General features: G+C 39.8%; 4 non-coding genes across 4 annotated transcripts; all 4 read left to right on the plus strand.

The window, feature by feature from the left end:
- Positions 1 to 6,122: 6,122 nt before the first annotated feature.
- Positions 6,123 to 6,230, plus strand: LOC112739099 (small nucleolar RNA R71). Its single transcript, XR_003170039.1, has one exon. It is a non-coding gene; the product is annotated as a small nucleolar RNA R71 (small nucleolar RNA).
- A 7,919-nt stretch (positions 6,231 to 14,149) lies between these two features.
- Positions 14,150 to 14,257, plus strand: LOC112739539 (small nucleolar RNA R71). The gene has a single exon (XR_003170473.1). It is a non-coding gene; the product is annotated as a small nucleolar RNA R71 (small nucleolar RNA).
- Positions 14,258 to 35,533: 21,276 nt separating this feature from the next.
- LOC112738581 (small nucleolar RNA R71) lies at positions 35,534 to 35,641 on the plus strand. Its single transcript, XR_003169535.1, has one exon. It is a non-coding gene; the product is annotated as a small nucleolar RNA R71 (small nucleolar RNA).
- Positions 35,642 to 66,257: 30,616 nt separating this feature from the next.
- Positions 66,258 to 66,361, plus strand: LOC112738727 (small nucleolar RNA R71). The gene has a single exon (XR_003169670.1). It is a non-coding gene; the product is annotated as a small nucleolar RNA R71 (small nucleolar RNA).
- The last annotated feature ends 5,728 nt before the right edge of the window (positions 66,362 to 72,089 follow it).

A 72,089-nucleotide genomic window follows, 5' to 3' on the forward strand; every position in this document is an offset into this window, starting at 1 on the left:
AGGAAGGGGAGAAGCAACGTTGGTGGCCAAAGTTGGCTCACCAACGTTGCCTATAACATCGCCCACTAATGTTTTCAAAGTTAACAAGCAACATTGGTGGCCCCAAAAGTTAGCCTACCAACGTTGCTACAAGTGAAAAAGGGTGAACCAACGTTAGTGGCAACGTTGGTGAACCAACGTTGCCTACCAACGCTGCCAAGGATGAGAAGCAACGTTGGTGGCCTAAAAGTTAGCCTACCAACATTGCTACAAGAGAAAAATGGTGAACAAACGTTGGTGGGAACATTGGTGAACCAACGTTGACACCAACGTCTTCGACAAATTCAAGAAAAATGCATTGGAAAAATTGGCTGCGATGCGCACGCGTGGGCGACGCGTACGCGTGAGCGTGAAAATTGACACTCCACGCGTACCCATAGACGACGCGCATACATGAGAGGAAATAAAATAAAAAGAAAATTACCTAATCTGAGCAACAAGATGAACCGTCAGTTGTCCAAACTCAAACAATCCCCGGCAACGGCGCCAAAAACTTGGTGTACGAAATTGTGTTCCATGTTCTTTGTACTTGTGTGAGAGTAACAATATATAATTATATTGAATCCTCATTGTGGCTCTATGTGTGGACACAACTCCGTTCAACTAACCAGCAAGTGCACTGGGTCGTCCAAGTAATACCTTACGTGAGTAAGGGTCGAATCCCACGGAGATTGTTGGTATGAAGCAAGCTATGGTCACCTTGTAAATCTCAGTCAGGCGGATATAAAATAATTATGGAGTTTTCGAATAATAAATAAAAGAATAGGGATAAAGGTACTTATGTAAATCATTGGTAGGAATTTCAGATAAGCGAATGGAGATGCTTTTCGTTCCTCTGAACCTCTGCTTTTCTGCTATCTTCATCCAATCAGTCTTACTCCTTTCCATGGCTGGCTTTATGTGATACATCACCACTGTCAATGGCTACTTTCGGTCATCTCACGGGAAAATGATCCAATGCCCTGTCACGGCACGGCTAATCGTCTGGAGGCATCACCCTTGTCAATGGCTTCATCTTATCCTCTCAGTGAATAATATGCTCACGCACCCTGTCACGGCACGGCTATTCATCTGTCGGTTCTCGATCATGCCGGAATAGGATTTACTATCCTTTTGCGTCTGTCACTAACGCCCTGCAATCGCGAGTTAGGAGCTCGTCACAGTCATTCAATCATTGAATCCTACTCGGAATACCACAAACAAGGTTTAGACTTTCCGGATTCTCTTGAATGCCGCCATCATTCTAGCTTATGCCACGAAGATTCTGGTTAGGAGATCTAAGAGATACTCATTCTAGCTTAATTCATGTAGAACAGAAGTGTTTGTCAGGCACGCGTTCATAAGGGGGAAGGATGATGAGCGTCACACATAATCATCACCTTCATCACGTTCTTGGGTGCGAATGGATATCTTAGAAGCGAAATAAGAAGAATTGAATAGAAAACAGTAGTACTTTGCATTAATCTTTGAGGAACAGCAGAGCTCCACACCTTAATCTATGGAGTGTAGAAACTCTACCGTTGAAAATACATAAGTGAAAGGTCCAGGCATGGCCGAGATGGCCAGCCCCCTAAACGAGATCACAGGATCAAAATACAATCCAAGATGGTCAAAAAGACTAGTAAGAGGTCCTATTTATAATAAACTAGCTACTAGGATTTACATGAGTAAGTAATTGATGCATAATTCCACTTCCGGGGCCCACTTGGTGTGTGTTTGGGCTGAGCCTGAGTGTTGCACGTGCAGAGGCCATTTGTGGAGTTGAACGCCAGTTTCTGTGCCAGTTTGGGCGTTCAACTCTGGTTTTGGATCCTTTTCTGGCGCTAGACGCCAGATTTGGGCAGAAGGCTGGCGTTGAACGCCAGTTTACGTCGTCAATTCTTGGCCAAAGTATGAACTATTATATATTGCTGGAAAGCCCTGGATGTCTACTTTCCAACGCAATTGGAAGCGCGCCATTTCGAGTTCTGTAGCTCCAGAAAATCCACTTTGAGTGCAGGGAGGTCAGAATCCAACAGCATCAGCAGTCCTTTTTCAACCTCTGAATCTGATTTCTGCTCAAGTCCCTCACTTTCAGCCAGAAAATACCTGAAATCACAGAAAAACACACAAACTCATAGTAAAGTCCAGAAATGTGAATTTAACATAAAAACTAATGAAAACATCCCTAAAAGTAACTAGATCCTACTAAAAACATACTAAAAACAATGCCAAAAAGCGTATAAATTATCCGCTCATCACAACACCAAACTTAAATTGTTGCTTGTCCCCAAGCAACTGAAAATCAAATAGGATAAAAAGAAGAGAATATACTATAAATTCCAAACTATCAATGAAACAGAGCTTCAATCATATGAGCGGGACTTATAGCTTTTTGCCTCTTGAATAGTTTTGGCATCTCACTTTATCCATTGAAGTTTAGAATGATTGGCATCTATAGGAACTTCAGATTTCGAATAGTGTTATTGACTCTCCTAGTTCAGTATGATGATTCTTGAACACAGCTTCTTTATGAGTCTTGGCCGTGGCCCTAAGCACTTTGTTTTCCAGTATTACCACCGGATACATAAATGCCACAGACACATAATTGGGTGAACCTTTTCAGATTGTGACTCAGCTTTGCTAGAGTCCCCAATTAGAGGTGTTCAGGGTTCTTAAGCACACTCTTTGTTTTTGCTTTGGACCTTGACTTTAACCGCTCAGTCTCAAGTTTTCACTTGACACCTACACGCCACAAGCACATGGTTAGGGACAGCTTGGTTTAGCCGCTTAGACCAGGATTTTATTCCTTTAGGCCCTCCTATCCACTGATGCTCAAAGCCTTGGGATCCTTTTTATTTGCCCTTGCCTTTTGGTGTTAAGGGTTATTGGCTTTTTCTGCTTGCTTTTTCTTTTTCTTTCTATTTATTTTTTTTTCGCCCTTTTTTTTTTTTCTGCAAGCTTTGTTCTTTGCTGCTTTTTCTTGCTTCAAGAATCATTTTTATGATTTTTCAGATTATCGAATAACATGTCTCCTAGTCATCATTCTTTCAAGAGCCAACATATTTAACATTCTTAAACAACAACTTCAAAAGGCATATGCACTGTTCAAGCATACATTCAGAAAACAAGAAGCATTGTCACCACATCAATATAATTAAGCTAAGTTCAAGGATGAATTCAAAACTCATGTACTTCTTGTTCTTTTGAATTAAAACAGTTTTTATTTTAAGAGAGGTGATGGATTCATAGGACATTCATAACTTTAGGACAAAGTCACTACTACTAATGATCATGTAATGAAGACACAAACATAGATAAGCACATAATATAGAAAACGAAAAACAGAGAAAGTAAGAACAAGGAATGAATCCACCTTAGTGATGTCCTTGAGCTCTTCTATGTCTCTTCCTTGTCTTTGCTGCTCCTCCTTCATTGCTTTTAGATCTTCTCTGATTTCATGAAGGATGATGGAGTGCTCTTGATGTTCCACCCTTAGTTGCTTCCAATAATTGTGTGGAAGAAAATGTATCCCTTGAGGTATCTCAGGGATCTCTTGATTTGCAGTCAAATGTTCTACCACTGAGCTATAGACCCTTGATGGAAGCTTTTGTCTTCCCTTTCCTCTTTCTAGAGGTTTCTCTGGCCTTAGGTGCCATCAATGGTTATGAAAAAAAAACAAAAAAGCTATGCTTTTACCACACCAAACTTAGAATGTTGCTCGCCCTCGAGCAAAAGAAGAAAGAATAGAAGAATAAGAAGAAGATATGGAGGAGATGGATGGGAGTGTGTATTCGGCCATATGGGTGGGATTGGGTGGGAGAGAGATGTTGAATTTTGAAGGTAGTGGGTGTATGGATGTGAGTGGTAAATGGAAAGTAGAAGGGATGATCATGAATGGAAAGAGAGATGATGAGGTAGGTGGGGATCCTGTGGGGTCCACAGATCCTGAGATGATCCTGTGGGGTCCACAGATCCTGAGGTGTCAAGGCATTTACATCCCTGCACCAATTTAGGCATGTAAAATGCCGTTGCACACAACTCTGGGCGTTCAGCGCCAGGTTGGTGCCCATTTTGGGCGTTCAATGCCCCTTTGCTGCCATTTCTGGCGTTGAACGCCAGAACCATGCTTGTTCTGGGCGTTCAGCGCCAGGATGCTCCCATTCTGGGCGTTCAGCGCCAAAACTATGCTCTGTTCTGGCGTTTGAACGCCAGACAGATGCTCCTCCAGGGTGTGATTTTTCTTCTGCTGTTTTTGATTCCGTTTTCAATTTTTATATTTATTTTGTGACTCCTCATGATCATGAACCTAAGAAAACATGAAAAACAATGAAAATAAAAGTTAGATAAACATTGGGTTGCCTCCCAACAAGCGCTTCTTTAATGTCAATAGCTTGACAGTGGGCTCTCATGGGGCCTCACAGATGTGCAGAGCTTTGTTGAAACTCTCCAACACCAAACTTAGAGTTTGGATATGGGAGTTCAATACCAAACTTAGAGTTTGGTTGTGGCCTCCCAACACCAAACTTAGAGTTTGACTGTGGGGGCTCTGGTTGACTCTGCTTTGAGAGAAGCTTTTCAAGCTTCCTCTCCATGGTTGCAGAGGGAGAACCTTGAGTTTTGAATACAAGGGAGTTCTCATTCCATTGAAGGATTATTTCACCTCTGTCAACATCAATCACAGCTCTTGCTGTGGCTAGGAAAGGTCTTCCTAGGATGATGGATTCATCCTCTTCCTTTCCAGTATCCAGGATTATGAAATCAGTAGGTATGTAAAGGCCCTCAACCTTTACTAATACATCTTCTACTTGTCCATAAGCCTGTCTTCTTGAGCTGTCTGCCATCTCTAGTGAGATTTTAGCAGCTTGCACCCCATAGATTCCCAATTTCTCTATTACAGAGAGGGGCATGAGGTTTATCCCTGAACCAAGGTCACACAGAGCCTTAAAGATCATGGTGCCTATGGTGTAGGGTATTATGAACTTTCCAGGATCCTGTCTCTTCTGAGGCAATGTCAGTTGATCCAGATCACTTAGTTCATTGATGAACAAGGGAGGTTCAACTTCCCAAGTATTAATGCCAAATAATTTGGCATTCAGCTTCATGATTGCACCAAGAAACTTGGCAGTTTGCTCTTCAGTAACATCCTCATTCTCTTCAGAAGAGGAATACTCATCAGAGCTCATGAAGGGCATAAGGAGGTTCAATGGAATCTCTATGGTCTCTAGATGAGTCTCAGATTCCTTTGGTTCCTCAGAGGGAAGCTCCTTATTGATCACTGGACGTCCCAGGAGGTCTTCCTCCTTGGGATTCACGTCCTCTCCTTTCCTCACAGGTTCGGCCATGGCGCTTATGTCAATGGCCTTGCACTCTCCTTTTGGGTTCTCTTCTGTATTGCTTTGGAGAGTACTAGGAGGGATTTCAGTGATCCTTTTACTCAGCTGGCCCACTTGTGCTTCCAGATTTCTAATGGAAGACCTTGTTTCATTCATGAAACTTACAGTGGCCTTAGATAGATCAGAGACTAGATTTGCTAAATTAGAAGCATTTTGTTCAGAGTTCTCTGTCTGTAGCTGAGTTGATGGTGGAAAAGGTTTGCTATTTCTAAACCTGTTTCTTCCACCATTATTAAAGCCTTGTTGAGGCTTTTGATCCTTCCATGAGAAATTTGGATGATTTCTCCATGTTGAGTTATAGGTGTTTCCATAAGGTTCACCTAAGTAATTTACCTCTGCTATTGCAAGGTTCTCAGGATCATAGGCTTCTTCTTCAGAAGATGCCTCTTGAGTACTGTTGGATGCAGCTTGCATTCCATGCAGACTCTGAGAGATCATATTGACTTGCTGAGTCAATATTTTATTCTGAGCCAATATGGCATTCAGAGTATCAACCTCAAGAACTCCCTTCTTCATAGGCGTCCCATTACTCACAGGATTCCTTTCAGAAGTGTACATGAACTGGTTATTAGCAACCATGTCAATGAGTTCTTGAGATTCTGCAGGCGTTTTCTTTAGGTGAATGGATCCACCTGCAGAGGTGTCCAGTGACATCTTTGATAGCTCAGATAAACCATCATAGAATATATCCAGGATGGTCCATTCTGAAAGCATGTCAGAAGGACACTTTTTGGTCAACTGTTTGTATCTTTCCCAAGCTTCATAGAGAGATTCACCTTCTTTCTGTCTGAAGGTTTGAACATCAGTTCTAAGCTTGCTCAGCTTTTGAGGAGGAAAGTACTTGGCTAAGAAAGCCGTGACCAGCTTATCCCAAGAGTTCAGGCTGTCTTTGGGTTGAGAATCCAACCATAATCTAGCTCTGTCTCTTACAGCAAAAGGGAAAAGCATGAGCCTGTAGACTTCAGGATTTACTCCATTAGTCTTAACAGTATCACATATCTGCAAGAATTCAGTTAAGAACTGTAAAGGATCTTCAGATGGAAGTCCATGAAACTTGCAGTTCTGCTGCATCAGAGAAACTAATTGAGGTTTCAGCTCAAAGTTGTTTGCTCCAATGGCAGGAATGGAGATGCTTCTTCCATGTAAATTGGAATTAGGTGCAGTAAAGTCACCAAGCATCTTCCTTGCATTATTATTATTTTCGGCTGCCATCTCCTCTGCCTGTTCGAAAATTTCTAAAAGGCTATCTCTGGATTGTTGTATTTTAGCTTCTCTTAATTTTCTCTTCAGAGTTCTTTCAGGTTTTGGATCTGCTTCCACAAGAATGTTCTTATCCTTGCTCCTGCTCATATGACAAAGAAGAAGGCACAGAAAAATAATAATAATAATGGAGATCCTTTATACCACAGTATAGGGATTCCTGTGTGAGTGGAAGAAGATGGGGAGACAAAGAATGTAATATAATGGAAGAAACATATCTGTGAGGATGGAAGAGAGGTGAGATGAGATGTTAGGATATGAATGAATAAATAGAATAAGATGAGAGAGAAGGAGGGAATTTTCGAAAATTAATTTTGAAAAGGAGTTAGTGATTTTTGAAAATAGTTTTTGAAAATTGTTAGTATTTATATTTTTTTTTCGAAAAATTTTTTTGAAGTTAAAAATAAAAATTAAAAATAATTAGTTAATTAATAAGAAATTTTTGAAAAAGAGGGAAGATATTTTCGAAAATTAGAGAGAGAGAGTTAGTTAGGTGGTTTTGAAAAAGTTAAGAAACAAACAAAAAGTTAGTTAGTTGGTTGAAACAAATTTTGAAAAGATAAGAAGTTAGGAAGTTAGAAAAGATATTTTGAAAAGATATTTTTGAAAAAGATAAGATAAGAAGATATTTTTGAAAAGATATGATAGGAATTAGTTTTTGAAAAAGATTTAATTTTTAAAATCACAATTAATGACTTGATTCATAAGAAATCACAAGATATGATTCTAGAACTCAAAGTTTGAATCTTTCTTAACAAGCAAGTAACAAACTTCAAATTTTTGAACCAAAACATTAATTGTTTAAGTTATTTTCGAAAATTATGATTTAAAATGAGAAAAAGATTTTTGAAAAATATTTTTGGAATTTTCGAAAATAACTAAGAATTTTGAAAAAGATTTGATTTTTGAAAAAGATTTTGAAAAAGATAAGATTTTCAAATTGAAAATTTGATTTGACTCATGAGAAACAATTTGATTTTAAAAATTTTTGAAAAAGTCAACTCAAATTTTCGAATTTGATAAGAGAAAAAGGGAAAGATATTTTTTTTGATTTTTTGAAATTTTTATGAAAAACATGAAAATTATGCAATGCATGAAATTTTTAGATCAAAACAATGAATGCATGCAAGAATGCTATGAATGTCAAGATGAACACCAAGAACACTTTGAATGTTATGATGAACATCAAGAACATATTTTTGAAAAATTTTTTTATGCAAAGAAAACATGCAAGACACCAAACTTAGAATTCTTTAATGCTTAGGCACTAAGAATTCAAGAATGCATATGATAAACATGAAAAAACACAAAACAAAAAATCATCAAGATCAAACAAGAAGACTTACCCAGAACAACTTGAAGATCATGAAGAACACTATGAATGCATGATATTTTCGAAAATTACAAGATGCACATGCAATTGACACCAAACTTATAGTGTGACTCAAGACTCAAACAAGAAACAGAAAATATTTTTGATTTTTATGATTTTCTAATTTTTTTTGGATTTTTATTTTATATTTTTCGAAAATTAAAAGGAAAAATAAGGATTCCAAAATTTTTAATATGAATTCTAGGAATCTTGCCATGTTAGTCTAAAGCTTCAGTCCAGGAATTAGACATGGCTCACTAGCCAGCCAAGCTTTCAATGAAAGCTCCAGTCCAAAACACTAGACATGGCCTATGGCCAGCCAAGCTTCAGCAGGTGATCGTGGATCAACAGCGGGTAGATCAGGAACAGTAGCAGGTGGATTAGCTCCAACTAGCTTGCTCTTGATAACCAATTGCAAGCCTCAGTCCAACGAATTTAGACATGGCTTTACAGCCAGCCAGGATGCAACATATAATTACATGGGCTGGAGTGATTAGTTGAATACCAATCCCAAAGTAGTTTGGGTATGGCTTTACAGCCAGATATGATTCAACATATTTCATGAAACACTAGAATTCATTCTTAAAAATTTTGAAGCCATAGAATAATTTATTTTTGAAAACAATTTTTTTATTTTTTTCGAAAACATATGAGAGATTTTTGAAAATATTTTTGAAAGATTTTTGAAAATAAAATAAAAAAAAATTATCTAATCTGAGCAACAAGATGTACCGTCAGTTGTCCAAACTCAAACAATCCCCGGCAACGGCGCCAAAAACTTGGTGCACGAAATTGTGATGTCCAGGCTCAAACAATCCCCGGCAACGTGAGCAACTTGGTGCTCTGATCTCAATACATAATTGTCACAACTTCGATACAACTAACCAGCAAGTGCACTGGGTCGTCCAAGTAATACCTTACGTGAGTAAGGGTCGAATCCCACGGAGATTGTTGGTATGAAGCAAGCTATGGTCACCTTGTAAATCTCAGTCAGGCAGATATAAAGTGATAATGGTGTTTTCGAATTTAATATAATAACATAGGGATAGAAATACTTATGTAATTCATTGGTAGGAATTTCAGATAAGCGAATGGAGATACTTTCGTTCCTCTGAACCTTTGCTTTCCTGCTATCTTCATCCAATCAGTCTTACTCCTTTCCATGGCTGGCTTTATGCAAGGGCATCACCGTTGTCAGTGGCTACATCCCCTCCTCTCAGTGAATAATATGCTCACGCACCCTGTCACGGCACGGCTATTCATCTGTCGGTTCCCGATCATGCTGGAATAGGATTCACCCTCCTTTTGCGTCTGTCACTAACGCCCAACAATCGCGAGTTTGAAGCTCGTCACAGTCATTCAATCATTGAATCCTACTCGGAATACCACAGACAAGGTTTAGACTTTCCGGATTCTCTTGAATGCCGCCATCATTCTAGCTTACGCCACGAAGATTCCTGTTAGGAGATCTAAGAGATATTCATTCTAGCTTATTTCATGTAGAACGGAAGTGTTTGTCAGGCACGCGTTCATAGGGGAGAAGGATGATGAGCGTCACACATAATCATCACCTTCATCACGTTCTTGGGTGCGAATGGATATCTTAGAAGAGAAATAAGAAGAATTGAATAGAAAACAGTAGTACTTGCATTAATCTTTGAGGAACAGCAGAGCTCCACACCTTAATCTATGGAGTGTAGAAACTCTACCGTTAAAAATACATAAGTGAAGGTCCAGGCATGGCCGTGTGGCCAGCCCCTATGGTCTAAGAACAATGCATTCAAAGATGAACAATGGAATAAAACTGAGACCAAAGATGTCAAATACAATAGTAAAAGGTCCTATTTATAATAAACTAGCTACTAGGGTTTACATGAGTAAGTATTTGATGTATAAATCCACTTCCGGGGCCCACTTGGTGTGTGTTTGGGCTGAGCTTAAGTGTTGCACGTGCAGAGGCCATTTGTGGAGTTGAACGCCAGTTTTTGTGCCAGTTTGGGCGTTCAACTCTGGTTTTGGATCCTTTTCTGGCGCTGGACGCCAGATTTGGGCAGAAGGCTGGCGTTGAACGCCAGTTTACGTCATCAATTCTTGGCCAAAGTATGGACTATTATATATTTTTGGAAATCCCTGGATGTCCACTTTCCAACGCAATTGGAAGCGCGCCATTTCAAGTTATGTGGCTCCAGAAAATCCACTTTGAGTGCAGGGAGGTCAGAATCCAACAGCATCAGCAGTCCTTCTTCAACCTCTGAATCAGATTTTTGCTCAAGTCCCTCAATTTCAGCCAGAAAATACCTGAAATCACAGAAAAACACACAAACTCATAGTAAAGTCCAAAAATGTGAATTTAACATAAAAACTAATGAAAACATCCCTAAAAGTAACTAGATCCTACTAAAAACACACTAAAAACAATGCCAAAAAGCGTATAAATTATCCGCTCATCACAACACCAAACTTAAATTGTTGCTTGTCCCCAAGCAACTGAAAATCAAATAGGATAAAAAGAAGAGAATATACTATAAATTCCAAACTATCAATGAAACATAGCTCCAATCATATGAGCGGGACTTATAGCTTTTTGCCTCTTGAATAGTTTTGGCATCTCACTTTATCCATTGAGGTTCAGAATGATTGGCATCTATAGGAACTTCAGATTTCGAATAGTGTTATTGACTCTCCTAGTCCAGTATGATGATTCTTGAACACAGCTTCTTTATGAGTCTTGGCCGTGGCCCTAAGCACTTTGTTTTCCAGTATTACCACCGGATACATAAATGCCACAGACACATAATTGGGTGAACCTTTTCAGATTGTGACTCAGCTTTGCTAAAGTCCCCAATTAGAGGTGTCCAGGGTTCTTAAGCACACTCTTTTTTTGCTTTGGACCTTGACTTTAACCGCTCAGTCTCAAGTGTTCACCTGACACCTACACGCCACAAGCACATGGTTAGGGACAGCTTGGTTTAGCCGCTTAGACCAGGATTTTATTCCTTTAGGCCCTCCTATCCACTGATGCTCAAAGCCTTGGGATCCTTTTTATTTGCCCTTGCCTTTTGGTTTTAAGGGTTATTGGCTTTTTCTGCTTGCTTTTTCTTTTTCTTTCTATTTTTTTTTCTATTCTTTTTTTTTTTTCGCCCCCCTTTTTTTTTTCTGCAAGCTTTGTTTTTTTTTGCTGCTTTTTCTTGCTTCAAGAATCATTTTTATGATTTTTCAGATTATCAAATAACATGTCTCCTAGTCATCATTCTTTCAAGAGCCAACATATTTAACATTCTTAAATAACAACTTCAAAAGACATATGCACTGTTCAAGCATACATTCAGAAAACAAGAAGCATTGTCACCACATCAATATAATTAAACTAAGTTCAAGGATAAATTCGAAACTCATGTACTTCTTGTTCTTTTGAATTAAAACATTTTTCATTTAAGAGAGGTGATGGATTCATAGGACATTTATAACTTTAAGACAAAGTTACCAACTACTAATGATCATGTAATGAAGACACAAACATAGATAAGCACATAACATAGAAAATGAAAAACAGAGAAAGTAAGAACAAGGAATGAGTCCACCTTAGTGATGTCCTTGAGCTCTTCTATGTTTCTTCCTTGCCTTTGTTGCTCCTCCTTCATTGCTTTTTAGATCTTCTCTGATTTCATGAAGGATGATGGAGTGCTCTTGATGTTCCACCCTTAGTTGCTCCCAATAATTGTGTGGAAGAAAATGTATCCCCTGAGGTATCTCAGGGATCTCTTGATTTGCAGTCAAATGTTCTACCACTGAGCTATAGATCCTTTACATAATTGTTTTACCACACCAAACTTAGAATGTTGCTCGCCCTCGAGCAAAAGAAGAAGGAATAGATGAAGAAGAAGATGTGGAAATAAAAACTAGGATTATGAGGAGGTAAAGTGGGGATCCTGTGGGGTCCACAGATCCTGAGATGATCCTGTGGTGTCCACAGATCCTGAGGTGTCAAGGCATTTACATCCCTGCACCAATTTAGGCATGCAAAATGCCCTTGCACACAACTCTGGGCGTTCAGCGCCAGGTTGGTGCCCTTTTTGGGCGTTCAATGCCCCTTTGCTGCCATTTCTGGCGTTGAACGCCAGAACCATGCTTGTTCTGGGCGTTCAGGGCCAGGATGCTCCCATTCTGGGCGTTCAGCACCAGAACTATGCTCTGTTCTGGCGTTTGAACGCCAGACAGATGCTCCTCCAGGGTGTGATTTTTCTTCTGCTGTTTTTGATTCCGTTTTCAATTTTTATATTTATTTTGTGACTCCACATGATCATGAACCTAAGAAAACATGAAAAACAATAAAAATAAGAATTAGATAACCATTGGGTTGCCTCCCAACAAGCGCTTCTTTAATGTCAATAGCTTGACAGTGGGCTCTCATGGAGCCTCACAGATGTGCAGAGCTTTGTTGGGACTCTCCAACACCAAACTTAGAGTTTGGATATGGGAGTTCAACACCAAACTTAGAGTTTGGTTGTGGCCTCCCAACACCAAACTTAGAGTTTGACTGTGGGGGCTTTGGTTGACTCTGCTTGGAGAGAAGCTTTTCCTGCTTCCTCTCCATGGTTGCAGAGGGAGATCCTTGAGTTTTGAATACAAGGGAGTTCTCATTCCATTGAAGGACTATTTCACCTCTGTCAACATCAATCACAGCTCTTGCTGTGGCCAGGAAAGGTCTTCCTAGGATGATGGATTCATCCTCTTCCTTTCCAGTGTCCAGGACTATGAAATCAGTAAGTATGTAAAGGCCCTCAACCTTTACTAATACATCTTCTACTTGTCCATAAGCCTGTCTTCTTGAGCTGTCTGCCATCTCTAGTGAGATTTTAGCAGCTTGCACCCCATAGATTCCCAGTTTCTCTATTACAGAGAGGGGCATGAGGTTTATTCCTGAACCAAGGTCACACAGAGCCTTAAAGATCATGGTGCCTATGGTACAGGGTATTATGAACTTTCCAGGATCCTGTCTCTTCTGAGGCAATGTCAGTTGATCCAGATCACTTAGTTCATTGATGAACAAGGAAGGTTCAACTTCCCAAGCATCAATGCCAAATAATTTGGCATTCAGCTTCATGATTGCACCAAGAAACTTGGTAGTTTGCTCTTCAGTGACATCCTCATTCTCTTCAAAAGAGGAATACTCATCAGAGCTCATGAAGGGCATAAGGAGGTTCAATGGAATCTTTATGGTCTCTAGATGAGCCTCAGAGTCCTTTGGTTCCTCAGAGGGAAGCTCCTTATTGATCACTGGACGTCCCAGGAGGTCTTCCTCTTTGGGATTCACGTCCTCTCCTCTCCTCAGAGGTTCGGCCATGGCGCTTATGTCAATGGCCTTGCACTCTCCTTTTGGGTTCTCTTCTGTATTGCTTGGGAGAGTACTAGGAGGGATTTCAGTGATCCTTTTACTCAGCTGGCCCACTTGTGCTTCCAGATTTCTAATGGAAGACCTTGTTTCATTCATGAAACTTACAGTGGCCTTAGATAGATCAGAGACTAGATTTGCTAAATTAGAAGCATTTTGTTCAGAGTTCTCTGTCTGTTGCTGAGTTGATGATGGAAAAGGCTTGCTATTGCTAAACCTGTTTCTTCCACCATTATTAAAGCCTTGTTGGGGCTTTTGATCCTTCCATGAGAAATTTGGATGATTTCTCCATGTTGAGTTATAGGTGTTTCCATAAGGTTCACCTAAGTAATTTACCTCTGCTATTGCAGGGTTCTCAGGATCATAAGCTTCTTCTTCAGAAGATGCTTCTTGAGTACTGTTGGATGCAGCTTGCATTCCATGCAGACTCTGAGAAATCATATTGACTTGCTGAGTCAATATTTTATTCTGAGCCAATATGGCATTCAGAGTATCAACCTCAAGAACTCCCTTCTTCATAGGCGTCCCATTATTCACAGGATTCCTTTCAGAAGTGTACATGAACTGGTTATTAGCAACCATGTCAATCAGTTCTTGAGCTTCTGCAGGCGTTTTCTTTAGGTGAATGGATCCACCTGCAGAAGTGTCCAGTAACATCTTTGATAGCTCAGATAAACCATCATAGAATATATCCAGGATGGTCCATTCTGAAAGCATGTCAGAAGGACACTTTTTGGTCAACTGTTTGTATCTTTCCCAAGCTTCATAGAGAGATTCACCTTCTTTCTGTCTGAAGGTTTGAACATCAGCTCTAAGCTTGCTCAGCTTTTGAGGAGGAAAGTACTTGGCTAAGAAAGCCGTGACCAGCTTATCCCAAGAGTTCAGGCTGTCTTTAGGTTGAGAATCCAACCATAATCTAGCTCTGTCTCTTACAGCAAAAGGGAAAAGCATGAGCCTGTAGACTTCAGGATCTACTCCATTAGTCTTAACAGTATCACATATCTGCAAGAATTCAGTTAAGAACTGAAAAGGATCTTCAGATGGAAGTCCATGAAACTTGCAGTTCTGCTGCATCAGAGAAACTAATTGAGGTTTCAGCTCAAAGTTGTTTGCTCCAATGGCAGGAATGGAGATGCTTCTTCCATGTAAATTGGAATTAGGTGCAGTAAAGTCACCAAGCATCCTCCTTGCATTATTATTATTTTTGGCTGCCATCTCCTCTGCCTGTTCGAAAATTTCTGAAAGGTTATCTCTGGATTGTTGTATTTTAGCTTCTCTTAATTTTCTCTTCAGAGTCCTTTCAGGTTCTGGATCTGCTTCCACAAGAATGTTCTTATCCTTGATCCTGCTCATAATACAAGGAAGAATGGCCAGAAAAATGATAATAATAATAGAGATCCTCTATACCACAGTATAGGGATCCCTTTGTGAGTGGAAGAGAAGGGGGAGACAAAGAATGTGATGTAAAGGAAGAAATGCAACTGTACGAATGGAAGAGATGTGAGATGAGATGTTAGGATATGAATGAATAAATAGAATGAGATGGGAGAGAAGGAGGGAATTTTCGAAATTTATTTTTGAAAAGGAGTTAGTGATTTTTGAAAATAGTTTTTGAAAAAGTTTAGTATTTTTTCGAAATTTTTTTTGAATTCAAAAATAAAAAATAAAAATAATTAGTTAATTAAAAAGAAATTTTTGAAAAAGAGGGAAGATATTTTCGAAAATTGAGAGAGAGAGAGTTAGTTAGGTGGTTTTGAAAAAGTTAAGGAACAAACAAAAAGTTAGTTAGTTAGTTGAAACAGATTTTGAAAAGATAAGAAGTTAGGAGGTTAGAGAAGATATTTTGAAAAGATATTTTTGAAAAAGATAAGATAAGAAGATATTTTTGAAAAGATATGATAGAAATTAGTTTTTGAAAAAGATTTGATTTTTAAAATCACAGTTAATGACTTGATTCATAAGAAATCACAAGATATGATTCTAGAACTTAAAGTTTGAAACTTTCTTAACAAGCAAGTAACAAACTTCAAATTTTTGAATCAAAACATTAATTGTTATTGTTATTTTCGAAAATATGGTATAAAAATAAGAAAAAGATTTTTGAAAAATATTTTTGGAATTTTCGAAAATAACTAAGAATTTTGAAAAAGATTTGATTTTTGAAAAAGGTTTTGAAAAAGATAAGATTTTCAAATTGAAAATTTGATTTGACTCATGAGAAACAATTTGATTTTTAAAATTTTTGAAAAAGTCAATCCAAATTTTCGAATTTGATGAGAGAAAAAGGGAAAGATATTTTTTTTTTATTTTTGAAATTTTTATGATGCAAGAGAAAAACACTTAAAAGATGCAATGCATGAAATTTTTAGATCAAAACATGTGATGCATGCAAGAATGCTATGAATGTCAAGATGAACACCAAGAACACTTTGAATGTCATGATGAACATCAAGAACATATTTTTGAAAAATTTTTAATGCAAAGAAAACATGCAAGACACCAAACTTAGAATTCTTTAATGCTTAGACACTAAGAATTCAAGAATGTATATGAAAAACATGAAAAGACACAAAACAAAAAATCATCAAGATCAAACAAGAATACTTACCAAGAACAACTTGAAGATCATGAAGAACACTATGAATGCATGATATTTTCGAAAAAATGCAAGATGCATATGCAAGTGACACCAAACTTATAATGTGACTCAAGACTCAAACAAGAAACAGAAAATATTCTTGATTTTTATGATTTTCTAATTTTTTTTTGGATTTTTATTTATATTTTTCGAAAATTTAAAAGGAAAAATAAGGATTCCAAAATTTTTAATATGAATTCCAGGAATCTTGCCATGTTAGTCTAAAGCTTCAGTCCAGGAATTAGACATGGCTCACTAGCCAGCCAAGCTTTCAATGAAAGCTCCAGTCCAAAACACTAGACATGGCCAATGGCCAGCCAAGCTTCAGCAGGTAGATCAGGAACAGTAGCAGGTGGATTAGCTCCAACTAGCTTGCTCTTGATAACAAATTGCAAGCCTCAGTCCAAAAGAATTTAGACATGGCTTTACAGCCAGCCAGGCTGCAACATATAATTACATGGGCTGGAGTGATTAGTTGAATACCAATCCCAAAGTAGTTTGGGTATGGCTTTACAGCCAGATATGATTCAACATATTCCATGAAACACTAGAATTCATTCTTAAAAATTTTGAAGCCATAGAATAATTTATTTTTGAAAATATATATTTTTTTTTAGTAAAATTTTTTTTTTCGAAAACAAGTGAGGAATTTTTGAAAGGTTTTTGAAAAATTTTTTTGAAAAGAAAACAAAAAGAAAATTACCTAATTTGAGCAACAAGATGAACCGTTAGTTGTCCAAACTCAAACAATCCCCGGCAACGGCGCCAAAAACTTGGTGCACGAAATTGTGATGTCCAGGCTCAAACAATCCCCGGCAACGTGAGCAACTTGGTGCTCTGATCTCAATACATAATTGTCACAACTTCGATACAACTAACCAGCAAGTGCACTGGGTCGTCCAAGTAATACCTTACGTGAGTAAGGGTCGAATCCCACGGAGATTGTTGGTATGAAGCAAGCTATGGTCACCTTGTAAATCTCAGTCAGGCAGATATAAAGTGATAATGGTGTTTTTGAATTTAATATAATAACATAGGGATAGAAATACTTATGTAATTCATTGGTAGGAATTTCAGATAAGCGAATGGAGATGCTTTTCGTTCCTCTGAACCTCTGCTTTCCTGCTATCTTCATCAATCAGTCTTACTCCTTTCCATGGCTGGATGTATGCAAGGGCATCACCGTTGTCAGTGGCTACATCCCCTCCTCTCAGTGAAAGATATGCTCACATGCTCTGTCACAGCACGGCCATTCATCTGTCGGTTCTCGATCATGCTGGAATAGGATTCACCCTCCTTTTGCGTCTGTCACTAACGCCCAGCACTCGCGAGTTTGAAGCTCGTCACAGTCATTCAATCATTGAATCCTACTCAGAATACCACAGACAAGGTTTAGACCTTCCGGATTCTCTTGAATGCCGCCATCATTCTAGCTTACGCCACGAAGATTCTGGTTAGGAGATCTAAGAGATATTCACTCTAGCTTAATTCATGTAGAACAGAAGTGTTTGTCAGGCACGCGTTCATAAGTGGGAAGGATGATGAGCGTCACACATAATCATCACCTTCATCACGTTCTTGGGTGCGAATGGATATCTTAGAAGCGAAATAAGAAGAATTGAATAGAAAACAGTAGTACTTTGCATTAATCTTTGAGGAACAGCAGAGCTCCACACCTTAATCTATGGAGTGTAGAAACTCTACCGTTGAAAATACATAAGTGAAGGTCCAGGCATGGCCGAGATGGCCAGCCCCTATGGTCTAAGAACAATGCGTTCAAAGATGAACAATGGAATAAAACTGAGACCAAAGATGTCAAATACAATAGTAAAAGGTCCTATTTATAATAAACTAGCTACTAGGGTTTACATGAGTAAGTATTTGATGTATAAATCCACTTCCGGGGCCCACTTGGTGTGTGTTTGGGCTGAGCTTAAGTGTTGCACGTGCAGAGGCCATTTGAGGAGTTGAACGCCAGTTTTTGTGCCAGTTTGGGCGTTCAACTCTGGTTTTGGATCCTTTTCTGGCGCTGGACGCCAGATTTGGGCAGAAGGCTGGCGTTGAACGCCAGTTTACGTCGTCAATTCTTGGCCAAAGGATAGACTATTATATATTGCTGGAAAGCCCTGGATGTCTACTTTCCAAAGCAATTGGAAGCGCGCCATTTCGAGTTCTGTGGCTCCAGAAAATCCACTTTGAGTGCAGGGAGGTCAGAATCCAACAGCATCAGCAGTCCTTCTTCAACCTCTGAATCAGATTTTTGCTCAAGTCCCTCAATTTCAGCCAGAAAATACCTGAAATCACAGAAAAACACACAAACTCATAGTAAAGTCCAGAAATGTGAATTTAACATAAAAACTAATGAAAACATCCCTAAAAGTAACTAGATCCTACTAAAAACAATGCCAAAAAGCGTATAAATTATCCGCTCATCACATGCCAATGTTGCATCACTAACGAAAGCGTTGGCACACAAACGCTGGGTCACACGTATGCGTCGGCGATGCGTACACGTGACATGAAGAACGTTGGTGACCAACGCCAGTGGCAACGCCCAAAATGGCTTATGCATGCAACGTTTGTGTCACCGTTAGTGCAAACCAACGCCAGTACCAATTTTTATTCCAAATGGCACCCATGCAAGTAATAAACGTTAGCGAGCTAACGTCCTTGTCAACGTCACAAAGAGTCACTCCTAACTGCTTCAATCAAGGCCAAAAACCCACATCCAAGTACTTGAAGACCCATTTTTGAAGATGAGAAGAAGAGTATAAATAGAAGAGCCTCGGAGTTTGAAAAGTAGGCTGGAGGATTAGAGACTCCAGAGCTCTCTTGTATCCTGGGGGATTAAAAACCCCAGAGAGCGTAGCATAGTTTAGATATACTTTTCTTTTATTCAATTTTTATATTTCAGCTTGTTTTCAGTTTAATTCCTTTTATGCAATTTCAATATCATACACTTCTTCTTCTTTGCAGTTTTACTTTCTAGCTTGTATTCAATTTGATTTACTTTTATGCAATTTAAATTTCTTGCACTTAATCTTAGAGCGATGATTAGCTAAACCCCAATCATTAGGGGGAGGAGCTCTATTGTAATTCACATGATTGAATGAAATTCTTCTTCTTCTCAATCCGCTTATTGTAGCTGAAGGATATCTTCTATATTGATTGTGATTCACTCACTCTGGAAGGGGATTTGAATCTATTGAATGCCTATGTGAGCCTCGGAAGGGGAATCATAGGCATTAGAATTGAAGCTCTATGCTTCATAATTCTCTTGACCAACACCATTCGGGAGGAATTGAGGTCTTGAGGATTAGTGTGGCTTATGGATGAGAGACATGCACTTAACCTCTTCTCATGACAATTAGATCAAGGAATTGGCAATATTGATTGTGATTAGAAAAATTGGGTTGCCAAGGAATCGGGACTCAATTAATTCCAATCCGCCATAGATCTACTTCATATGATTGAGAATGGTGTTGAAACCCATTGATTCATGATGGATTATGATATCTCCAATCCCTAATGAATCTTTCTCTTTGTTGTTCTTCACTTTAGTTGCCCTTGAGTTCACTTTAATTGCTTTGATTTACTACATCCTTTAATACCCAGCACCCAAAGCCCTTTACATTTCACGCAATCTACTTTCCATTGCTATTTACATTTGTGCCTTTAGTTTCTTGCCATTTAAGCTTCCGTTCTTTAGTTTCTTGCCATTTACGTTTTCGCAATTTACATTTTGCAGATTTACTTTCCGCACTTCAATTCTCATGCAATTTACATTCTTCTAGTTCAAATTCACCAAACTTCTTTCAATATTCACTTGACTAAACATATCACCTTACTAAAGTTGCTTGATCCATCAATCTCTGTGGGATCGACCTCACTCTCGTGAGTTTTAATACTTGATGCAACTCGGTATACTTGCCGGTAGTTTGTGCGGATACGTTTTCCATCTCATCAAGTTTTTAGCGCCGTTGTCAGTGATTGATTAAGATTGATGATGATTAAGTAGGTGATAAGTCTCGATTAAGCATTTTTTCTTTTGTTTTCTTTTAAGCATATTAACTGTTTGACACATTGTGTCACCTAACTCTCTAACCACATTCTAGCACTAGAATGTCCATTTTTCATTTGGTTTGTTTGTGATTGTGAAAGTCATGGAGGATGAGGTGCAAGAGGAAGGAGTGGCTAACAACAATGCCCAACCTACTAGGAGGGTGTTGACCTCTTACACCATCCCTAATCCTAGACACTATGGAAGCAACATCCTCACCCCAAATGTTCATGCAAACGACTTCGAGTTGAAGCCTTAACTCATCACTTTGGTGTAGAACAATTGCTCTTATGGAGGAGGCCCCCTTGAAGATCCCAATCAACATATGTCTGTTTTCTTGAGGATTTGTAAAACTGTCAAGACAAATATGGTGCATCCTGACATCTACAAGTTACTTCTATTTCTATTCTCCTTGAGGGGCAATGCTTCCCAATGGCTGGAAAGCTTTCCCAAGGAGAGCATTAACAATTGGGATGACTTGGTGAGCAAATTCTTAGCCAATTTTTACCCATCTCAGGGGATCATTAAGCTGAAAACAGAGGTGCAAACCTTCACACAAATGGAGGCAGAGTCACTCTATGAGGCATGGGAGAGATACAAGGCCTTGATAAGGAGATGTCCACCAGAGATGTTCAGTGAATGGGTGAAACTTCAAAACTTCTATGAAGGTCTTTCTCTAAAGGCAAGAAAAGCATTAGACTACTCCACGAAAGGTTCACTCCAGAAGATGAAAACTACTCAAGAAGCACAAGACCTCATTGATATGGTAGCCAACAATCAATATTTCTACTCTTCTGAGAGGCACCACAACAGAACTCCAAAGAAGGGAGTGACGGAACTTGAAGGAGTAAATGCAATCCTAGCCCAGAACAAACAGATGCACCAACAAATTAAGCAACAAATGGAGATTATGGCCAAGCGAATTGATGGACTGCAACTTGCTGCAGTGAGCACACAAGGCCAATCTTAAGTCTTACATGGATGGGATCAATCTAAAGAAGGTTTTGAGGCACTCAACTATGAGCAACAAGGCCCTGACCAGGTGCAATATGTGAACAACACCTCAAGTTTGTTCCAACATGACTTTCCATGGTGATGCATACGATCCACCTTGGAGGAATCAGTCCAACTTGAGGTGGGGTGACAACTAGAATCAAGGACAGAGGAACTTTAATTCCAACAGCTTTGGTAACACAAACAATCACAACCACCACCATACTAACAACAACCAATACACAAAATCACAAAACACATACCTCCAACCCCATAACACTTCACAATTTCCCTAAAACAACTTCTCCACACCATAATTTAACTCACAAAACACCTCCCCCAATGTCTCAAATAACTTCCATCAGCAACCATCACATCCCATGCAACCACAGCCACATTAAAACTCTCAAAGGATCTCTAACTTAGAGATGATGATGGAGAAACTCATAAAAGCTCAAGAGATGGCCAGACAAGATAAAGAAACTGCAAGAAAAGATCAAGCCCTCACAGGCAAAAATCAAGAGGCATCAATCCAAAATCTTGAAAGGCACATGGGACAAATGGCTAAACAAATTGAAGAGATGGGTGAGAAGTGAGCAAATGCATTCCTTAGTGCCACTGAAGACAACCCAAGGGAAAAAGGAAAAGCTACAAAATGGGAGGAATGCAAAGCAATGACATTGAGAAGTGGGAAGACTATGGGAAAAGAAGCCATCATTTATGAAGAGCACAACAGATAAGTTTCAAAAGATGAGATAGAGGAGAGAAGTGAAGAGGATCAGAAAACCAAAGATTCACAAGTCTCAAAGGGAGACAAGAACATCCTTGAACCACAGCCACAAGAGAAGAAGGAAGATGTGAAGCCATATGTCCCCAAACTTCCATATCTTCAAAGGTTCAAGGAAGATAACAAGGAGAAGCAGTACTCCAAATTTTAGGAGATATTCAAGACACTCCACATCAATATTCCTTTCATAGAAGCACTTGAACAAATGCCACTATATACCAAGTTTATGAAGGAAGTGTTGAAAAAGAAAAGGCCCTTGAAAGAAGGACAAATTGTTGAGATGACAATGGAGTGTAGTGCTATGTTCCAAAGAGGTCTACCAGTGAAGAAAGATGATCCTGGGAGCTTTCATATCCCTTGCACCATAGGGAATATAACAATCGAGAAATCATTCTGTGATCTTGGTGCAAGCATAAACTTGATTCCTCTATCTCTCATGAGAAAACTCCAAATTCTTGAACTGAAATCCACTCGGATAGCTCTCCAAATGGCTGACAAATCCATTAAGCAAGCACTTGGAGTTGTGGAGAATGTGCTGGTAAAAGTGGAAAAATTTTTTTTCCTGCTGACTTTGTCATCTTAGACATGGAGAAGGACTCTGACAATCCCATCATTCTGGGGAGGCCCTTCTTAGCTACGGGCAGAGTATTAATAGATGTCGAAACAAGGGAATTATTGTTAAGAGTGCATGATGAACACCTAGTGTTTCATATCTTCAAGACCCTGCATGAGCCCACTCAAGAAGAGGAATGCATGAAGGTTAATGCCAGAAATCCAAACTTGAAGGAAGCACCCAATGAGCTAAAGCTTCTAAACCCATGCTTGAAAGGCGGAGAAGAGGTAGAAATGGTGTAACAAGTCAAAGAAGTCAAGAAGGAATTACAACCAAAGCCTCCATATGAGACCCCCAGCAAGAAGCCTCCAGACATTGAGACCCTAAAGCATAAATCATCCCCTAAAAAAGAGAAGAAGAAGATGCCAAGAGGGTGGAGAAACAAAAAGATCCCCACTGAAGGCTTCTTACCAGGGGACAAAGTGATGTTAAACTACCAACCAATGAAGGTGTCTCCACACTTGTCTGAATACTATACTGTGAACCAGATCCTTTCACTTGAATACCAAGAGATCATCAAAGAGGATACCGAAAGGAAGTTCACAGTAAGAGGGAAAAAGTTGAGGCACTATGATTTCCAGCCTCTATAATCAAGGGACAAGATGTCAAGCTAGTGATGTTAAAGAAGCGCTTATTGGGAGGCAACCCAACCAGAGGCAACTCTCTCTCTTTTTCTAGTTGTTTCAATAAAAGAGTTAAGTAGACTTCTCTGTATTGCGAGGAGCTATGTTTGGTGTTGCACACCAAAGTAAATCAAGGGTGAATGTGTAATTCTAAGTTTGGTGTTCCACTACATATTTTATTAAGAACACATTGCAACCCTCAGCATGACTAGTCACTAACTCCGAATAATCAGAGAAACTACTTAACATCTATTTAATTTCTAGTCATAATTTGTTTTCTTAATAAAAGCACTTGATGTTTCCTGCATGAATTTAGTCTGTTGCATATAGAAGTAGGCAAGGAACTAAGTTTGGTGTTCACACACCAACTTAAGTTCAGAGAATCACAAGTATACATGCATGCTAACCATTTCTCAAGTGCTTGGGAACAAGCAACTTCTAATATCTTTGTAGGAAGTCAATCAATATCTTGGAAGGACCATGCACTATCATCCAAGGAGACAAAGAAGAATGCAAAAGTTGTGGATGATGATGACAAGGAGGAAGTAAGAAGACACCAAGAGGTTGTATTGTTACTTAACTATTTTTAGTTTGAAATGCTTTAATTGGATGTATGATTGTACCCTGTTTCCATGATCATTTGCATCCTGTTTTTCTTTCTTTCATGTCATTTTAGCTTGCTAGTCTAAGTGCTTATTCCATGCCATCTTGCTTTAATTGTATGTTTTGTTCCCTTTGCTTTAATAAAAGAAAATGTTGAGAAACATATAAGTAAAAGGATCATTTTGATAGAAGATAGAATAAGGTTATGTAGTGGTATGTGCTTGTTCATTAGTTGATTCATGAACAAGGCTAGAGGTTAGCATGACTTTGAGATATAAACTTGAGTTACATTCTATGAGACTTGACAAATGAAAGAGGTCCATAATAAAAGAAAGAAAATGCAATAGAAAGAAACAAAAAGAAATAAACAAGGCTGGGTACCAATGGCTTGAGATTTTGGATATATGCCTGTGATGCTCTTGTACAAAGATAAGCTTGGACAACTAGGTTCTAAGAGGTGCTTCATGACCTCGAAACTTGGGTTAATTAATCCGGGATTGCCAACTGAAAGTCCACCATCAAGAGCTACTTTGAGACAAAGCATTTAGTAACCCAAAGAGGTGCTGAGCACCAATGTCCAAAGAATAAAACAAGCTAAATGCCTATGATGTGTATGTGCTAAGGAGAAGCTTGAGCAAGTAAGTCCTTAGGGGTGTCTCAACACCAAGCATCTTGAACCAACTGGGGCGGGAATGCTGGCTCAAAGCTTACTATAAAAAACTGCCTTAACACATAGCATTTAGCCTCAGTGGTGCACGAAATTGTGATCTCAGGCAACAGCGCTAGAAACTCTGTACGTACGTCTTAATAAATCGTTTTTCATTCACAACTTCGATATAACTAACCAGCAAGTGCACTGGGTCGTCCAAGTAATAAACCTTACGTGAGTAAGGGTCGATCCCACGGAGATTGTTGGTATGAAGCAAGCTATGGTCACCTTGTAAATCTCAGTCAGGCGGATAATAATTGATTATGGAGTTTTCGAAAATAATACTTATTAAACAGAAAATAAAGATAGAAATAATTATGTATATCACTGGTGAGAATTTCAGATAAAGGTATAGAGATGCTTTCGTCCCTCTAAACTTCTGCTTTCCTGCTGTCTTCATCCAATCAATCCTACTCCTTTCTATGGCTGGCTTTATGTAAGGACATCACCATTGTCAATGGCTACTTTTGATCTTCTCTGGAAAATTGTCCGATGCGCTGTCACTGCATGGCTAATCGTCTGGAGGCATCACCGTTGTCAATGGCTGCATCCCATCCTCTTGTGAAAATGGTCCAAATGCTCTGTCAAAGCACGGCTAATCATCTGAGGTTCTCGATCATATTGGAATCGGATTCACCTTCCTTTTGCGTCTGTCACTACGCCTAGCACTCGCGAGTTTGAAGTTCGTCACAGTCATTCAATCCCAGAGTCCTACTCGGAATACCACAGACAAGGTTTAGACTTTCCCGACTCTCATGAATGCCGCCATCAATCTAGCTTATACCACGAAGATTCTGATTAAGAGATCCAAGAGATACTCATTCAATCTAAGGTAGAACGGAAGTGGTTGTCAGGCACGTGTTCATAGGGAATGATGATGATTGTCACGTTCATCACATTCAGGTTGAAGTGCGAATGAATATCTTAGAAGTGGAATAAGTTGAATTGAATAGAAAAACAGTAGTACTTTGCATTAATCTTTGAGGAACAACAGAGCTCCACACTTTAATCTATGGAGTGTAGAAACTCTACCGTTCAAAATACATAAGTGAAAGGTTCAGGTATGGCCGAATGGCCAGCCCCCAAAACCTGATCAATAGATCAAAAATATAATCCAAAGACGATCCGAAGATGTCTAATACAATAGTAAAAAGTCCTATTTATAATAAACTAGCTACTAGGGTTTACAGAAGTAAGTAATTGATGCATAAATCCACTTCCAGGGCCCACTTGGTGTGTGCTTGGGCTGAGCTTGAATGTTACACGTGCAGAGGCTCTTTCTGGAGTTGAACGCCAGGTTGTAACGTGTTTCTGGTGTTCAACTCTGGTTTGTGACTTGTTTCTGGCGTTTAACTCCAGATAGCAGCGTAGAACTGGCGTTCAACGCCCTTTTACGTCATCTAAACTCAGCTAAAGTATGGACTATTATATATTGCTGGAAAGCCCTGGATGTCTACTTTCCAACGCAATTGGAAGCGCACCCTTTTGAGTTCGGTAGCTCCAGAAATTCTACTTTGGGTGCAGGGAGGTCAGAATCCAACAGCATCAGTAGTCCTTCTTCAACCTCTGAATCTGATTTTTGCTCAAGTCCCTCAATTTTAGCCAGAAAATACCTGAAATCACAGAAAAACACACAAACTCATAGTAAAGTCGAGAAATGTGAATTTAACATAAAAACTAATGAAAACATCCCTAAAAGTAACTAGATTCTACTAAAAACATACTAAAAATAATGCCAAAAAGCGTATAAATTATCCGCTCATTACTCAGCTAAACAATAAGTCTCAATCAAAAGAAAGAGAGCAAGAAAAGCTCAAACTAAGGACCAAATCATAACAAGTCTCATTTTTTCGTGTAATCAAAGTAAGTATCCAAAGGAGTGTCACTACCTTAGTGATAAACCCCAATTTTGTGGTTTATCTTGTGCTTATTTCGGGGGATTTTATCACCTTTTTCCACATTTATTCAATGAAATAGCATGGTTTTATAATTCTCCCATAATTTGTGCTTAAGTATAAAAACATGCTTTTTAGGCCCTAAATTGGTCATTTTAATTCACTTTAATTCCATTCGATGCCTTGATGTGTTTGTTGAGTGATTTCAGGTTCATAAGGCAAGTATTGGATAGAAGAAGTGAGAGAAAAGCATGCAAAGTGGAGAATGCATGAGGAAACAAGGATTGGGAGTACATCAATGGACGCGCACGCACCACAGACGCACGCGCATGGAAGTGATGTTGCATGGCGACGCGTACGCGTACATGTCGCGTACGTGTGGATAGGAAATTGCCAAGTGACGCGTACGCGTCAAGCACGCGTGCGCGTCGATGTTCGCACGTGACTCACATAAAGTAAAATTGCTGGGGGTGATTTCTGAGCTGTCCAGGCCCAAATCCAACTCGTTTCTGAGGGTATTTGTTGCAGAATTGAAGATTGAGCAAGGGGGTGATGTGTCGGAATGTCGTGATGGTATAGAATTTTCTCAAATGAATGAATTCTCGTTGTTAGTATAGTTCTACACCAACAAACAATCCTCCCAATCAAAAATTGAGTTGTCACAAGTACAAACCCCAATAAGAATTAACCGAAGTATTTAGACTCCGGGTCATCTCACAAGGGATTGCAATGAAGTGTCAATTATTGGCTATGAAGGGGCAAAGGGGTTTGGTTGATAAAAGGGCAATAATATAAATGACAAGAAGAGTAAAGAGAGCAATAAAAGAAGCAATTAATAAAGAAAGATATTCATGGCAAGGTGTGAGATCATAGGCCTTCTATCCTAGTCATGAATCATAACAATACTTAACAAGAATTTATCTTATTTCGTCATCCCCAATGTTGGAAGAAGATGTAAGTTATATTCCATTAGAGAAAGTCAAACAAGACTAGTTAATCTCAAGTCAAAAATCCTAATCAACTCACTAATTGGATTAGCAAGAGATTAGAGTCATTGAGAATGATATTAGCTAACAACTCTAGATCGCCAATCTAAATTGGGTACTAATGACTCAAGATTGCCCAATTACTCTTTCCAAGCTAAGAATGCTCAAAATCTACTCTAAAGCCCAACCAAGCATTTTGTCAAACACTTGGAAGGCATCAAAGGAAAGCATAGTAAAAATGCAAGAATAATAAATCTACCAATTACCAATTGCAAGGAAAGTAAATCAACAACTCAAATCATCAATGAAAAGAACATCAAACATTAGATTTCATTCAATGTAAACAAATTCCAACATGAGCATTCATAAACATAAAAGAGACATAAAAGTAAAATTGGCAAGAGAACTAAGAAGAATAGAGTAGTAGAAACAAGAAATTATGAAGGAACCAAGATAAAATTGAGTAATTAATTCAAGATTCAAGAGAAATTATCCTAAACCTAACCTAATTCTAGAGAGAAGAGGGAGCTTCTCTCTCTAGAAAACTAACTAAAGGCTCATGTTGACTAACTAATTGCTCCCCCTTGCTTGGACTTTAATTCTGCATGAAATACACTCAGAAACAAGCTGGACTTGGGCCTGGGCAGCTCAGAAATCACCCCCAGCGTTTTGCCTTTAAGTGGGTCACGTGTGAGTATCGGCGCATACGCTCCATGTGCGCGTGCGCGTCGATTGGCTGTTTCTTCATCCGCGCGTACGCGTCATGTACGCGTGCGTGTCTCTATGCGAAAACACTTCTGCACGCGCGTGCCTAGTACGCGTGCGCGTCTCTATGCGAAGCCATTTCTGCGCACGCGCGCCTAGTACGCGTGCGGGCCCATCGATGCATTTCCAATTCTTGTTTCCTCATGCATTCTCCACTTTGTATGCTTTTCTCCTCATTTCTTCTATCCAATACTTGCCTCATGAACCTGATATCACTCAACAAACACATCAAGACTTCGAATGGAATTAAATTGAGTTAAAATCACCAATTTAAGGCCTAAAAAGCATGTTTTTTACAACTAAGCACAATTCAAGGGAGAATTGCAAAACCATGCTATTTCATTGAATAAATGTGGGAAAAAGTGATAAAATCCCCTAAAATAAGCACAAGATAAACCACAAAATCGGGGTTTATCAAATCTCCCCACACTTAAACTAAGCATGTCCTCATGCTAAAATGAAGAAAGAAGCAAAGGGGTATTGATGGGGGCGGAAATTGGCGAGTTAAGAATGATTATAAAATATGCGTTGCAAGTATAGTTCTCAACCAACCAGAAATCCGCTTATCAATTTAGAAGGGTGTCACAGAAATTAAAATTAAAATACTGGGAGTATGAATCCCAGGTCGCCTCCCAACGAGTTGCAGAAAAGTGTGTTATTTTATTAATCAGATGTTTTCAAAAAGGTCTGAGTTGAATGGGAGAAAATTAAATTAGAGAATTTATATAAATTTAAATAAAAGCTGGTGCACAAAGTTGTGATCCCCGACAACGGCGCCAAAAACATGGTGCACACGTCTTAATAAATCGTGTTTCATTCACAACTTCGATACAACTAACCAGCAAGTGCACTGGGTCGTCCAAGTAATTAACCTTACGTGAGTAAGGGTCGATCCCATGGAGATTGTTGGTATAAAGCAAGCTATGGTCACCTTGTAAATCTCAGTTAGGCGGATATAAAATAGTTATGGAGTTTTCGAACATAAATGATAAATAGATAGAAAATAAGGATAGAAACACTTATGTATATCATTGGTGAGAATTTCAGATAAGTGTATAGAAATTCTTTCGTTCCTCTGAACCTCTGCTTTCCTGCTGTCTTCATCCAATCAGTCTTACTCCTTTCCATGGCTGGCTTTATGTAATGACATCACCGTTGTCAATGGCTACTTTTGATCCTCTCTGGAAAATGGTTCGATGCGCTGTCACTGCATGGCTAATCGTCTGGAGGCATCACCCTTGTCAATGGCTGCATCCCATCCTCTTTTGAAAATGGTCCAAATGCTCTGTCACAGCACGGCTAATCATCTGAGGTTCTCGATCATATTGGAATAGGATTCACTCTCCTTTTGCGTCTGTCACTACGCCCAGCACTCGCGAGTTTGAAGTTCGTCACAGTCATTCAATCCCAGAGTCCTACTCAGAATACCACAGACAAGGTTTAGACTTTCCGGACTCTCATGAATGCCGCCATCAATCTAGCTTATACCACGAAGATTCTGATTAAGAGATCCAAGAGATACTCATTCAATCTAAGGTAGAACGGAAGTGGTTGTCAGGCACGCGTTCATAGGGAATGATGATGATTGTCACGTTCATCACATTTAGGTTGAAGTGCGAATGAATATCTTAGAAGTGGAATAAGTTGAATTGAATAGAAAAACAGTAGTACTTTGCATTAATCTTTGAGGAACAGCAGAGCTCCACACCTTAATCTATGGAGTGTAGAAACTCTACCGTAGAAAATACATAAGTGAAAGGTCCAGGCATGGCCGAATGGCCAGCCCCCAAAACGTGATCAATAGATCAAAAATATAATCCAAAGACGATCCGAAGATGTCTAATACAATAGTAAAAAGTCCTATTTATAATAAACTAGCTACTAGGGTTTATAGAAGTAAGTAATTGATGCATAAATCCACTTCCAGGGCCCACTTGGTGTGTGCTTGGGCTGAGCTTGAATGTTACACGTGCAGAGGCTCTTTCTGGAGTTGAACGCCAGGTTGTAATGTGTTTCTGGCGTTCAACTCTGGTTTGTGACTTGTTTCTGGCGTTTAACTCCAGACAGCAGCGTAGAACTGGCGTTCAACGCCCTTTTACGTCATCTAAACAAGGACAAAGTATGGACTATTATACATTGCTAGAAAGCTCTGGATGTCTACTTTCCAAAGCAATTGGAAGCGCGCCCTTCTGAGTTCTGTAGCTCCAGATTTTCCACTTTGAGTGCAGGGAGGTCAGAATCCAACAGCATCAGCAGTCCTTCTTCAACCTCTGAATCTGATTTTTGCTCAAGTCCCTCAATTTCAGCCAGAAAATACCTGAAATCACAGAAAAACACACAAACTCATAGTAAAGTCCAAAAATGTGAATTTAACATAAAAACTAATGAAAACATCCCTAAAAGTAACTAGATCCTACTAAAAACATACTAAAAACAATGCCAAAAAGCGTATAAATTATCCGCTCATCACAACACCAAACTTAAATTGTTGCTTGTCCCCAAGCAACTGAAAATCAAATAGGATAAAAAGAAGAGAATATACTATAAATTCCAAACTATCAATGAAACATAGCTCCAATTAAATGAGCGGGACTTATAGCTTTTTGCCTCTTGAATAGTTTTGGCATCTCACTTTATCCATTGAAGTTCAGAATGATTGGCATCTATAGGAACTCAGAGTTCAGATAGTGTTATTGACTCTCCTAGTTCAGTATGATGATTCTTGAACACAGCTATTTTATGAGTCTTGGCCGTGGCCCTAAGCACTTTGTTTTCCAGTATTACCACCGGATACATAAATGCCACAGACACATAATTGGGTGAACCTTTTCAGATTGTGACTCAGCTTTGCTAAAGTCCCCAATTAGAGGTGTCCAGGGTTCTTAAGCACACTCTTTTTTTGCTTTGGACCTTGACTTGAACCGCTCAGTCTCAAGTTTTCACTTGACACCTTCACGCCACAAGCAAATGGTTAGGGACAGCTTGGTTTAGCCACTTAGGCCAGGATTTTATTCCTTTAGGCCCTCCTATCCACTGATGCTAAAAGCCTTGGGATCCTTTTTATTACCCTTGCCTTTTGGTTTTAAGGGCTATTGGCTTTTTGCTCTTGCCTCTTGGTTTTAAGAGCTTTTGGCTTTTTCTGCTTGCTTTTTCTTTTTCTTTCTATTTTTTTTCGCTATTTTTTTTTTCTGCAAGCTTTGTTCTTTGCTGCTTTTTCTTGCTTCAAGAATCATTTTTATGATTTTTCAGATTATCAAATAACATGTCTCCTTGTCATCATTCTTTTAAGAGCCAACATATTTAACATTCTAAAACACCAACTTCAAAAGACATATGCACTGTTCAAGCATTCATTCAGAAAACAAGAAGCATTGTCACCACATCAATATAATTAAACTAAGTTCAAGGATAAATTCGAAACTGATGTACTTCTTGTTCTTTTGAATTAAGACATTTTTCATTTAAGAGAGGTGATGGATTCATAGGACATTCATAACTTTAAGGCATAGTTACTAAATACTAATGATCATGTAATGAAGACACAAACATAGATAAGCACTTAACATGGAAAACGAAAAACAGAAAATAAGAACAAGGAATGAGTCCACCTTAGTGATGGTGGCGTTTTCTTCTTGAGGAACCAATGATGTCCTTGAGCTCTTCTATGTCTCTTCCTTGTTTTTTGTTGCTCCTCCCTCATTGCCTTTTGATCTTCTCTAATTTCATGAAGGATGATGGAGTGCTCTTGATGTTCCACCCTTAATTGTCCCATGTTGGAGCTTAATTCTCTTAGGGAGGTATTGATTTGCTCCCAATAGTTTTGTGGAGGAAAATGCTTTTGAGGCATCTTTGGGATCTCATGGTGATGAGCTTCATGCGTCTCTTGAGATCCATGAATGGGCTCTCTTGCTTGCTCCATCCTTTTCTTAGTGATGGGCTTCTCTTCCTCAATGGGAATGTCTCCTTCTATGAAAGCTCCAGCTGAGTAACATAGATGGCAAATAAGATGAGAAAAAGCTAGCCTTGCCCCAGGAGAGGGCTTTTCGGCTATTTTGTAGAGTTCAAGGGAGATGACTTCATGAACTTCTACTTCCTCTCCAATCATGATGCTAAGAATCATGATGGCCCGATCTACAGTAACTTCAGATCGGTTGCTAGTGGGGATGATGGAGCGTTGGATGAACTCCAACCATCCTCTAGCCATAGGCTTGAGGTCCAGTCTTCTTAATTGAACCGGATTGCCTTTGGAGTCAATCTTCCATTGAGCTCCTTCCACACATATGTCCATGAGGACTTGGTCTAACCTTTGATTAAAGTTGACCCTTCTAGTGTAGGGGCGTGCATCTCCTTGCATCATAGGCAAGTTAAACGCCAATCTTACATTCTCCGAACTAAAATCTAAGTATTTCCCCCGAACCATTGTAATATAATGCTTTGGGTTTGGGTTCTTACTTTGATCATGGTTCTTAGTGATCCATGCATTGGCATAGAACTCTTGAACCATTAGGATGCCGACTTGTTGGATGGGGTTTGTTAGAACTTCCCAACATCTTCTTTGGATTTCATGTTGGATCTCCGGATACTCATTCTTCTTGAGCTTGAAAGGGACCTCGGGGATCACCTTCTTCTTGGCCACAACATCATAGAAGTGGTCTTGATGAGCTTTGGAGATGAATCTTTCCATCTCCCATGACTCGGAGGTGGAAGCTTTTGCCTTCCCTTTCCCTTTTCTAGAGGATTCTCCGGTCTTGGGTGCCATCAATGGTAATGGAAAAACAAAAATCTTATGCTTTTACCACACCAAACTTAGAATATTGCTCGTCCTCGAGCAAGAGAAGAAAGAATAAATGAAGAAGAAGAAGAAAATATGGAGGAGAGGGGGGAGGGGTGTATTCGGCCAAGAAGAGAAGAGAGGGTTGTGTTGTATGAAAATGAGGAAGAATGGAGGGCTATATATAGGGAAGGGAGGGGGGGTAAGGTTCGGCCATAAGGGTGGGTTTTGGGTGGTAAATTAATTTTGAATTTTGAAGGTAGGTGGAGTTTATGAGGTAGGTTTATGGGGAAGAGTGGATGGATGTGAGTGGTGAAGTGGTAATAGGGAAGAGAGATTGAGGTGATTGGTGAAGAGTTTTGGGGAAGAGTGTTTATGGGATTATGTGAAAGAGGGATGAGAAGAAGTGAGTGGAGGTAGGTGGGGATCCTGTGGGGTCCACAGATCCTGAGGTGTTCAAGGATTTACAATCTTGCACCGAATTGGGCATGCAAAATGCCCTTGCACACAACTCTGGGCGTTCAGCGCCAGATTGGTGCTTGTTCTGGGCGTTGAACGCCCACTTGTTGCCCATTTCTGGCGTTGAATGCCAGAACCATGCTTGTTCTGGGCGTTCAGCGCCAGCTCTTCTCCAGGGTGCAATTCTGGCGTTCAAACGCCCAGATGCTGCCCATTTTGGGTGTTCAGCGCCAGAACCATGCTCTGTTCTGGCGTTGAACGCCAGCCAGATGCTTCTTGCTGGCGTTTAAACGCCAGTAAGGTCTTCCTCCAGGGTGTGATTTTTCTTCTGCTGTTTTTGATTCCGTTTTCAATTTTTATATTTATTTTGTGACTCCACATGATCATGAACCTAATAAAACATGAAAGAACAAGAAAAATAAAAATTAGATAAAAATTGGGTTGCCTCCCAACAAGCGCTTCTTTAATGTCAATAGCTTGACAGTGGGCTCTCATGGAGCCTCACAGATGTTCAGAGCATTGTTGAGACTTCCCAACACCAAACTTAGAGTTTGGATATGGGAGTTCAACACCAAACTTAGAGTTTGGTTGTGGCCTCCCAACACCAAACTTAGAGTTTGACTGTGGGGGCTCTGGTTGACTCTGTTTTGAGAGAAGCTTATTGTGCTTCCTCTCCATGTTTACAGAAGGATGACATCGAGTTTTAAACACAAGGGAGTCCTCATTCAATTGAAGGACTAGTTCACCTCTGTCAACATCAATCACAGCTCTTGCTGTGGCTAGGAAGGGTCTTCCAAGGATGATGGATTCATCATCATCCTCCCCAGTATCTAGGACTATGAAATCAGCAGGGATGTAAAGGCCTTCAACCTTTACTAACACGTCCTCTACTTGTCCATAAGCCTGTTTTCTTGAATTGTCTGCCATCTGTAATGAGATTTTAGCAGCTTGCACCCCAAAGATTCCCAGTTTCTCTATTACAGAGAGGGGCATGAGGTTTATCCCTGACCCAAGGTCACATAGAGCCATCTCAAAGGTCATGGTGCCTATGGTACAAGGTATTAAGAACTTTCCAGGATCCTGTTTCTTCTGAGGCAATGTCAGTTGATCCAGATCACTCAGTTCATTAGTGAACAAGGAAGGTTCATCTTCCCAAGTCTCAATACCAAATAATTTGGCATTCAGCTTCATGATTGCACCAAGAAACTTGGCAGCTTGCTCTTCAGTAACATCCTCATTCTCTTCAGAAGAGGAATACTCATCAGAGCTCTTGAATGGTATAAGGAGGTTTAATGGAATTTCTATGGTCTCTAGATGAGCCTCAGATTCCTTTGGTTCCTCAGAGGGAAGCTCCTTATTGATCACTGGACGTCCTAGGAGGTCTTCCTCCTTGGGATTCACGTCCTCTCCCTCCCTTACAGGTTCGGCCATGGTGGTTATGTCAATGGCCTTGCACTCTCCTTTTGGATTTTCTTCTGTATTGCTTGGGAGAGTACTAGGAGGGATTTCAATGATCCTTTTACTCAGCTGGCCCACTTGTGCTTCCAAATTTCTAATGGAAGACCTTGTTTCGTTCATGAAACTTACAGTGGCCTTGGACAGATCAGAGACTAAGTTTGCTAAATTAGAGGTATTTTGTCCAGAGTTCTCTGTCTGTTGCTGAGTGGATGATGGAAAAGGCTTGCTATTGCTAAACCTGTTTCTTCCACCATTATTAAAGCCTTGTTGAGGCTTTTGTTGATCCTTCCATGAGAAATTTGGATGATTTCTCCATGATGAGTTATAGGTGTTTCCATAAGGTTCACCTAAGTAATTTACCTCTGCTATTGCTGGGTTCTCAGGATTATAGGCCTCTTCTTCAGAAGGCGCCTCTTGAGTACTGTTGGATGCAGCTTGCATTCCATTCAGACTCTGAGAAATCATATTGACTTGCTGAGTCAATATTTTGTTCTGAGCCAATATGGCATTCAGAGTATCAATTTCAAGAACTCCCTTCTTCATAGGCGTCCCATTACTCACAGGATTCCTCTCAGAAGTGTACATGAACTGGTTATTAGCAACCATGTCAATGAGTTCTTGGGCTTCTGCAAGCGTTTTTTTTAGGTGAATGGATCCACCTGCAGAAGTATCCAATGACATCTTAGCTAATTCAGATAGACCATCATAGAATATATCCAGGATGGTCCATTCTGAAAGCATGTCAAAAGGACACTTTTTGGTCAGTTGCTTGTATCTCTCCCAAGCTTCATAGAGGGATTCACCTTCTTTCTGTCTGAAGGTTTGAACATCCACTCTAAGCTTGCTCAGCTTTTGAGGAGGAAAGAACTTGGCTAAGAAAGCCTTGACCAGCTTATCCCAAGAGTTCAGGCTATCCTTAGGTTGAGAGTCCAACCATACTCTAGCTCTGTCTCTTACAGCAAAAGGAAAAAACATGAGCCTGTAGACTTCATGATCTACTCCATTAGTCTTAACAGTATCACATATCTGCAAAAATTCAGTTAAGAACTGAAAAGGATCTTCAGATGGAAGTCCATGAAACTTGCAGTTCTGCTGCATCAGAGAAACTAGCTAAGGTTTCAGCTCAAAATTGTTTGCTCCAATGGTAGGGATGGAGATGCTTCTTCCATGTAAATTGGAATTAGGTGCAGCAAAGTCACCAAGCATCCTCCTTGCATTATTATTATTTTCGGCTGCCATCTCCTCTTCCTGTTCGAAAATTTCTGAAAGGTGCTTGCTGGATTGTTGTAATTTAGCTTCTCTTAGTTTCCTCTTCAGAGTCCTTTCAGGTTCTGGATCTGCTTCAACAAGAATATTCTTGTCCTTGCTCCTGCTCATATGAAAAAGAGGGACAGAAAAATAATAATAATAGGGGTCCTTTTTACCACAGTATAGAAGTCCCTGTGTGAGTAGAAGAAAAGAAGAAGAAAAAATTCGAACACAGAGAGAGAGAGGGATTCGGATTTTTTGGTGACTGAGGAAGAGATGTTAGTAAGTAAATAAATAAATAAAATAGAAGGAGATGAGAGAGAGAATTTTCGAAAATTATTTTTGAAAAAGAGTTAGTGATTTTCGAAAATTGTTTTTGAAAAAGGTTAGTAATTTTTGAAAATTAAAATCGAAAATTAAAAAGAATTTTTGAAAAAGAGAGAGATATTTTCAAAAATTAGAGAGAGAGAGAGAGTTAGTTAGGTAGTTTTGAAAAAGATAAGAAACAAACAAAAGTTAGTTAGTTAGTTAAAACAAATTTGAAAATCAATTTTGAAAAGATAAGAAGATAAGAAGCGAGAAAGGATATTTTAAAATCAAATTTTGAAAAAGATATGATAAGAAGATATTTTTTAAAAGATATGATTGAAATTAGTTTTGAAAAAAATTTGATTTTTAAAATCACAATTAATGACTTGATTCACAAGAAATCACAAAATATGATTCTAGAACTCAAAGTTTTAATCTTTCTTAACAAGCAAGTAACAAACTTGAAATTTTTGAATCAAAACATTAATTGATGATGTTATTTTCGAAAATTATGTGATAAAGATAAGAAAAAGATTTTTGAAAAATATTTTTAAAATTTTCGAAAATAATTAAGAAAAATGAAAAAGATTTGATTTTTGAAAAAGATTTTGATAAAATAAGATTTTTAAATTGAAAATTTGATTTGACTCATAAAAACAATTGAATTTTAAAAATTTTTGAAAAAGTCAACTCAAATTTTCGAATTTGATGAGAGAAAAAGGGAAGGATATATATTTTTTTTATTTTTGAATTTTTTTATGAAGAGAGATAAAAAAAAATTAAAACATCATTTTCATGTTTTTCTCTTTTCTTTTTGGATCAAAACAAGGAATGCATGCAAGAACACTATGAATATTAAGATGAACACCAAGAACACTTTGAAGATCATGATGAACATCAAGAACATATTTTTGAAAAAAATTTTTAATGCAAAGAAAACATGCAAGACACCAAACTTAGAAATCTTTCATGTTTAGACACTATGGATGCAAAAATGCACATGTAAAACAAGAAAGGATGCAAAACAAGAAAACATCAAGATCAAACAAGAAGACTTACCAAGAACAACTTGAAGATCATGAAGAACACCATGAATGCATGAATTTTTCGAAAATTTTATGCAAACTTTAAAACATGCAATTGACACCAAACTTGAAATTGACTCAAGACTCAAACAAGAAACACAAAATATTTTTGATTTTTTTGATTTTATAATTTTTTTTTTGTAATTTTTTTTTCGAAAATTATTTGTGAAAAAGAAAAATAAGGATTCTAAAATTTTTAATATGAATTCCAGGAATCTTGCAAACTTAGTCTAAAGCTCCAATCTGAGGGTTAGACATGGCTTAATAGCCAGCCAAGCTTTAGAAGATACAAATCAGGCATACAACAACTGATACTTCATCCAACTTCATATACTGATAAGAGGAAGCCTCAGTCTAAAAGAATTAGACATGGCTTTACAGCCAGCCAGGCTTCAATATACTTCATGAAACTCTAGATTTCATTCTTAAAAATTCTGAAGAAATTTATATTTTTGAAAACATTTATTTTAAAATTTTTCGAAAACAAAGGAGAATTTTTTTTGGAAAATTTTTTTTTGAAAAAAAATTTTAGAAAACAAAACAAAAAGAAAATTACCTAATCTGAGCAACAAGATGAACCGTCAGTTGTCCAAATTGTCAAAACTCGAACAATCCCCGGTAACGGCGCCAAAAACTTGGTGCACGAAATTGTGATCTCAGGCAACGGCGCTAGAAAGTCTGTACGCACGTCTTAATAAATCGTTTTTCATTCACAACTTCGATACAACTAACCAGCAAGTGCACTGGGTCGTCCAAGTAATAAACCTTACGTGAGTAAGGGTCGATCCCACGGAGATTGTTGGTATGAAGCAAGCTATGGTCACCTTGTAAATCTCAGTCAGGCGGATAATAATTGATTATAGAGTTTTCGAAAATAATACTTATTAAACAGAAAATAAAGATAGAAATACTTATGTATATCACTGGTGAGAATTTCAGATAAAGGTATAGAGATGCTTTCGTCCCTCTAAACTTCTGCTTTCCTGCTGTCTTCATCCAATCAATCCTACTCCTTTCTATGGCTGGCTTTATGTAAGGACATCACTATTGTCAATGGCTACTTTTGATCCTCTCTGGAAAATGGTCCGATGCGCTGTCACTGCATGGCTAATCGTCTGGAGGCATCACCGTTGTCAATGGCTGCATCCCATCCTCTTGTGAAAATGGTCCAAATGCTCTGTCACAGCACGACTAATCATCTGAGGTTCTCGATCATACTGGAATAGGATTCACCCTCCTTTTGCGTCTGTCACTATGCCCAGCACTCGCGAGTTTGAAGTTCGTCACAGTCATTCAATCCCAGAGTCCTACTCGGAATACCACAGACAAGGTTTAGACTTTCCGGACTCTCATGAATGCCGCCATCAATCTAGCTTATACCACGAAGATTCTGATTAAGAGATCCAAGAGATACTCATTCAATCTAAGGTGGAACGGAAGTGGTTGTCAGGCACGCGTTCGTGGGGGAATGATGATGATTGTCACGTTCATCACATTCAGGTTGAAGTGTGGTATGCGAAATTGCTACTCAGGTTGTGAATTGTTGTTCGAAATTGATTCCCTGGCAATGGCACCAAAAACGGATGCACAGGACCATGGTCTAAACATATCTTCACAACTTCGCATAACTAACCAGCAAGTGCACTGGGTCGTCCAAGTAATACCTTACGTGAGTAAGGGTCGAATCCCACGGAGATTGTTGGTATGAAGCAAGCTATGGTCACCTTGTAAATCGCAGTCAGGCGGATATAAAACAGTAATGGGTTTTCGAAAATAATAAATAAAAGAAGGGATAGAAATACTTATGTAAATCATTGGTGAGAGTTTCAGATAAGCGAATAGAGATGCTTTCGTTCCTTTGAACCTCTGCTTTCCTGCTATCTTCATCCAATTAGTCTTACTCCTTTCCATGGCTGGCTTTATGTGATACATCACCATTGTCAATGGCTACTTTCGGCCTTCTCTCGGGAAAATGATCCAAATGCCCTGTCACGGCACGGCTAATCGTCTGGAGGCATCACCCTTGTCAATGGCTTCATCTTATCCTCTCAGTGAAAATGGTCAACGCACCCTGTCACGGCACGGCTATTCATCTGTCGGTTCTCGATCATGCTGGAATAGGATTTACTATCCTTTTGCGTCTGTCACTAACGCCCCGCAATCGTGAGTTTGAAGCTCGTCACAGTCATTCATTCATTGAATCCTACTCGGAATACCACAGACAAGGTTTAGACCTTCCGGATTCTCTTGAATGCCGCCATCATTCTAGCTTACGCCACGAAGATTCTGGTTAGGAGATCTAAGAGATACTCATTCAGTCGAAGGTAGAACGGAAGTGGTTATCAGGCACGCGTTCATAGGGAATGATGATGATTGTCACGTTCATCACATTCAGATTGAAGTACGAATGAATATCTTAGAAGCGAAACAAGATGAATTGAATAGAAAACAGTAGTACTTTGCATTAATCTTTGAGGAACAGCAGAGCTCCACACCTTAATCTATGGAGTGCAGAAACTCTACCGTTAAAAATACATAAGTGAAAGTCTAGGCATGGCCGAGAGGCCAGCCCTCAAATGTGATCTAAGATAGCATACAACTGATCAAAGATATCTAATACAATAGTAAAAGGTCCTATTTATAATAAACTAGCTACTAGGGTTTACATGAGTAAGTAATTGATGCATAAATTCACTTCCGGGGCCCACTTGGTGTGTGCTTGGGCTGAGCTTTAACTTTCCACGTGCAGAGGCCAATTGTGGACTTGAACGCCAGGTTTTGATCCATTTCTGGCGTTCAACTCTGGTTTTGGATCCTTTTCTGGCGCTGGACGCCAGAATTGGGCAGAGAGCTGGCGTTGAACGCCAGTTTGCGTCGTCTATTCTTGGCCAAAGTATGGACTATTATATATTGTTGGAAAGCCCTGGATGTCTACTTTCCAACACAATTGGAAGCGCGCCATTTTGACTTCTGTAGCTCCAGAAAATCCATTTTGAGTGCAGGGAGGTCAGAATCCAACAGCATCAGCAGTCCTTCTTCTACCTCTGAATCTGATTTTTGCTCAAGTCCCTCAATTTTAGCCAGAAAAAACCTGAAATCACAGAAAAACACACAAACTCATAGTATAGTCCAGAAATGTGAATTTAACATAAAAACTAATGAAAACATCCCTAAAAGTAACTAGATCCTACTAAAAACATACTAAAAATAATGCCAAAAAGCGTATAAATTATCCGCTCATCAAAGTGCGAATGAATATCTTAGAAGCGGAATAATTTGAATTAAATAGAAAAACAGTAGTACTTTGCATTAATCTTTGAGGAACAGCAGAGCTCCACACCTTAATCTATGGAGTGTAGAAACTCTACCGTTAAAAATACATAAGTGAAAGGTCCAGGCATGGCCGAGAGGCTAGCCCCCAAAACGTGATCACAGGATCAAAAATACAATCCAGGATGTCAAATACAATAGTAAAAGGTCCTATTTATACTAAACTAGTTACTAGGGTTTACAGAAGTAAGTAATTGATGCATAAATCCACTTCTGGGGCCCACTTGGTGTGTGCTTAGGCTGAGCTTGAATTTTACACGTGCAGAGGCTCTTTCTGGAGTTGAACGCTAGGTTGTAACGTATTTCTGGCGTTCAACTCTGGTTTGTGACTTGTTTCTGGCGTTTCACTCCAGACAGCAGCGTAGAACTGGGGTTCAACGCCCTTTTACGTCGTCTAAACTCGGCCAAAGTATGGACTATTATATATTGCTGGAAAGCTCTGGATGTCTACTTTCCAACGCAATTATAAGCGCGCCATTGTGAGTTTTGTAGCTCCAGAAAATCCACTTTGAGTGCAGGGAGGTCAGAATCCAACAGCATTAGCAGTCCTTCTTCAACCTCTGAATCTGATTTTTGCTCAAGTCCCTCAATTTCAGCCAGAAAATATCTGAAATCACAGAAAAACACACAAAGTCATAGTAAAGTCCAGAAATGTGAATTTAACATAAAAACAAATGAAAATATCCCTAAAAATAATCAGATTCTACTAAAAACATACTAAAAACAATGCCAAAAAGCGTATAAATTATCCGCTCATCACTCAGCTAAATAATAAGTCTCAATCAAAAGAAAGAGAGCAAGAAAAGCTCAAACTAAGGACCAAATCATAACAAGTCTCATTTTTTTGTGTAATCAAAGTAAGTATCCAAAGGAGTGTCACTACCTTAGTGATAAACCCCAATTTTGTGGTTTATCTTGTGCTTATTTCGGGAGATTTTATCACCTTTTTCCACATTTATTCAATGAAATAGCATGGTTTTATAATTCACCCATAATTTGTGCATAAGTATAAAAACATGTTTTTTAGGCCCTAAATTGGTCATTTTAATTCACTTTAATTCCATTCGATGCCTTGATGTGTTTGTTGAGTGATTTCAGGTTCATAAGGCAAGTATTGGATAGAAGAAGTGAGAGAAAAGCATGCAAAGTGGAGAATGCATGAGGAAACAAGGATTGGGAGTACATCAATGGACACGCACGCACCACAGACGCACGCGCATGGAAGTGATGTTGCATGGCGACGCGTACGCGTACATGGCGCGTACGCGTGGATAGGAAATTGCCAAGCGACGCGTACGCGTCAAGCACGCGTGCGCGTCGATGTTCGCACATGACTCACATAAAGTGAAATTGCAGCGGGTGATTTCTGAGCTGTCCAGGCCCAAATCCAACTCGTTTCTGAGGGTATTTGATGCCGAATTGAAGATTGAGCAAGGGGGTGATGTGTCGGAATGTCGTGATGGTATAGAATTTTCTCAAATGAACGAATTCTCGTTGTTAGTATAGTTCTACACCAACAAACAATCCTCCCAATCAAAAATTGAGTTGTCACAAGTACAAACCCCAATAAGAATTAACCAAAGTATTTAGACTCCAGGTCATCTCACAAGGAATTGCAATGAAGTGTCAATTATTGGCTATGAAGGGGCAAAGGGGTTTGGTTGATAAAAGGGCAATAATATAAATGACAAGAAGAGTAAAGAGAGCAATAAAAGAAGCAATTAATAAAGAAAGATATTCATGGCAAGGTGTGAGATCATAGACCTTCTATCCTAGTCATGAATCATAACAACACTTAACAAGAATTTATCTTATTTCGTCATCCCCAATGTTGGAAGAAGATGTAAGTTATATTCCATTAGAGAAAGTCAAACAAGACTAGTTAATCTCAAGTCAAAAATCCTAATCAACTCACTAATTGGATTAGCAAGAGATTAGAGTCATTGAGAATGATATTAGCTAACAACTCTAGATCGCCAATCTAAATTGGGTACTAATGACTCAAGATTGCCCAATTACTCTTTCGAAGCTAAGAATGCTCAAAATCTACTCTAAAGCCCAACCAAGCATTTTGTCAAACACTTGGAAGGCATCAAAGGAAAGCATAGTAAAAATGCAAGAATAATAAATCTACCAATTACCAATTGCAAGGAAAGTAAATCAACAACTCAAATTATCAATGAAAAGAACATCAAACATTAGATTTCATTCAATGTAAACAAATTCCAACATGAGCATTCATAAACATAAAAGAGACATAAAAGTAAAATTGGCAAGAGAACTAAGAAGAATAGAGTAGTAGAAACAAGAAATTATGAAGGAACCAAGATAAAATTGAGTAATTAATTCAAGATCCAAGAGAATTTATCCTAAACCTAACCCAATTCTAGAGAGAAGAGGGAGCTTCTCTCTCTAGAAAACTAACTAAAGGCTCATGTTGACTAACTAATTGCTCCCCCTTGCTTGGACTTTAATTCTGCATGAAATACATTCAGAAACAAGCTGGACTTGGGCCTGGGCAGCTCAGAAATCACCCCCAGCGTTTTGCCTTTAAGTGGGTCACGTGTGAGTATCAGCGCGTATGCTCCATGTGCGCGTGCGAGTCGATTAGCTGTTTCTTCATCCACGCGTAGGCGTCATGTGCGCGTGCGCGTCTCTATGCGAAAACACTTCTGCACGCGCGTGCCTAGTACGCGTGCGCGTCTCTATGCGAAGCCACTTCTGCGCATGCGCGCCTAGTACGCGTGCGTGCCCATCGATGCATTTCCAATTCTTGTTTCCTCATGCATTCTCCACTTTGTATGTTTTTCTCCTCATTTCTTCCATCCAATACTTGCCTCATGAACCTGATATCACTCAACAAACACATCAAGACATCGAATGGAATTAAATTGAGTTAAAATCACCAATTTAAGGCCTAAAAAGCATGTTTTTTACAACTAAGGACAATTCAAGGGAGAATTGCAAAACCATGCTATTTCATTGAATAAATGTGGGAAAAAATGATAAAATCCCCTAAAATAAGCACAAGATAAACCACGAAATCGGGGTTTATCAAATCTCCCCACACTTAAACTAAGCATGTCCTCATTCTAAAATGAAGAAAGAAGCAAAGGGATATTGATGGGGGCAGAAATTGGCGAGTTAAGAATGATTATAAAATATGCGTTGCAAGTATAGTTCTCAACCAACCAGAAATCCGCTTATCAATTTAGAAGGGTGTCACAGAAATTAAAATTAAAATACTGGGAGTATGAATCCCAGGTCGCCTCCCAACGAGTTGTAGAAAAGTGTGCTATTTTATTAATCAGATATTTTCAAAAAGGTTTGAGTTGAATGGGAGAAAATTAAATTAGAGAATTTATATAAATTTAAATAAAAGCTGGTGCACGAAGTTGTGATCCCCGGCAACAGCTCCAAAAACTTGGTGCACACGTCTTAATAAATCGTGTTTCATTCACAACTTCGATACAACTAACCAGCAAGTGCACTAGGTCGTCCAAGTAATAAACCTTACGTGAGTAAGGGTCGATCCCACGGAGATTGTTGGTATGAAGCAAGCTATGGTCACCTTGTAAATCTAAGTTAGGCAGATATAAAATAGTTATGGAGTTTTCGAACATAAATGATAAATAGATAGAAAATAAGGATAGAAACACTTATGTATATCATTGGTGAGAATTTCAGATAAGTGTATAGAGATGCTTTCGTTCCTCTGAACCTCTGCTTTCCTGCTGTCTTCATCCAATCAGTCTTACTCCTTTCCATGGCTGGCTTTATGTAAGGACATCACCGTTGTCAACGGCTACTTTTGATCCTCTCTGGAAAATGGTCCGATGCGCTGTCACTGCATGGCTAATCGTCTGGAGGCATCACCCTTGTTAATGGCTGCATCCCATCCTCTTGTGAAAATGGTCCAAATGCTCTGTCACAGCACGGCTAATCATCTGAGGTTCTCGATCATACTGGAATAGGATTCACCCTCCTTTTGCATCTATCACTACGCCCAGCACTCGCGAGTTTGAAGTTCGTCACAGTCATTCAATCCCAGAGTCCTACTCGGAATACCACAGACAAGGTTTAGACTTTCCGGACTCTCATGAATGCCGCCATCAATCTAGCTTATACCACGAAGATTCTGATTAAGAGATCCAAGAGATACTCATTCAATTTAAGGTAGAATGGAAGTGGTTGTCAGGCACGCGTTCATAGGGAATGATGATGATTGTCACGTTCATCACATTCAGATTCAAGTGCAAATGAATATCTTAGAAGTGGAATAAGTTGAATTGAATAGAAAAACAGTAATACTTTGCATTAATCTTTGAGGAACAGCAGAGCTCCACACCTTAATCTATGGAGTGTAGAAACTCTACCGTTGAAAATACATAAGTGAAAGGTCCAGGCATGGCCGAATGGCCAGCCCCCAAAACGTGATCAATAGATAAAAAATATAATCCAAAGACGATCCGAATATGTCTAATACAATAGTAAAAAGTCCTATTTATAATAAACTAGCTACTAGAGTTTACAGAAGTAAGTAATTGATGCATAAATCCACTTCCGGGGCCCACTTGGTGTGTACTTGGGCTGAGCTTGAATGTTACACGTGCAGAGGCTCTTTCTGGAGTTGAACGCCAGGTTGTAACATGTTTCTGGTGTTCAACTCTGGTTTGTGACTTGTTTCTGGCGTTTAACTCCAGACATCAGCGTAGAACTGGCATTCGACGCCCTTTTACGTCGTCTAAACTCGGCCAAAGTATGGACTATTATACATTGCTGGAAAGCCCTAGATATCTACTTTCAACGCAATTAGAAGTGCGCCCTTTTGAGTTCTGCAGCTCCAGAAATTCCACTTTAAGTGCAGGGAGGTCAGAATCCAACAGCATCAGCAGTCCTTCTTCAACCTCTGAATCTGATTTTTGCTCAAGTCCCTCAATTTCAGCCAGAAAATACTTGAAATCATAGAAAAACACACAAACTCATAGTAAAGTCCAGAAATGTGAATTTAACATAAAAACTAATGAAAACATCCCTAAAAGTAACTAGATCCTACTAAAAACATACTAAAAACAATGCCAAAAAGCGTATAAATTATCCGCTCATCAAAAGCCTTGATTGGGAGTTGATTAGTTGGAAGCCCTATTCGTATTGGAGTACTCTCAAGATTAATTGACAATTGAGGGTTATTGTGTTTAGTTGTCCCTTACTAAGTAAGGGAAAGTCAAACGAGTTGGAATGCTGTTCTATCCACAAGTTCCAATCCACTCTTGGGAGGATTAGTTTTAGTGACTAGAGAGCAATCCAATAATAAAGTCAATTACATTCTCTCTCTTGAGCATCCTAACTCAAGGGTTCCTTTCAATCAACTCCCCATCAAGTTAGGAAACTACTCGCTCATTGTAAATGTAAAATTCATAACATAAGAAAGGAAATTAAAGAAAGACATGATAAATAATAATCAAAAGATTAATTGAAAATAAAAGTAGTTCTTGTATTAATAAATGCTAAAATAATCCAATAGTAAAATTAAGTAAATTAAGGAACATGGAAGAGTAAGAGACAAGTAAAGAAAATGAACTAGAATGTCGAAGTCTTGATGAGGCAATAACTCTTCTCAATATCCCAATGCAAAAACAATGAACATAACAAATCCTAAAAACTATGAATGTGTAGAGAGAAAACCTAGAGGAGAGGAAAACTAGATCTGAAAACTAAAACTATACGGAATGAATGTTGTTGTTGGTTTCTGCATGTTCTCTGACTCTAGTTTGCTTTTCTGGGCCGATAACTGGTTCAAAATAGGGCCCGAAATCGCCCCCAGCAATTCTGCAGATTATGCAGATAGCGCATGTCACACGGTCGCGTCATCCATGCGGCCGCGTCGCTTGTGCTATTCCATGCCGCGTGGTCGCGTCATCCATGCGGTCGCGTCGCTTCTCGCTGGTCATCTCCTCAATTTCTTGTGTTCCTTCCATTTTTGCAAGCTTCCTTTCCAATCTCCAACTCATTCATGCCCTATAAAGCCTGAAACACTTAACACACAGATCACGGCATCGAATGGAATAAAGGAGAAATAAAATATATAATTAAAAGTCCCTAGGAAGCAAGTTTTCAATCATGCAATAACTTTAGGAAGGAATTATAAATGCATGCTTATTTAACGAATAAGTGGGTAGAGATCATGATAAAACCACATAAATAAACACAATATAAACCATAAAATAGTGGTTTATCAGGTATCAACATTTATTCAATGCAAGCTAACCAAATGCAATCTATCTATATGCAACCTATTTACATGAATGCAATGGCTCAGTCAAAATAAATCAATCTCCAAGAATACACATGCAATCACAAGGGTTAAGGCAATAGCAATCAAAGCAAACCACAATTGGATTGAATAATTGAAAGATTTTACAAACTTGCAAGAAAAGATGATCATGGGTGAAAACATGTAATTGAGCGATCGAACCCTCGCCGGATGTGTATCCGCTCTAGGCACTCAAGTGTATGGGGTTGATTTACTCAATTATCCCCTAATCATGCTTTCCAAGATTTGTTTCTCATCTAACAATCAAAAATTACTCTATGCATGCATACAAATATCATGAGGACTTTCCCATAGGTTGTAATGGGGCTTAGGTCAAGGTAGGATACATATGGTCAAGTGAGTTTGAGAATTGGATCTTTGATTAACTTAAACTTTCCACCTAACCTATGACAACTTATACAATTCTAAACAACCTAGCTATCCATTCTTCAGTTTTTTACACACTCATGTATTCTCTCTTGATCACCACACATGTGCATTGATCATTATTGAACTTCACCTTGGGGCATTTTCGTTCCCTTTTTATTGTAATTCTTTTTCTTTCTTTTTCTATTTTTTTTTCAAACTAAAATATATACAAGAACATCAATGCATATGGTTTACACATGATTAATACATGAGTGTGTACCCAATTTCCAAGATTCTCAACAAAAATACAAAAATACACTTTTATCTCTATCCAATGTTCCCAACTTTCTGAAATCAAGTAATGAACACCCTCACTAGCCTAAGCTAATCAAAGACCCAAACAAGGGACATTTATTATTTTTCACTTAGGCTTGTAATGTGCTATCATTAAGAATAAATGGGTTAAGCATGGGCTCAAAATTGGCTAACAATGGAAGATAAAAGGTAGGCTAATTGGGTAAGTGAGCTATTTGAACAATGGCCTCAATCATATAAATGCATGTATACACAAAATAATGGACATAAAGAATCAAACAAATCAAAGATTATACTCATAGGCAGAGAATAATGCACACAAGAATGAAAATAAGTGGTCATATGATGTAACCATACAGTTAGGCTCAAAACTCGCATGCTTGTGTTCTTTGCTCAAAACATGATCCACAAAGTGTATAATCCAAGCAAGTCCTAAAAAATTTTCAACCAATTGGGGTAGTGCCCTAGAAATGGGTTTCTTGGAAATTTTCATCATATTGATTAAGCTTATTCTGATGTAATGTTGTGATTCGGAAAACTAAAAAAAAATTTCTTAGTTTACACCTTTTCCAATCAAAGCAAATTTCATACGCAAAGGGGATCAACTAGGTTTCAACAATTCACAATATTTTTCCAATTCACAACCAAAAACACTAAAACAACTATATGATAAAAATCCAACCAAAATATGGAATATATACCATCTAAGGTGCAAAATGTGACAACTAAAATAAAGTAATCCCAAGATAACAAATATATACACTAATCTCAAAGTTATAGTACAAAATAAAGTACCAGAAGCTAGAGGATAAATGTCTGAAAGTTCACCGTACAAATGCTATCCACTGGTCACGAACGGTGATCTCCCTACACTTTAGGATGAAGCATCATCCTCGATGCTACTGCTGAAGCACGGGCTGGGGGTCAACGGTGGCGCCGGTCTATGGCTCAGGCTCAGGCTGTGGCTGTGGTACTGGCTGTGAGTCCTCAGGGGGTTGTGGAACCTCTGTGGTGGCTGTGTCTCTGGTGGTGCCTCCTACTGAGTCGCCTCCTCAACATGCTCCTCCTCCTGATCCTGTTCATCGGAGGCGGGAGAGTCTGGGAGAGGATGTAGCTCAATACCATGTGATACGAAGACCTGGTCTATGCGATCGAGACGTCGCATGATACGACACTCACTGTGCTCCATGAAGCGAAACAGGTGCTGAACTAACAGGTATGTCAGCTCAGGTGCTGGTGGTGGTGGCAAGGGTGCTGCGGCTGCTGAAGCAGAGGAGGGTCCTGCTGCTGCTGCGGAAGATGAAGGCTGAGCTGCTTCCACCACTACTCTAGCTCGAGAACGGCGTCTGGGTGGAGGCTTCTCGTGCACCCACCCACCCCACGGAATAGTAACCTCCTTGCCGTCATCATCTGGGGGTTGTGGTGTCACGTCATCGTCCTCTCATGGGACATCAGCTAGCTCAATCATGCTGGTGACCAATGTAGGAAATGGCAGTAGGCCATGAATGTGTGCACGCCACATGCTCTGCCTAATCAACTGTGGGAAGTCTACCTCTTTCCCCTCGATGGCACAGCCAATAAGAACTAGCATATCCATCGGAATCTTTGAAAAGTGAGTGGTGGGCAAGACATAATGGGTGAATATATGCTGCCAAGCCTTAGCCTCTCTCGATAGATAAGTGAATAGCATCCCCTTGGATTTCTTGTTGCCAGAATCCATTACCCAAGGGCAGTCCGGTGTGGCAATCACGCGCTTCAGCGCCTCATAATCAAAGGTCATGCAGTGGATAGCTATCTCTGCCTGCTGATAGGCACATGTGTCATCAGTACGAGGTCGGCAAAGCAATGCCTCCCCAATAGCTGCCTCAGTGATCAAGATCTCACCACCCCGTAGGTGGACGGAATCAAGAGTAGCATGAAAGAAGTTGCAGTAGAATTCCTTCACCTACGAAGTGTTTATCCTCCCCAAATCCCTATCAACAAAGTCCAAGCCCAATTCCAGAATACGGGTATTGATGGCACGTGATAAACCCATATTTTATGATTCATCTTGTGCTCAAATTGAATGTTTTTATCAATTCTTCACCCACTTATTCATATGAATTGCATGGTTTTACTTTCCCTTCCTTATTTTATGATATATGTAAAAACATGTTTCCTATGCTTTAAAAATATTAAATTTAATTATCCTTCATTACCATTCGATGCCGTGATTTGTGTGTTAAGTATTTTTAGGCTTCCTAGGGCAGAAATGGCTTAAAGGACAGAAAGGAAACATACAAAAATGGAAGGAAAGCAAAAAATGGAGTTTTGAAGAAAAGGCAGCGACGCGAACGCATGGACGACGCGGACGCGTGCCAAGCGCAAAATGGCAGCGACGCGAACGCGTGACTGACGCGGACGCGTGCCTTGAGCAGAACGCAAATGACGCGTACGCGTGACTGAAGTGTACGTGTGACAAGGAAAAACTCCAGATGATGCGAACGCGTGACCGACGCGAACGCGTGAAAGACGCCATGTACAGGAATCTGCAGAAAATGCCCCCAGCGATTTCTGGGCTATTTCTGACCCAGTTTTCGGCCCAGAAAACACAGATTAGAGGCTATAAAGTGGGGGAATCAATCCATCCATTCATGGAGACAAGAGAAAACAACATTCATTGTTCATAATTTTAGGTTTTAGATGTAGTTTTAAAGAGAGAGAGAGAGAGGTTCTCTCCTCTCTCTTAGGATTTAGGATTAAGATTTCTCTTATTTTAGGATTGCTTCTACAATCACAAGTTCAAAGTTCCTTTAATTTATTTTCTACTTTTATTTATTCCAATGCTTTTACTTGTTAATGTTCCAATTTAGCTTATGAACCTTTTCATGTCAAGATTTAAATATTCTATTTAATATAATTCAAGGTATTTCATACTTATGATTGTTTTATTCTATTTATGATGCTTTCAATTTAATTTAGATTTATTTTCTCCTTTTGGCTTTGGTTAAGTAATTGGTAACACTTGAGTTATCAAATTCAGCGGTTGATTGAGATTTGGGAATTGCTGATTAATTTTGATCCCTCTAAAGCTAGTCTTTCCACAGGAGTTGACTAGGACTTGAGGATCAAATTAATTAGTCCACTTGACTTTCCTTTATTTAGTAAGGGTTAACTAAGTGGGAGCAATAACAATTCTCATCACACCTAATAAGGATAACTATGATGGGATTTCCAGTTCTCATACCTTGCCAAGAGATTTTTTAATTATTAATTTATCTTTCCTTGCCATTTAAATTACCTGTTCACTATTCAAAAACCCAAAAACATTCCTTTTCCATAACCAATAATAAATCATACTTCCCTGTAATTCTTTGAGAAGACGATCCGAGGTTTAAATACTTCGGTTATAAATATTATTGGGTTTGCTTAAGTGACAACCAAAACTTTTGTACGAAAGAATTCTCTGTTGGTTTAGAAACTATACTTACAACGCGATTATTCTTGTAAAAATTCTTTACTGATAGAAAAACCGATCGATCAAAAATGGCGCCGTTACCGGGGAATTGCAAATGTGTGCCTTATTATTGGTTATTGTAAATATTTAATTTTGCTTGTTTTTATTTTTTTTTAATTTTTATTAGTTACTATGAGTTCTCACCCCGTCGCTTTGAGTTTGGTTCCAATATTGTTGAAAGGAATGGAAGCTATAACAGGAACATGCATCAATGTCAAAACAATCAGAGATGGACAGAGCCACGAGGATCTGATCAACCCTTTAGGCAACAACACCTTCCAACGTACCATGGACGATGACTATTCAACAATGCATGTCGAGACAATAGTTATGGTGGACCCTTTCGTGACAACCAACACCCACCAAATTACTATAGTTAAGAGCCATTCCGAGGTGCATACCAAGATGATAGATATGGTGGACCCCTTGTAGTTACCAACAAGCCCCATCATGTGCCTATGACCTACCTCATCAGCATAACTATGAACCACCATACTCACAAGCCCCCTACTACCATTCACCTCCATATGACCCTAACCCATACCCACCCCAATTCCAATCCAATTACTCCCAAGAATCAAGGGAGAAACTCAAGAAAACAGTGGAAAAGTTTCATGCAACCCTTCACCAACTGGAGCAAGCAATCAATTGATTACCTTCCCGACATTCGGACACTCAAGGAACCCCCATGGCTTTATGTGGGCAATCTAATGAAGAACGCAGCATGAAGGATATACTAGAAACTCCAATGGACAGTAAAGAGCATGATTTCGTACTGGAACAAGTGGAGGAAGCTGAAATTATCGAAGACGAAGAATTGGTTAAAGATTTAGGAGATGCTAAACCTCCATGGGAATCCAGAATTATGGAGAATTCCGTCAAGAAATTTGCAATTGATGCTAAGGAGGATAGTGCACAGCCCCCAAAGCAGGTATCTTATGAAGAACTAGACGGATCAACTCAAGACGCGAGTTTCCTTGATAATGATAATCACGAGTCAAGTTCTCCTAGTAATGAACTTGCATCCGCAAGTAAATTTTCTGAGATTGAAGAATCTTCTCCAAGTGAATACGAAAATGACGTGGAGGTAGACTTCTCTCAACCTCCAAATTATGACTTGAGTGATGAGGAAGATATCGAAACCTTTGATCAAAACGTGGTTGCAGTTGAAGAAGTTTGCAAGGAAGTGGAGGAATTCACAGAAGAACACAAGGGATTAAAGCTTGCAAAACCACTAGAAACACATTTTCCAATGCCATTACCATCCAATACGAATTTCAAGTGGGTAAAATCCTTAGCCTTTATCTTTACTTTTCCACTTGAATTTGGTTTTCTTGAAACAGATGGCCAGCTTAGAGCTCTTTGCGGCTTTAAGAGTGAAAGGAAAATGGTTCGTGCTCAAGGCTGGTATGCAAGATTCAACAAAGTTCCACGCTTCACTTTGAAGTGTAGGGATTGGTTTCGAGTTCGATTGAATGGGTCTCGGAAGATGTTTGGTCAACTTGGTGAGAATACAACTTCCAAACCGCCCGACTGGAAAAATATAGATCGAAACAAAGGTGGATATAAAAGCAAGGTTTGGGATCCTGGAATCTATTCTGATATTCAGCACCCTGGGAGCCTGAAAACCTTTTTGAATTTGCTCAAAGGCTTTACATGCCTAATTTAGGACCCTGGAGGCTGTTGGCATTCCAAACAGTGGTGGAGATTTTTGGATGAATTCAAGCACAAGCCACCATAGCAGGAAGCTCATCAAATATCCAACTTAAGGACTTTAACTAAAAGTGCTAGGTGGGAGACAACCCACCATGGTATGACCGTTCCTTTCTCAATTTTAATTTTATTTCGTTTTGTTTGTTTTTGAGTTTTATTTTCATCTATTTTCATTGAAGCTGGAATTTTTCATAGCATCCACATTAGCATTTCATTTTGCACTCTGCATAAAAAAAAAGCACCCCACGCATGCGCATGGGCCACGGGTGGTCGTCGGCGCAGAATCGACGTCAAATATCCAACGCCCAGAACGTTGGGCTGGAATCATGTGGCTGTGGTGCATTAGGCACAATTTGGGCCACGCGATCGCGTCACTGATGCGAACGCGTCACTTTCACCTCACACACACCATGCGAAAATGTGGGCGACGCGTACGCGTCGCTTGGAAATCATTGCCCCCTAATTGGAAATAGAAAGTTGTGCCAAAATGACGCTGGAATTATGCGTTTAGCACAATTCTGAGCGACGCGTACGCGTCACTTTCATTATCCATCAATCACGAGATCACGTCAATGACGCGTTCGCGTCCTTCCTTTTTCGCCCTAAACACGCAATCGCGCGCCCACTCATTCGCATGGATTCAAATACCCTAACCCCAACCCATGCGAACCCTATCCCTTTCGCGTACCAAAACCCACCCCCCCAAACCCCCTCTGCACTCTCTCTTCCTCCACCCCCAACCACCACATCACCACCGCCCCTCCCTCACCGAGCCGTCGCCACCACCCAGGACATCCGGCCGACCGCCACCACACCCCAACCACCGCTCCCTACCCTTCTTCTTCCTTCCCCACTTCTCCTCCACGACCCCCGCGCCGTCTCCGAGCCGCCACAGCGCCGCCGCCACCACCCAGGACCACCCACCGGCCACCACGCCCCCCCAATCCTTCCCCCCTCGCCCACTTCTTCCTCTCCTCCCCCATAACACCGACCACACAGCCACCACTGCCCCCACCAAACTGCCGCCGTGCCGCCTTCCAGCGCCGCCGCGTCACTGCCACCACCAACACCATCTCTCTGTGCCCTAATTCTGTTCTTCTGCCCACCAGGTTCCGCCGAACACTGAATCAAGAGTAGGTGGACGGAATCAAGAGTAGCATGAAAGAAGTTGCAGTAGAATTCCTTCACCTACGAAGTGTTTATCCTCCCCAAATCCCTATCAACAAAGTCCAAGCCCAATTCCAGAATACGGGTATTGATGGCACGTGATAAACCCATATTTTATGATTCATCTTGTGCTCAAATTGAATGTTTTTATCAATTCTTCACCCACTTATTCATATGAATTGCATGGTTTTACTTTCCCTTCCTTATTTTATGATATATGTAAAAATATGTTTCCCATGCTTTAAAAATATTAAATTTAATTATCCTTCATTACCATTCGATATTGTGATTTGTGTGTTAAGTATTTTTAGACTTCCTAGGGCAGGAATGGCTTAAAGGACAGAAAGGAAACATACAAAAATGGAAGGAAAGCAAAAAATAGAGTTTTGAAGAAAAGGCAGCGATGCGAACGCATGGACGACGCGGACGCGTGCCAAGCGCAAAATGGCAGCGACGTGAACGCGTGACTGACGCAGACGCGTGCCTTGAGCAGAACGCAAATGACACGTACGTGTGACCCGCGCGCACGCGTGACAGACGCCACGTATAAGAATCTGCACAAAACGCCCCCAGTGATTTTTGGGCTATTTTTGACCCAGTTTTCGGCCCAGAAAACACAGATTAGAGGCTATAAAGTGGGGAAATCAATCCATCCATTCATGGAGACAAGAGAAAACAATATTCATTATTCATAATTTTAGGTTTTAGATGTAGTTTTAGAGAGAGAGATGTTCTCTCCTCTCTCTTAGGATTTAGGATTAGGATTTCTCTTATTTTACGATTGCTTCTACAATCACAGGTTCAAAGTTCCTTTAATTTATTTTCTACTTTTATTTATTCCAATGCTTTTACTTGTTAATGTTCCAATTTAGCTTATAAAGATTTTCATGTCAAGATTTAAATATTCTATTTAATATAATTCGAGGTATTTCAGACTTATGATTGTTTTATTCTATTTATGATGCTTTCAATTAAATTTAGATTTATTTTCTCCTTTTGACTTTGGTTAAGTAATTGGTAACACTTGAGTTATCAAACTCAGGAGTTTATTGAGATTTGGGAATTGCTGATTAATTTGGATCCCTCTAAAGCTAGTCTTTCTACAGGAGTTGACTAGGACTTGAGGATCAAATTAATTAGTCCACTTGACTTTCCTTTATTTAGTAAGGGTTAACTAAGTGGGAGCAATAACAATTCTCATCACACCTGATAAGGATAACTATGATGGAATTTTCAGTTCTCATACCTTGCCAAGAGATTTTTTAATTATTAATTTATCTTTCCTTGCTATTTAAATTACCTGTTCACTATTCAAAAACCCAAAAACATACATTTTTCATAACCAATAATAAATCATACTTCCCTGCAATTCCTTGAGAAAACGACCCAAGGTTTAAATACTTCGGTTATAAATATTATTGGGTTTGCTTAAGTGACAACCAAAACTTTTTACGAAAGGATTCTCTGTTGGTTTAGAAACTATACTTACAACGCGATTATTCTTATAAAAATTCTTTACTGACAGAAAAACCGATTGATCAGCGTGTCTCATGTCATTGGGAAGGACCAGTTTCTTTTTAAAGCTCAGATTCGTCTTCCGATATTTGGGGAAGCGAAGCTCACAGTAGAGATTGGGAAACTTGGTTGGGTCGGTGGATGGTAACAATTGATTCTCTTTTTCCACGTCATTCAGTGGATTCTTAGCATAGTTGGCATAAGGAGAAGGGGTAGAGGCTTTGGAGCGCTTCCTCTTCTTTGTAGTAGTAGCTATGGCTTTTCCTTTATCTGACATCCTGAAAACAGATGTGATATGATATAAGCAACTAGCCAAGTAGATGTATAGCACTCAAGGTATACTCATGAAGTGAGTGAAGAAAAGAGAATTCTCAGAATGCAAGTAACAAAATTCAGAATTCAAACCAAGTTACAAACCAAGAATTCAAACCATAATTGCACAATGCTTATTCATTAAGCCTAAGAAATGGCATATTCAAAAAAATGATTAAAGGGGTTATGTTCAAAACACAAGGAAGAAATCAGTTGGTTAATCAAGTTAGAGTAAGAAACTGGTTCAGAAGTTAGTGATATGATGGTTACTGGCTTAATTAAAAGAAGTGCACAACGTATGGAAGGTAAGCATACTCAAACTCATGAGGGACATTTAGTCATTGATGATGAAATATGAAAATTTTACACAAAAGCATGTATATGGGAAGCAAATCATCAGTCAATGTCATGGCCACAAGGGTTTTACAATAGTTGGTACTGAAAAAGTGAAGTATGCACTAATGTAAACAAAAGCACTTAAAAACAGTTTGAAGCAAGAAGGGTTATGCTAGTGAGATCCACCAATTATTGCAATTAAATGAACCTTATTGAGGAAAATCACAAGTTAAAGTCAAGTTGGAAGTTCAGTACGATTGAAAAGGGAATTGACCTAACTTGGAGGGTGAAGACATAAAAGGTTCAAGTTGATGAGTTAGGTAAGGGATTGTTTGTCACAGAAATCCGACAAGCAACTCCTTGAACTAACCAATCCAGTGCATATCGCGGGAAATACAAGAAAGCACGAAAATGCCAACCATAACAACCTAGGAATTGAACTTGTTGAAGTTGAGTGAGACTCAATTCGAAAAATGATAAGTTCAATTCTGAGGTTGCACGTTAAAGCATATAGCAATTTTAAAATTCGGGCAGCATTCCGGCAGTAAATCAGATCCCAGATAGTACAAAGCAGCAAAAACAAGTATATGATTCCAAAAAAACGCACAAGTATGACATGAGCATGGATCACGCATAGTAGGGCAGTACTAAACACAGTCAGATAATGAATTTCATCAAGCAGTAGTCAAGATCAATACAGCAGCGAAACAGAATCATACAAACAGAGTATGTCACTCATCATTTAGCATGTAACATTTGAACAAGTAAACACAAACAGCGCACTTATCAAGCATAGAATCTTCTAACCACATCCTAACTACCTAACATCATGCAATTCTATGTAACCTAACATGCAAAGATAACTAATTGAGTAATCTACTCTAATAATTAAACAAGACTAATAAAACTGAGTAAAAGGGAAGGTGAATGGGGCGGCCGATTTCTGCTGCCAGTGACGGCGGCTGACAGTGGAGCTTTCAGCGGTGCTGAGATGGCGCCAGGACAGAGCAGAATGGAGTTGGGGTGAGTGAGAAAAGGAGGAAGAGAGAAAGAAGGAGGGAGGGAAAGGAGAGAAGGTTGCGCGGCGGTTGATGGCGGCGAAATGTGGTCGCCGGCGGTGGCTGGGTGATACGCGGAAAACTTGTCTCATAACAAATTTCCTTCGGCAAGTGTACCGAATTTGTCGTCAAGTAAAAACTCACAATAGAGTGAGGTCGAATCCCACAGGGATTGATTGATCAAGAAACTTTAACTAGAGGAGTGTTCTAGGTGAGCGAATCAGAATTTGAGTTGAGAATTGTAGAAAATTAAATGGCGGAAAAGTAAATAACAGAAAAGTAAATGCTAGAAATAAAGCGCTGAATGTAGATGACGAAAAGTAAATTGCAGAATCTTAAATGGGAATGGGGTAATTGCTCATAAAAGTAAATGACAGAAATTAAAAAGAATGGGTAAGATCAGAAATGGGGAGTTCATTGGGCTCAGGAGATGTTGCATTCTCCGGATCAATTTAATTCTCATCTCTTCCTCAATCAATGCACTCATTGATCTCCTTGGCAATCTTAAGTGATCGAATTACAATTCCTTGTAATTCAATCTCTCAAATCTTGATCAATAGCCAATTCCTTGGTCAATTGCTCATGAGAAGAGATGAAGTATGGTCACTGATTATACCACATGCATTTCCCAAATCAAGTGTTGAGAGGATTATAGTCACATATCCATCCAAACCCAATTTGGTCCAGCATGAGAAAGCATTTCTAGCATGATCTCTTCATTCCTCTTTCAAGGTTCAGAAGAGATCCAAGTTTGAATAGCTTCTTTTCCAAGATAACTACCCAATTGGATGAAGATCGAAAGCTTTCAAGTAAAATCAAGAGAAAAGATAGAAGAAGAATAATGAAAACTAGTTTTGATCCATCAAATTACAACAGAGCTCCCTAACCCAATGAAAGGGGTTTAGTTGTTCATAGCTCTGGAAAATGAAAACAAAGATGGAGAATACATTATGAAACTAGAAGTGCAAAGAAAGTAAAATACAGAGAGTAGTTCTATGCCAAGAGGCTCCCTATAATTTCCAACTCCCTTTTTTCAATTCAAAGCTACTCCTATATATACTACTCTTCTGATCTTATAGTTGGCTCTTCAAGTCTTAGGTATGGGCCTTTGGATCTTGAGTTTGAATCTATTATCTTCTTCATTGGGCTTGGCTTTACTTGCAGAGAGAAAGTGTGAATTGGGCAGAGACTTTAGCTCAGGACGTTAGTGGTGTTAACGTTCAGTGAAAATATGGGTTCGAGAACATTAGTGACAATTACCTTTTTCACTAACGTTCCTCACCAAAGTAAGAGCCACGTTAACTTCAACGTTAGTGGCACAAACGTTGCCATTAACGTTGCCTCTATGTCCTTCGCACACGTTATTGGGACTCACCTTTCCCAGTAACGTTGAGAAGTCTCCCCCTTCCTTACGTTAGAGTCCACGTTAACTTAGTTAACGTGGCTCTTTTAACGTAGGCTTGCCAACCTTCGAGAACATTAGTGATACTTACCTTTGTCACTAACGTTCCAATGTGCCCTTAGCTCCCACGTTAGAGTCCACGTTAACTAGGTTAACGTGGCTGTGCTATCCATCTCCAATGTTAGTGATAAAGGTGAATGTCACTAACGTTGGCTCATCATCTGTCCTTCTCACGTTAGCTTCCATGTTAACTAAGATAACGTGGGAGTTAACGTGGCTCATTGTGGCTTGTGTGGGCTCCTTCCAACGTTAGTGACAATGTTAAGTGTCACTAACGTTGGCGATCACCTTCCTTCTTCACGTTAGCTTCCACGTTAACTAGGTTAACGTGGCTTATTGGGGCTTGTGTGGGTTAATCCCAACGTTAGTGACAATGTTTGGTGTCACTAACGTTGTCGACCACCTGCTTTCTTCACGTTAGCTTCCACGTTAACTAGGTTAACGTGGGAGCTAACGTGGCTTATTGTGACTTGGCCAATGTTAGTGACAAAGTTGAATGTCACTAATGTTGGCTTCCCCTTTATTTCTTAACGTTAGAGGCCACGTTAACTAAGTTAACGTGGCTCTTAACGTGGCCACTTATGAGCTTGGTCCAACGTTAGTGATAATGTTAAGTGTCACTAACGTTGGCTCCCTTTCCTTTCTTCCACGTTAGAGTCCACGTTAACTTAGTTAACGTGACTCTTAACGTGGGCAATGATGGCTTTGAGAGCGTTATTGGCGATTATTTTTCTCATTAACTTTGCAAGTTACTCCCACTCCACGTTAGTGCAACTAACGTAGCCACTAATGTGGTTCTTCTTTGCTTCCTTTGTCCTGAAATCAAGCAATCAAGTGCATCAAAGTTCTGGTCCAAGTCATGGGAAATGCAACATCAAATTTGTCATAAAATTCATACAAAATCCTCATGAAATCATGTAAAGTGCACAATGTATGCTTGAATCAAGATGTAAGTGAATATCTACCCAAAACTAGCTTATTTTCAAAGGAAATGCATGAAACTACCCTAAAAATAGTAAAGAAAAGGTCAGTGAAACTGACCAAAATGCCCTGGCATCACAACACCAAACTTAAAGCTTGCTTGTCCCTAAGCAAGTACTGGAACAAGAGAATGATGAATGGAATGCCAAGAGAAATGAGTCATTCTTGTGGAGGTCATGCCCCTGGTTTTATGGTGGTTTCATGCATAGCAACTTAGGTTCATTCCTGGCTTTCAGACCTTTATCATGTCCTAGAATACTCACTGTGATTGCATCCCATGAGACTTTTATTCATTGATCCTTTTATTGTTATTTCAGGGCTTATTTGTGTTCTTAGGCTAAGTGCTCTGTAAGGGGGCGACTCTTTAAGATAAGCTTTCAGCCAACACTCCTGAACCAGTTGGTTCAAGGTGCTATGTGTTAAGACACCCCTAAGGACTTACTCCCTCAAGTCTCTTTCCCCCACACATACACACCACAGGCATATGGTTTGTTTATTTTCTTTTCTTGAGACCTTGGTGTCCAGCACCTCTTTGGGTTACTAAATGCTCTGTAGTGAAGGTTACTCTTGATAGTGGACTTTCAGCTGATAATCCCGAGTTAGTTAACCCAAGTTACCAAGTGATAAGGCACCCCTAAGAGCTTATTCATCCAAGTAGATCCCTCACACAGGAGCACCACAGACACATGCCTCAAGATTAAAACCATTGGTTCCTAGCCTTATTGCTTACTCTTTTTCTTTTATTTTTCAACCTTTATTGTTCTTTCCCTTTTTCTTATTAGGATCTTCTTATTTAGCTAGTCTCATGGGGTGTATTCAAAGCATATGATTCAGGACAGATAGTTGTCTTCCCACCTTATGGTTGAACCAACTTAGCTAACTTATGACTATACCATAAACTCATGAACTTACTCCATAGTATGAACTCCTCTCTGGTCTTTTGAAACACTCATTCTCTTTTTTATTTGATTTGAAAGGACAAGCATACAAGTAAGCAAAGTAAGGATGCAGTGACATAAAGACTAGCAATCATAGACCTCTTCAACCAAAAATTTAAAAGACAGAATTGAAAAAGGTTCCAACTAACATTTAACTATTAATCAAGATTGCATTTGGACTTCCAATTTTCAACATTCTAAGTACATGGAATTAAGTGACAATACAACCTTTAGGGGATGGTTTCTAGTTGCCTCCTTTTTGTCATCATCCTGGTCTTTGCTACCTCACTTCCTTGGGTGAAGGTGCACCATTTCCTCATAAGATTCCTGCAAAGTTATTGGAAGTTGCTTGTTCCCAAAGCACTTGAGAAATAGTTAGCTTGCATGTATACTTGTGACTTCTGAACTTAATTTGGTGTGTCAACACCAAACTTAGTTCCTTGCCTAGTACAGAACCTTGCATATATGCAGAAAACCTCATATCTTATTGTTTAACAAAATAATTATCAACTAAAATCTAACTAAATCTAAGTGGTTTCCATTGATTGATTGGAGCTAGCAATGTGCTTTGGGGAATGGGGTATGATTCTAACTAAATTCCTTTGGTGGAACACCAAACTTAGAATCACACTTTCACTCTTGAATTGTTTTGGTGTGGAACACCAAGCTTAGCTCCTCGCAATACAGGGGAAACAACTTGTGATCCTTATTGAAATAAAGATGAAAAGGAAACTACCTGAGGTTGGGTTGCCTCCCAACAGAGTGCTCTTTTATCGTTGCTAGCTCGACGGTTCCTCCTTACTTGAGATGGTAATTTACTCTGGGGTTTTCCCCCATGTTGCCCAGATAATGCTTGAGTCTTTGTCCGTTCACTGTAAAAGTCCTCTCTGAACCTTCATCCATGATTTCGATGTGTCCATATGGCGAAACTTTTGTGACAAGAAAAGGTCCGAACCACCTTGATTTGAGTTTTCCTGGGAATAGTCTCAATTTGGAATTGTAAAGGAGCACTCACTGCCCCTTTTCGAAACTCCTGGGTGCAAGATGCAGGTCATGTCTTCTCTTTGCCTTCTCTTTATACATCTTGGTATTTTCATAGGCTTGTGACCTGAATTCCTCCATCTCTTGTAGCTGCAAGATCCTCCTTGCACCAGCAGCAATGCTGTCAAAATTTAGTATCTTGATAGCCCAGAGAGCGTTGTGTTCCAGCTCCAGTGATAAATGACAAGCTTTCCCATACACTAGTTGATATGGGGACATTCCAAGTGGTGTTTTGAATGCTGTTCTGTATGCCCAAAGAGCATCATCCAGCTTCTTCGACCAATCCTTTCTTGATGCGCCCACAGTCTTTTCCAGGATCCTCTTTAGCTCTCTGTTGGATATCTCAGTTTGTCCACTTGTTTGGGGATGGTAAGGCGTGGCTACCTTGTGTTTTACCCCATATCGTAGGAGAAGAGCTTCTAGTGGTCTATTACAAAAATGGCTCCCTCCATCACTAATGAGTGCTCGTGGGACTCCAAACCGGCTAAAGATATTCTTCCTGAGGAAGTTCATGACTACCCTGTTATCATTCGTTGGGGTTGCAATAGCTTCTACCCACTTGGAAATATAATCTACTGCTACCAAGATGTATTTGTTTGCATATGAGGTTGGAAATGGCCCCATGAAATCGATTCCCCACACATCAAACAATTCCAGTTCCAAGATGAAATTTTGTGGCATCTCATTTCTTTTGGGCAAGTTTCCAGATCTTTGGCATTCATTGCAGCTCTTTACTAGTTCTTTGGCATCCTTGAAAAGAGTGGGCCAAAAGAATCCGCTTTGTAGTACCTTAGCTGCAGTTTTATCCCCTCCAAAGTGGCCTCCATATCATGAACCGTGGCAATTCCATAGGACCTCTCGTCCTTCTTCTTCCGAAACACATCTTCTAAGGATTCCATCTGAACACTTCTTGAATAGATATGGCTCATCCCAGACAAAGTACTTTGCATCATTCATGAGCTTCCTTTTTTGATGTTTATTGATCTCTTGAGGCAATGCCCCAGTTGCCTTGAAGTTGGCAATGTCTGCGAACCATGGTACTTTGTGAACTATCATCAACTGCTCATCAGGGAAGAACTCGTTCACACTTGTATCAGGTGTTCCACCTTTATCATGAGGAATCTTGGATAGGTGATATGCTACCTTGTTCTCCACTCCTTTTTTGTCTCTGATTTCAATATTGAATTCCTGCAACAATAAGATCCATCTTATTAGTCTTGGCTTTGATTCTTGCTTGGCAAATAAATATTTAAGTGCCGTGTGATCTGTAAAAACAATCACTTTAGCACCAATGAGGTACGATCTAAACTTGTTAAATGCAAAAATTATTGACAGCAACTCCTTTTCAGTAGTGGTATAATTTCTTTGAGTATCATTAAGGACTTTGCTCGCATAGTATATCACATGGACTAAGTTATCTTTCCTCTGTCCCAGCACTGTCCCAACTGCAAAATCAGATGCGTCACACATCAATTCAAATGGTAAATTCCAATCAGGTGGGGAAATGATAGGAGCAGAAGACAACCTCATTTTCAAATTTTCAAAGGCTAACATGCATGTTTCATCAAAGATAAATGGTGTATCAGATACAAGGAGATTGCTTAAGGGCTTGGCTATCTTTGAAAAATCTTTAATAAACCTTCTGTAAAAACCAGCATGCCCTAAAAAGCTCCTAATTGCCCTGACATCACTGGGTGGGGGCAGTTTTTCAATAAGTTCTACTTTGGCTCTGTCAACCTCAATGCGTTGGTTAGAAACTTTGTGACCAAGGACTATTCCTCCTGTCACCATAAAGTGACATTTCTCCCAGTTCAAGACCAGATTGGTCTCTTGGCATCTTTTCAATACCAAGGTGAGGTGATGTAGGCAACTAGGAAAGGAATCTCCGAATACCGAGAAATCATCCATAAAAACTTCAATGAATTTTTCTATCATATCTGAAAAGATAGAAAGCATGCAGCGTTGGAAAGTCGCAGGTGCATTACATAGCCCAAATGGCATGAGCCTGTAGGCAAACACTCCATATGGGCAAGTGAATGAGGTTTTCTCTTGATCTCTGGGACCAACCACTATTTGGTTATATCCTGAATAACCGTCGAGAAAACAATAATAAGCATGCCTTGCGAGTCTTTCCAACATCTGATCCATGAATGGAAGGGGGAAATGATCTTTTCGTGTAGCCTCATTGAGCTTCCTGTAGTCTATGCACATCCGCCATCCTGTGACTGTCCTTGTAGGAATTAGTTTGTTCTTCTCATTGGGAACCACGGTAATTCCTCCCTTTTTTGGGACAACATGCACGGGGCTAACCCATGGGCTGTCTGAGATTGGGTAGATTACCCCTCCCTGCCATAACTTCATAACTTCTTTCTGTACCACTTCCTTCATGATTGGGTTCAACCTCCTTTGGGATTGAATGGATGGTTTGGCATCATCTTCCAGCAGTATCTTGTGCATGCATATGGCCAAACTTATCCCTTTCAGGTCAGCAAGAGTCCAACCAATGGCATCTTTGTGTTTTCGCAGTACTTTGAGCAGTTCCTCCTCTTGATCTTGGCTGAGGCATGAGCTTATGATTACTGGGTAATTTTCATCTTCTCCTAAGTATGCATATTTGAGAGTGGGTGGCAGTGCTTTGAGTTCAAGTTTGGGTGCTTCTGACTTTTCGTTCTCTTCCTTTGGTGCACCTTGTATTTGAATATCTGCTGTTGCAACCTCTTCACTAAACGTAGACTCCTCCTCTATTAAACCTTCAGATTCTTCTTCCTCAAAACTTTTCTGCACTGCATCTTCAAGTGATTCCAACCTCATACACTCTCCCAATTGCTCTGGTGGGTAACTCATGGCCTTGAACACATTGATCGTCATCTTTTCATTGTGTAATCTTAGGGTAAGATCTCCTTTTTGTACATCAATGACAGCTCCAGCAGTGGCCAAGAATGGCCTTCCCAGGATGATGGAAGCCTTGGCTTCCTCCTGCATGTCCAGCACTACAAAGTCTGCTGGGAAGATAAAATCTCCCACTTTCACCAGCAAATCTTCTACGACGCCATGCGGGAACTTGAACGATCGGTCTGCCAATTGTAAGGCCATCTTTGTTGGTTTAGTTTCCTCAATCTTCATCTTTCTCATCATAGCTACCGACATTAAATTGATGCTGACTCCTAAGTCACAAAGAGCCTTTTCCACTGTGATTTCTCCTATAATACAAGGGATCTGAAAACTCCCGGGATCCTTCAATTTTTGGGGTAGTTTGTGCTGAATGATAGCACTACATTCTTCGGTTAATATCACAGTCTCGTTGTTCTTCCAGCTTCTCTTCTTAGTCATTAGCTCCTTTAAAAACTTGGCATAGAGTGGCATTTGTTCTATTGCTTCAGCAAATGGTATGTTGATTTGTAGTTTCTTGAAGATTTCCAAAAATCTCAAAAACTGGTTGTCATCCCCCTTCTTCTTTAATTACTGAGGATATGGGACTCTTGGTACGTCTGGCTCCAGTACTCCTTCCCTTTTTTGTGAACTCAGATTAGGAACTTGAGTTCCATCCTGCTCTTCTTCCTCTTTATCTGAGTCCTTTTCTTGTGGTTTCTGGGGGGTTTCCTTCAGTTCCTTCCCACTCCAAAGGGTGATAGCCTGACACTCCTCCCTTTGTGTTGAGCTAGTATTTCTGCGAAGGTTGTGGCTGAAAATTTGCTTGAATAAGTAGCCAATTTGTGTCTCAAGTTTCTTGATGGTAGCATCCTGATTCTGCATATTGGACATCACTTCTTCTCGGAACGCTTTACTATCTTGAATCTCTTTGCCTATGCCTTCAAGTAGATTCTCAATCCTTGAGAGTCTGTCATCAAATGATTGTAGATCGGGATTAGAGGTGGAAGGATGAGGTAAGTTATTTTGGTTTTGATGTGGATGTGGAGAGGTGTTGTTATGGGGGTGTTGATATGGTCTAGATGTGAAATGTTGGTGGCTTGCATTGTTGGGATTTGGGCGTCTTTGATCAAGGCTTTGGTCTTGTTAATTTCCCCACCCAAAGTTTGGGTGATTCCTCCATCCAGGGTTGTAGGTCTTGGAGTATGGATCATGATTTTGCCTAGGTGAGTTCCCAATGTAGTTGACTTGCTCCTGGCTTCCCTCTGCTTCATCATTCACTCCTTTTTAGGTTGTTGATAAAGTGGTGATTGCTGCTACTTGGTTCCTCTCCATCTTCTTGGTTAGGTCAGCCAGCTGCTTGGTAATGAGCTTGTTCTGAGCCAGCAGAGCATCTACATTGTTTAGCTCCATCACTCCTCTATTGTTCCCTCTTTCGGAAGCATAGAAGTAGTCATTCTCTGCTACAGTTTCAATGACATCTATGGCCTCCTCAATGGTCTTCTTCTTGTTCAAAGATCCTCCGGATGAATGGTCTACGGCCTTCTTTGACTCATAAGAGAGCCCTTCATAGAAAATGTGCAGCTGCACCCATTCGTTGAACATGTCAGGTGGACACCTCCTTGTCAGGTCCTTAAACCTCTCCCATGCTTCATACAGAGTCTCACCATCTTGTTGCCTGAAAGTTTGGACCACAGCTCTCAGCCTATTGATTCGTTGAGGGGGGTAAAATCTTGCTAAGAATTTATTCACCACATCTTCCCAAGTTGTCAAGCTCTCCTTTGGGAAAGACTCCAGCCACTTAGTTGCCTTATCCTTGAGTGAGAATGGAAATAAGAGTAGTATATAGGCGTCAGGATGAACACCATTAGACTTCACCGTGTCACATATTCTCAGGAAAGTGGTTAGATGTTGATTGGGGTCTTCTTGGACACCTCCTCCGAACGAACAGTTGTTCTGAACCAGGGTGATGAGCTGTGGCTTCAGTTCAAAATTGTTGGCGTGGATGGTTGGCTTTTGAATGCTACTTCCACAGTTTCCTGGGTTTGGATTGATGTAAGAGCCTAAAACTCTTCTATCCTCCCCAGCATGATTTGCCCGACCTCCTCCGCCATGGTTGTGAGTTTCTTCTTCATGATGGTTTTCCATGTTTTCTTCCATGTTTGGTTCAAAGTATTCCTCCTCTTCCTCAGCACCAACTACTCTTTTTCCTCTTGCTTCCCTCCTTAATCTCAAGAAGGTCCTCCCAGGTTCAGAATCGAAGGAAGTTGAAGCCCCGCTTCTTCTCCCTGTCATACAACCAACAAGTACAAGCAAGGAAAATAGATGCAAAAAGTATTTCTGTCAGAATTACTGTTAGTGTGAGTGATGCAATATATCAAACAGTTAGTGGGTTAGTGAAATGAATGGTAAATAACTAAAAACGAAAAAGTAGGGGGAAGGGAAGAAATTAACTAAAACTGAAAGTAAATTACTCAAACAGAAAAGTAAATCAAACAAAAATAAAATGCTCAATCTAGTGATCCTCCAATTTAATCATTGTTGATGCACAATCAATCCCCGGCAATGGTGCCATAAACTTGATGTGCGAAAAACATGTCTCATAACAAATTTCCTTCGGCAAGTGTACCGAATTTGTCGTCAAGTAAAAACTCACAATAGAGTGAGGTCGAATCCCACAGGGATTGATTGATCAAGCAACTTTAACTAGAGAAGTGTTCTAGTTGAGCGAATCAGAATTTGAGTTGAGAATTGCAGAAAATTAAATGGCGGGAAAGTAAATAACAGAAAAGTAAATGCTGGAAATAAAGCGCTGAATGTAGATGACGGAAAGTAAATTGCAGAATCTTAAATGGGAATGGGGTAATTGCTCATAAAATTAAATGACATAAATTAAAGAGAATGGGTAAGATCAGAAATGGGGAGTTCATTGGGTTCAGGAGATGTTGCATTCTCCGGATCAATTTCATTTTCATCTCTTCCTCAATCAATGCACTCATTGATCTCCTTGGCAATCTTAAGTGATCGAATTACAATTCCTTGTAATTCAATCTCTCAAATCTTGATCAATAACCAATTCTTTGGTCAATTGCTCATGAGAAGAGATGAAGTATGGTCACTGATTATACCACATGCATTTCCCAAATCAAGTGTTGAGAGGATTATAGTCACATATCCATCCAAACCCAATTTGGTCCAGCATGAGAAAGCATTTCTAGCATGATCTCTTCATTCCTCTTTCAAGGTTCAGAAGAGATCCAAGTTTGAATAGCTTCTTTTCCAAGATAACTACCCATTTGGATGAAGATCGAAAGCTTTCAAGTAAAATCAAGAGAAAAGATAGAAGAAGAATAATGAAAACTAGTTTTGATCCATCAAATTACAACAGAGCTCCCTAACCCAATGAAAGGGGTTTAGTTGTTCATAGCTCTGGAAAATGAAAACAAAGATGGAGAATACATTATGAAACTAGAAGTGCAGAGAAAGTAAAATACAGAGAGTAGTTCTATGCCAAGAGGCTCCCTATAATTTCCAACTCCCTTTTTCCAATTCAAAGCTACTCCTATATATACTACTCTTCTGATCTTCTAGTTGGCTCTTCACGTCTTGGGTATGGGCCTTTGAATCTTGAGTTTGAAGCAGTTATCTTCTTCATTGGGCTTGGCTTTACTTGCAGAGAGAAAGTGTGAAGTGGGCAGAGACTTTAGCTTAGGACGTTAGTGGTGTTAACGTTCAGTGGAAATATGGGTTCGAGAACGTTAGTGATAATTATCTTTTTCACTAACGTTCCTCACCAAAGTAAGAGCCACGTTAACTTCAACGTTAGTGGCACAAACGTTGCCATTAACGTTGCCTCTATGACCTTCGCACACGTTATTGGGACTCACCTTTCCCAGAAACGTTAAGAAGTCTCCCCCTTCCTTACGTTAGAGTCCACGTTAACTTAGTTAACGTGGCTCTTTTAACGTAGGCTTGCCAACCTTCGAGAACGTTAGTGACACTTACCTTTGTCACTAACGTTCCAATGTGCCCTTAGCTCCAACGTTAGAGTCCACGTTAACTAGGTTAACGTGGCCTCTAACGTGGCTGTGCTAGCCATCTCCAACGTTAGTGACAAAGGTGAATGTCACTAACGTTGGCTCATCATCTCTCCTTCTCACGTTAGCTTCCACGTTAACTAAGTTAACGTGGGAGTTAATGTGGCTCATTGTGGCTTGTGTGGGCTCCTTCCAACGTTAGTGACAATGTTAAGTGTTACTAACGTTGGCGATCACATTCCTTCTTCACGTTAGCTTCCACGTTAACTAGGTTAACGTGGGAGTTAACGTGGCTTATTGGGGCTTGTGTGGGTTAATCCCAACGTTAGTGACAATGTTTGGTGTCACTAACATTGTCGACCACCTGCTTTCTTCACGTTAGCTTCCACGTTAACTAGGTTAACGTGGGAGCTAACGTGGCTTATTGTGACTTGGCCAACGTTAGTGACAAAGTTGAATGTCACTAACGTTGGCTTCCCCTTTATTTCTTCACGTTAGAGGCCACGTTAACTAAGTTAACGTGGCTCTTAACGTGGCCACTTATGAGCTTGGTCCAACGTTGGTGATAATGTTAAGTGTCACTAACGTTGGCTCCCTTTCCTTTCTTCCACGTTAGAGTCCACGTTAACTTAGTTAACGTGACTCTTAACGTGGGCAATGATGGCTTCAAGAGCGTTATTGGTGATTACTTTTCTCATTAACTTTGTAAGTTACTCCCATTCCATGTTTGTGCCCACGTTAGTGCAGCTAACGTAGCCACTAATGTGGTTCTTCTTTGCTTCCTTTGTCCTGAAAACAAGCAATCAAGTGCATCAAAGTTCTGGTCGAAGTCATGGGAAATGCAACAACAAGTTTGTCATAAAATTCATGCAAAATCCTCATGAAATCATGTAAAGTGCACAATGTATGCTTGAATCAAGATGTAAGTGAATATCTACCCAAAATTAGCTTATTTTCTAAGGAAATGCATGAAACTACCCTAAAAACAGTAAAGAAAAGGTCAGTGAAACTGGCCAAAATGCCCTGGCATCACTGGGTGGTTGGTGGCTTTGACGATGATGGTGAAGGAAGGAGAAGGAGAAGAGACGTTGGAATGGGGTGGAGTGAGGGTACGCGAATGCTAGGGCTTTCCTGTCCCTGGGGTAAGTGAAATTTTGAATCCATGCGTGCGTGCACCGTGCGAGTCCGCGTGGGTAGGAGAATAAGCAAGTGGCACGGGAACGTCACACGCGCCTGCGCGTGGATAGGAGATGTGCGAATGGGCGCGGATGCGTACGGTGTGCGTCTGATGCGTTCGCATATTAGCTAAATTAACTAGTTAGTTTAGTTGGTTTTAGCTTAATTTCATTTATTATTACTAGAATAAACAAGCAATTTTGTGAGTTTTCTGTACATGCATTCATAAACCAAGAACTAGGTAAAATTTGGCATTTTTCATGAAAATGAATTAAGAAGTTTATAAACAAGTTGATGTGAATGATTCCCTTGAAATTTATTGCATAAGATGGCAAGACTTTGAGGAAGTTTCTTTGGTTTATGTTAGGTGATGAAGCTAGAAAGCAATGGAGCAAGAATTGGAGCAGGAAGCCTTGAGAATACATCAAACTTGGCAAGGAGGCAGAGGACTTGCACGTTGCCAACTTGGGTTACAATGGCGTGTTTGGTGATAACGCCAAGCACCCTGGAGAGCAAATGTTGGCGTTGCCAACTTGGAGAAAGGAGTGAGTGTTTGATGGCAATGCAGGCAAGCAAGGAGCTGAGCCAAGGAGAAGGTCGAGGGCATTTCCAATGCCAGAAACAATGGACGTGTTCCTTGGCAACGCACACAAGCAAGGCTTGGCCCAGGAGGAAGAGGAGCTGGCGTTGCCAACGCCAGGAACCATAGGCGTTATTCAAGGCAACGCCAAGCAACAAGAATGGAGCCTTGAAGAGTAGTCGAGCACGTTGCCAACTCCAGGAAGAGCTGGAGTGTTTAGTGACAACACCCAAGCATGGAGGCTGTCCAGGAAAGGGAGCCAACGTTGCCAACTTGGAGATATAGGGCGTTATCCACAACAACTCCAGCGAGCTTGGCAGCCTGACCTTACCTCCTTCAATGGAGTATATCTTGAGCTACAAAACTCCAAATGAGGTGATTTCAACGGCATTTGAAAGTAGACATCCAGATCTTTCCAACCATATATCATAGTATGGGGTTGGCATTCATTTTGAAGCTTCAAAAGCTGGCGTTACCAACGCTGGAAACAAGGGCGTTATTCACAACAACTCCAGCGAACTTGGCAGCCTGACCTTACTTCCTTCAATGAAGCATAACTTGAGTTATAGAGATCCAAATTGAGTGATTCCAGTTGCATTGGAAAGCTGACATTCAGAGCTTTCCAACCATATATAATAGTTTATAGCGAAGCATGAAATGGAAGCTCGAACCAGAGTCATCTTTAGTCCCCAAAAACAAGAAAATGAGGTTGGAATTGAAGGAAGCTAGAAAGCACCCTGGAGAGGAGCACGAGCACGTTGGCAACGTGCTAACAAGGGGGCGTGTTTGAGGACAACGCCAGCCCATTGTTGCTGCCTTGGGAGGCTTGGCACGTTGCCAACTTGGGAAGAAGGGGGCGTTTTTAGCAACAACTTGGCAGCTTGACCTTACCTTCTTTGAGGAAGCATAACTTGAGCTAGAAAAATCCAATTGAGATGATTCCAAGTGCATTAGAAAGAAGACACTCTGAGCTTTCCAATGATGTATGATAGTCCATATTGAAGCAGAGGATTAACACTCAAATTCTGGGCAACATTAGGCATGAGAGAAGAGTCAAGAAGAAGAAGAGCAAGTTGTTAGCAACAACTTGGGCCAACAACGCCCAAGTCTCAAAGCTCACTCCCAGGAAAACCACATGCACGTTGCCAACGTGCATTAAGCCTGGAGTTATTGCCAACAACGCCCCTCAATGGGCCAGAATTGATGACAACTTGCTCTGCTTCCTCTGTTCCTCACAAAGGCCAGCAACTTCTTCCATTGAACCAGGAATTCAACAAAGAGAAAGCCCACATTGCTAGCCCAAATTAAAGATCTCTAAAGGAGTTCTAGGAGTAGTATAAATAGAGAAAAGTTTGAGACTTTTGGGGACTTTTATTTTTTTAGCAAATTTTACTCTTAGACACTTTTACTTTTACACTTAGAGTTTTTTTTGTTTTTCACTTTTTCTCACCGGTTTGCTATTTTGTTTTTCTTGCAACTTTGAATTTCAGTTTTCTTCTTCATCTTCTTCATTCTTCTCTACTCAATTCTCATGTTTACTTTTGCATTTTGTTGTTGAATTTAGAGCTATGATTCACTAAACCCACTTTCATTAGGGGGAGGAGCTCTGTTTATTGGATTGAATTGATGAACTCCTCTTTTC

Source organism: Arachis hypogaea, chromosome 13, assembly GCF_003086295.3.
Source record: "Arachis hypogaea cultivar Tifrunner chromosome 13, arahy.Tifrunner.gnm2.J5K5, whole genome shotgun sequence".
Taxonomy (NCBI): domain Eukaryota; kingdom Viridiplantae; phylum Streptophyta; class Magnoliopsida; order Fabales; family Fabaceae; genus Arachis; species Arachis hypogaea.